The 72,089-nt window shown below is 34.4% G+C and overlaps 4 protein-coding genes across 5 annotated transcripts; 2 read left to right on the top strand and 2 right to left on the bottom strand.

Moving 5' to 3' along the window:
* Positions 1-4,995: 4,995 nt before the first annotated feature.
* On the bottom strand, positions 4,996-9,887 carry LOC123542596 (BTB/POZ domain-containing protein 3-like). Its single transcript, XM_045328520.2, has 4 exons — positions 9,750-9,887; positions 9,406-9,490; positions 7,687-7,938; positions 4,996-6,324 (listed from the first exon to the last, which is right to left on the bottom strand). Exons 2-4 carry the CDS (start codon positions 9,471-9,473, stop codon positions 5,301-5,303), a joined length of 1,344 nt encoding a protein of 447 aa, XP_045184455.2. The 5' UTR covers positions 9,474-9,490; positions 9,750-9,887; the 3' UTR covers positions 4,996-5,300.
* Positions 9,888-16,802: 6,915 nt separating this feature from the next.
* On the top strand, positions 16,803-21,845 carry LOC128550894 (BTB/POZ domain-containing protein 2-like). Its single transcript, XM_053530896.1, has 3 exons — positions 16,803-16,943; positions 18,463-18,723; positions 19,651-21,845. Exons 1-3 carry the CDS (start codon positions 16,930-16,932, stop codon positions 20,675-20,677), a joined length of 1,302 nt encoding a protein of 433 aa, XP_053386871.1. The 5' UTR covers positions 16,803-16,929; the 3' UTR covers positions 20,678-21,845.
* Positions 21,846-28,130: 6,285 nt separating this feature from the next.
* Positions 28,131-39,916, bottom strand: LOC128550940 (ficolin-2-like). Its single transcript, XM_053531077.1, has 6 exons — positions 39,468-39,916; positions 37,751-37,936; positions 33,775-33,905; positions 32,379-32,475; positions 31,820-31,978; positions 28,131-29,825 (listed from the first exon to the last, which is right to left on the bottom strand). The coding sequence occupies exons 1-6, from the start codon at positions 39,907-39,909 to the stop codon at positions 29,581-29,583; spliced, it is 1,260 nt and encodes a 419-aa protein (XP_053387052.1). The 5' UTR covers positions 39,910-39,916; the 3' UTR covers positions 28,131-29,580.
* Positions 39,917-58,995: 19,079 nt separating this feature from the next.
* Positions 58,996-65,674, top strand: LOC123543874 (BTB/POZ domain-containing protein 6-B-like). 2 transcript variants are annotated; one of them, XM_045329944.2, is made up of 4 exons: positions 58,996-59,099; positions 62,342-62,453; positions 63,298-63,558; positions 64,119-65,674. In XM_045329944.2, the coding sequence occupies exons 2-4, from the start codon at positions 62,389-62,391 to the stop codon at positions 65,158-65,160; spliced, it is 1,368 nt and encodes a 455-aa protein (XP_045185879.2). In that variant the 5' UTR covers positions 58,996-59,099; positions 62,342-62,388; the 3' UTR covers positions 65,161-65,674. The 2 variants fall into 2 exon arrangements, with proteins under 2 accessions (XP_045185879.2, XP_045185878.2); XM_045329943.2 differs by having other exon boundaries at positions 59,057-59,099; positions 62,329-62,453.
* The last annotated feature ends 6,415 nt before the right edge of the window (positions 65,675-72,089 follow it).

A 72,089-nucleotide genomic window follows, 5' to 3' on the forward strand; every position in this document is an offset into this window, starting at 1 on the left:
CATTTTGATAAACAGAAGATCTGCTTTGTGTCATAGGTGAAACAATGCAGATCTACTGTACTTGTTTCCTCTGGAAGGCATGTCTCAAGACTTTATATTTTGACCAAATAGTTGTCACATTTGCAGCTGTACACGGGAGTCCAAAACCATTGCATTTACACCTACCACAACATTGTGCTTTACATGCACATTTGGTCAGTTCTTTACAGCTGTTTGCAACTGGTGGATTGTTGTCCAGTGTATCTGCCAAAAGTCACCATGTTTCTCCCATCCCCATTCAGCAGGATTTTCGACTTCCATTTGGCAAACAATGCCTGTCCCCATATACAACCAGCTTAGTATGCACCAGTTGCAAATAGCTGTGAAGAACTGGTCAAATGTGCATGTAAAACAATGTTGTTCTAGGTGTAAATGCAATGGTTTTGGACTCCCGTTTACAGATTTATACAGCTGCAAATCTGACAACTGTTTGGCCAGAATATAAAGTCTTGAGACATTCCTTCCAGGAGAAACAAGTACAGTAGATCTGCATTGTTTCACCTATGACCTATGATGTTATATAAAGCTGGACCAAAAGTTCGAATCAAGCAGTGACGGGCATAAAGGGACATAATTGAATAACATTCCATGTAGAGACACAAAAACTTAACGTTACAATTTCTTATTTTGAAAGGGGGATAATTTTTTAACATTCATATCAGAGTTATGGAACAACTTGGCTGTGTACAGTGCCTAATGACCATGAAGGCGTGTATGCTGTTTCAACCCAATAAACCTAATAGTTTTGAGAAAAATACTTAATACGAAGACCTAACGTTAAAAATTCTAAGTTAAAAAGGGAGCTAATTTTGTTAAAATCTATGTCAGAGTTATGAACTGTGGCCTGGTATAGCGCCTAATGACCACAAAGATATGCGTGAAGTTTCAACCCAATAAACAGAGTTTCTGAGATAAGGACTTGACATACAAACTTAATGTTTTACGCCACCGCCACCGTTGTCATCATCGTCCAGCCGGAAAAGCTACGCCTTAGTCCGCCATTAGTTCCTTAAGTCTCAGGCGAGACAAAAACTGTCCTTCAACACTCTAAATATGTTATCTGACTATAACATTAAAATTGTTTCAACTAGAAACGTCAGTATTAATGGCAAATTAATTCTTTCATATAAAACGGCGGCCATCTTGAAAAATGACGCCATACTGGATTTTGAAACCAGTCTTTTGTGTCTCAAAAATAGGTTTTGCACACTCAAAACATCTTAAGAGATATTTTTTCCTCAAAATTGACAAAAAAAAAAGAACTCGGTTTAGGTCTGTTTACATTCTCATCCATCAGATGTTCGTCAAAATCCCGAGACGAACGGGGAACCACGGTAGACCTCTGGTATGCGAGAATGGTCTGTTTAAGTCACAAAGCAACTTCCTGCGGCGGCCGTCTTGAAAAATGGCCGCCATATTGAATTTTCAAATGGCTAACGGGCTTTTTGAAAGAAGGAGGCTCAGACGAGTACACATGTCAAACTTCATGCTTGCATCACCAAATGCAGTATTTTCCCGAATATATGACTTAATCTGCCCAGCTAATACAAAACTTTTATTTTGTGTGTTAAAATTTGACAGAGTAAACTGTGTTTAATGTCCTAATCATACTTAAAGTTGTATCCAAAGTAAAAAAAAATGTAGATGATCTGACGTGAAGGAGATAAAACTTAAAACGAAACTATTTTCTTTTAACTTTGGAATTCCACCGTAATCTAAAATAACATTTGTTCTATATATATTCGTTGTACGTCTTATTTGCATGTAATCTGATGAAACTAATGCTTTTGATATCAGCTTGTTACAAATATGACAGTAACAAGGGTATAGATATATCAATTTTACATTGATGTATAGCGATTCCTTTTTTATGTGTAAAATGATTATAGCAGGTTTGCATTCAAAATATTTCGGACATTCAACCAACAGAGAAGACTCTTGTTATAGTACTTGTGTCAATTTTCATACGAATCTTGGTTAAGGAATTTGTTGTATCCCATCCGCTAGTCATATAAGTGTTTTTTTTGTTGTCGTTGTTTGTTTTAATTTGAGGAAAATACATGTATTCAACATTTGACAATGCATATATTTAGCAAAAGTTTAATAACAAATCTAAACTGGCGAGAAAATTATGAAAATCGGACAACAAACTTAAAAGATGTGGCAATTTAAATTTTGATAATTAGATGAAATGGCAGCAATTTTGGGCACAGTGACGTCATCGTTCCTTCCTTAGATAGGCACTACCAAATGGTGTTTATGACAAGATTGTGTCAAATACAATTAAACATGGAGCTTAAGAAATACACGTTTAAACACACACTAAGGTTCATATCATATTACGGCCCACAAAATATGAATCCCTTAGCTGTTATTCACTGATATTCCAGATCTGATAATGCCCATATAAGGAAAGAATGATGAAGTCACTGTGTCGAAACTGGCAGCTATTTCATAACAGAAATGGTACTCAAATGGCTATACCTATTTTGTTTGATGTCCGATGTTGATACTTTTTTCATCAGTATCTATGTTTTCACCCAAGAAATGTTGCCAAATGTTGCTTATTCACCATATTAAACATGTGTATTTAGAAATGATAAAATCAGAACTTTTGCTGTGTATTTTGTTTCAATATCTAAGCAAGTAATTTTCAAATACATGTGTAAGCTGTACACTGTGACTGAAAATTAGTCTCTAAAATGTCAAAAAACGAATGTGTAACATTCTAGACACATTATCGTTACATTATTATTATTATGATTATTATACCAGATTTATATAGCGCCCTTTTCATACATGAGCTAGTCTAAAAGCGACATCTGTAATATTCTAATGTATTTTTGTTTCTATTTCATTGTATCTCGAGATCACAAATCGACTTTGTAGTTTCATTGTTTGTATTACAGTTGTATTGACTTTAGAATCAGACCATCATGTAAATGTTTTAACCTTGACCTCTGTGCTGCTACAATAAACTATATTTCACCATTTTAATGCTCTAAAATAAAACGTGTACACGCATACAAAGGAATACTAACAAATATTACAATCACAAATAAGTAATAAGATGTATGTGTCTTTGAAATACAAAATAAATCGTATAGACCAAAACTACGAAAACTAGCGCTTACCAATTTTAGTTTGAGATTAATTCTTTAAAATCAGCAATACAATATGCGTCACAAAATAGAGATGGTATTGCTTGTCATTGCATAAAAATCTGATTGATATTCATTTTCAGCTACCTGAAGCGGGTGAATTAATCTTTTGCGCAAGACATGTCCTTAAATGAGTGAAATTCTGAAAAGTAAACAAACCAATGATTCTAAATGCCTGCCGTGGATAACCCACAAAAAGCAGCATATTATAAGTGGTATATTACCCATACGTGATAGTATCATAAATTGTGAGATATTGTATTCTGTTCATACCCTTCGATGTTTACTAAAATATGGTCAAATAGCGAATTGAATATCAAGGAAGTCAGGATAACTTCATAAAATCTGCAACCTGGGCTCATCAAAAGTGTCATGACCCTAAGCCATTACGACTTATACAATGATACCAATATAACTGTAACTTACGTGATTTTAATGTGATATATTTAAAGTTACTTAGTAACAGGTGACATATAGGTCCATTGGGCCGGGTACTGTAACTTTGTTTTGTCATGTTATGAAATAATATATGCTGTTTTATGTACATGTCACTATAATAAAATATTTACTTACTTACTTACTTATACAAACAAATCAGCTCTGGTGAAATTATTACGCCCGACGTATAACCGCCAGCCGTGTATAAAAAGTGACAAAGCACTGTTTTTCTATAATTTATTTCTTAACTAAAATATGGTCAAATAGAGAATTAAATATCAGTGTACGTAGGATAACTCCATATAAATTGCTACCTGGACTCATCAACAGAATTATGACCATAAGTAATTACGATTTATACAAACAAACCCGCTGTATGACCAGGGCGTCACTGTAAAGCTAACGTTACGTCCTTGACACCAGTATTTATTTTCCATTTGATTTAAGATAAGAGGCAGTGAAACACGAACAGAATATGAAACAAATTCATTCGACAGATGTACACGAGTCTTTTGTTAAGCTCTAATATAAAAGCAAAAGTTTGTCTTTAAAATACATCTCGGATCAGTGGAATTGACCGAAACTACGAACTAGAGCTAACCTATTTTACTTGTGGATTAATTCAATCTTCAAAATCAGCTTTGTATTTGCTTCACTGTCTTGCATTTCATTGGATGAAAAAATAACTTAATATTTTCATTTTCAAGTATCTGAAGCGGGAGAGTTGATCTTTTGCGCATGATACGTCAATAAATGAGTAAAATTCTGGAAAGGAAACAAACCGATGTCTAGATAATACACAAAAAGCAGCATATTAATAGCGATATAATACTTAAACAAAAAAGTGATAGTATCATAAACTGCAAGATATTGTAATTTATTCATTACCCTTTAATGTTAACTAACAGTATGGTCAAATAGAGTCTAATATCAACGAAGGTAGGATAACTATATCAAATCTGCTGCCTGGTTTCATCACCTGTGCCATAACCACAAGCCACTACGACTTATACAAACTAACCGGCTTCATGACCAGGCTGTCATTGTAAACTAAACGTTAAACCGTGACATAAGAATTGATAATTTCCATTTAATTTAAGATAGGCAACAGTTAAACACCAACAAACTATGATACAAAAACCAGTTAGACAGGTGTACATGAGTCTTTGTAAAGCTAAAATATCAAAATCAGATGTTTTGCTGCGGTTTTCACTTCAATGTTTAGGCGAGTAATTTGGAAAATACATATGTAAGCTGTACACTGTGACCACAGATATGCTCCACAATGTCAATATACGAAATGTATAACATTCTTGACACATTATCTTCGCATATAAGAACTATTGTAACATTCTAATTTGTTTGTGTTGTACATTTGTATTTTCGTTCAATTTGAACTAATATTTTCAACTAATCTTCAAGCTGTTAGAAATGATGATTATTATTATATAATCCATTTAAAATACCAATTTTTTAGACAAGGGCGTAAAACCTGAACCAAGCAATATGTTTGTCCTTATTTTAACAAAATTGTTATTGTACAGACAATTTAAAATAATACAATGAGTTGATGTAGCTTGCAAAAATTAGTACGATGGCATTTTGAAGATGTAGTTTTTGACGACGTCATATGTTGATAATAAAGTGTCCACAGAGCAATCATTAACATTTTGCGAAAGAGATGGATTCCATACCAGCTGGAATTTGAACGAAATTGACATTTCTTCCATTCACAACTTCTTGTATGTCAATGCGATATGAGATGCAGGCAGGGATTACTTCTGAACTGCAAGAACCTTCGGTATCATTTGAATGAAACTGGATCGTACCACCGACGGCCATTTCTAAAGGGTACTTGAACGTTATCTTGTTTCCAACAGTTTTATAATTAGTAACAGAAGCGTTTCCCAATGCGATTCTCCTAACGTTTTTGACAAATGCACCCCGAATAGATCTGATCTTAAGAGAAAGTCTGTTTGTCGACGTGCTGGAAGCCCCTCCTCCGTAGTTATCGTATTGATACTGACATTGAATTTGCAAATAATATGCTTGCCGCCGTTTCCCTTGATACTGGGATAGAGTATATTTCGAAATATCAATTGTGACTACTTCCCCGCATCTTTCGCGATTAATAAATCTACCTACTGGTGAAGAACCCTTCGTTGCGTTGAACTGATACAACAGTTCCTGTTCTGCGTTGGTTAGAATCCCAGCTGGCGTGACGACCTGATCGAATTCTTCTATTGGCATAATCGGAAAACGAATCTGATATAAAGCTATTCCGAGAGCCTCACGTTCGTTTGCTGCATTCGGTGGTATCTTTTTAGCCTTGCAATAATTTTTGGACCATCTGACGGCCGCATTGAAGACATCCACTTCGTTAGTTGCTAATTCGTCATGTCTAAGAATATTTAGCAATGTCATATGCGATACTTCCAAGAAGTCCTCTGACGATAACGTGTCCGATGCGTATTCTAGGATATAATCAAAGCATATGTCTTGCAGAGGCTTCATATCGTAAAAGACAGCCTGTTCATGTATCGAGCATACGTTTTTACTGTCGATACTATCTTCAAGGAAATTAGAGCATTGTCTCACCAGCCCTGTCAAAACATACTTTTTTGCTGCATACAAACAAGGTAATACATTATTTCCATCCAAACCTGGCTTGTCGGAATATGCAAATCTGGAAAAAATGACTTGTCTCAGTAATAACAAACTTGTGCAACCCTTCACAATTCAAGAATGTATCACATTTACGTCTAACTTTAAACAAAAATAGAATATGCACATTTACGTCCGACAAATTGTAACATTATATTGAATGAAATTTATCTCAATATGTTGAATGTCATTCTTATAAGTTTAAATATATTGACAAGTACGAGGGTTGCGCCAGAAAATTTATTATTCCGAAAATAAGCGACGCATGAAATAAGTATTTTAACTGATAGTATTTCGATGTATTTTCGACAGGACTAAAGAGTTTGAATTTAAATACCTTTAATGTTATTTGAGTATTCTTTAGATAATGTACGGCAGTCAGTTCTAGTCGGCGCATGCTCAGGGTTCTTCCTACTAAAAGAAGCGGCTTCATTTAAATTCATTTAACTTACCCGATATACTTCTCACAGGAGTAAAATTTATATCGTCTTTAAAGGCAACGTGTGGCACGTAATTATATGGCATTTTAAGTCTTAGACATGACTTGCTTTGAAATGGTGATGCAATTTTGAAAGTAACAGTCGCACGCACAATCAGAAATTGCGACGTCTGATAAGTTCGCGGCACAAAAGGTATTAAAAATATTGTGTAGGTCGCAGTATGACTCATTCACAAACGAAAATTCTAGAAGTCATGCAAATGTTAGCCGGACACTTATCTTTACGTGGCACCCTTTAAGGAAGGTTGGGCGAGTGATTACAAAGAGGGGGCGACACAAAATGCTTTTTAATACTTTCTCCGCTGCGAACTTATCTGATGTCGTAATTTCTGAAAGTACGTGCGACTGTTACTTTCAAATTACATCACTATTTTAACGTAAGCGATGTCAAAGGCTTGAAACGCAAAATAATTAAGCGCAACATGTTGTCATTAACGACGATATAAAGTTTGATCATAAGAGATGTGTATGGGGAAAGTTATATAAATTTAAAAGGAAGCAGCTTTTTTTGTAAGAGGAAAACTAGGTTTGCGCCGACCAGCACTGACTGCCGTCAATTATTTGAAGAAGATATTCAAATAATTGACAGATATTTAATTTCAAACTCCATCGTCCTGTTGACTATACATTGAAATAACACCAGTTGAAATAATCATTTGATATACCGCCTATTTTCTAAGTAATAAAAAAATCGCTATTTTCTGGGACAACCCTCGTATTTCAAAACTTTTCAAATATTTATCATTAACTATGATTTTTGTTATTTGTAGTTTGGTTGCAAAAGAAAAACAATATCTGAGTGAGTTGAAGAAATTGTTATGTGAAAGCAAACCAAAAGCAAAACAATCTAATCAAGAAGACTTATTATCACTAAGAAGACCAAACCTCATAAGAACTTTCATTGTTTCAGGGTCCACGTCTTCAATCAGAACAGTGTCTCCGCACTCTGCAAGCGAACCGTAGAACATGGTTTCAAAAACCGTACTACGCATGCTCAGTACAAATTTATGCGCCGGAAGCTTTACATTTTGACTGTCTTTAAAGGTAAAGCTAATATCAGAGAGATGTTTTGAGAGGCAAAGATGTGACAAACATTCCTCAGCTGTCTTTGTTTCTCGCCAATTCACGTCAGTGGAGCTGCAGAATAAATAAATAAATACAATCAGATGCACTTCAGTTATCGTATACAAACGGATTAATCAACAAAAGAAGAAGAGTTGGTTTAGATATGTAAAAATTAAAAAGTATGTAAAAGTCTTAAAAATGTTATTTGCGAACCGACTATTATTATAACTGAAAACGATACCATGAATTTTGAGGTTGCTGAAGATGTCGGGTTTGATTCGATTTGTCATTAAGTGTTGAAAAATTCTAAATATTTAGTAGCTAAACCGCTATTTTTCATATTTAATAGGTCACTTATTGATATTATTTTCCTAATATATGGAAAAAGCTGTGGTAATTCCACTTTTTAAAGCAAGGCGATATTCATTCGGTTTGCAATTATATACCTACTACTCTTTTATGTTGTGTTTGTAGAATGATGGGAAAGACGTTGTATAAATGAGCCGCACCATGAGAAAACCAACACAGTGCATTTGCTACCACTATGGTTACAGACCAGCCTGCGCATCCGTGCAGTCTGGCCAGGATCCATGATGTTCGCTTACGGTTTCTCTAATTGCGATAGGCTTTGAAAGCGAACAGCATGGATCCTGATCAGAATGCGCGGATGCGCTGGTTGATCTGGATTTATGTTGGTCGAGAATGCACTATGTTGGTTTTCTCATAGTTCGGCTCAAATACCACCGTACATACACAATCATTTTCATGACGAAATTAACTTCTTAACTAGGTTTGAAAACAAACTCTTGTATAGTTTTGTTTGTAGTATTTCTAAAGCTTTCGATCATGACTTGGACTAAACGTTTGTTATCTAAATCAAAATAAACTTGGTGATATACTGACCAAAATTCTCTGGTGTCAAGCCTGTAATGCTGAATGCCATACAATGACTATATAATATTTTGATGGGTGTTGTATATATGTATCAGTTGATGATATGTGTAATGCAATATCCGACGAGTGTATGTGTGTATGTGTGTGTGTGTTGGGTTTAACGTCTTTTTTTAACAATTTTTCAGTCATATAAACGACGATGTCTACTTGTAGCAGTGAGCACAATTCGCAACTGTATAGTGCTGCCTCACTAGAGTATCACGCTGTAGACACGTGGAATGATACCCCACCCAGTCACATTATACTGACACCGGGCTGACCAGCACTATCCCCTTAATGCTGAGCGACAAACGAGGAAGCTGCTAGTACATTGTTTAGGTCTTTGGTATGACGCGGCCGGGGTTCTTACCCAGACCTCCGACGAAAAGACAAAGAAACGAACAGACGAAGCAAAATCAATATCTCGAAGAGCATATATAGTGATGCCAGACCTTATCACCGTTACTTATAGTATGTTTACTTATTTGAGATTCTCACCCCGTTTTAAAAACATTCAACAAAATTGAATTTAATACTTGCTCAACACATACAATACAGATTTTAAGTTTTCAAGTAGTGTGTAATATTGTACTACGCGGAAGTTACCTTTTGGTGCTCTCACGTATCGATTTCGACACTAGCCTTTCCCCCTTCCTTGTTGATTTTTCAGACATTTTGTTTGCAACAGCAACTGAAAGAAATGAAATAGCTATCATCGATAAAAGTAATATCATATCTTTTATAGAAATGCAGAAAAAATACATGTTTAATTGAAAATGCACGGTGACTGTCAGTGCTTCTTTACGGATGAATGGCAAAACAGTGGGTGCGATAATCAAATACAAAACTTATATTTTGTGTGTTAATATTTGACAGAGGAAACTGTGTTTAATGTCATTGTCGTACTTAAAATTATATTTAAAGTAAAAAAAGAAAGAAGATGAACTCACCTAAAGGAGACAAAGCTAAAACGAAACTATATTGTTTTAACTTTGGAATTTCCACCGTAATTTAATATCACTTTTCATCTATATACATTTTTTATACGTCTTATTTGCGAGTAATCTGATATGCAAGGCACTTTGTTTACATCTTGGTATATCAGTTACAAGGGTATATATATATAACGAGTTTACATAGTTTTATAGTGATTCCTTGTGTAATATCATTGATGCATATTTGCATTTGAAATATTTCGGCCAACCAAAACAGGATAATGTTGTTATTAGCTCACCTGACTGAAAGTCAGGTGAAGCTTTTAGTATGGTCTTTTGTCCGTCGTCCGTCGTCCACAACTGAGTTTGTTCATGATAGCGCTTTCATTTCTTATTTGATTTTAACCAAACTTGCACATGACTTGTATCTCGATTAGATCTCGGTTCCTTTCGAAAACCAGCCATATTGCATTATGGGTCTTTGAGTTATGCCCACTGAAATGGCTAAAATCTGCACAATTGAGCTTGTGTTTACGATAGCGCTTTCATTTCTTATTTGAATTGAACCAAACTTGCACATAACTTGTATCTCTATTAGATCTCGGTTCCTTTTGAGATCCAGCCATATTGCACGATGTGTCTTGGAGCTATGCCCCCTTGAAATGGCTAAAATCTGCACAATTGAGCTTGTGTTCACGATAGATCTTTCATTTCTTATTTGATTTTAACCAAACTTGCACATAACTTGTATCTCGATTAGATCTCGGTTCCTCTTGAAAATCAGCCATATTGCTTAATGGGTCTTTGAGTTATGCTCCCTGAAATGGCTAAAATCTGCACAATTGAGCTTGTGTTTACGATAGCGCTTTCATTTTTTATTTGATTTGAACCAAACTTGCACATAATTTGTATCTCGATTAGATCTCGGTTCTTTTTGAAAACCAGCCATATTGCGCGATGTGTCTTGGAGCTATGCCCCCTTGAAATGGCTAAAATCTGCACAATTGAGCTTGTGTCAACGATAGCGCTTTCATTTCTTACTTGATTTGAACCAAACTTAAACATAACTTGTATCTCTATTAGATCTCGGTTCCTTTCGAAAACCAGCCATATTGCACGATGGGTCTTGGAGTTATGTTCCCTGATATGGCTAAAATTGCAGATTTTAGCATTGTGTTTACGATAGCGCTTTTATTTACTTTTGCATGTTCACCAAACTTGGTCACAGGTTTGCTTGGTGAAGATCTCGGTTCCTTTCTAAAACCAGATGGGTCGGATAATTTGGGCCAGAGTTTCGGGCTTTGAAATAGGGGGACCGTCCATATTTCGCTATCTTATTTTAAGTCACCTCACCGAATTTCTAGATAATTTGTTCAAATTATGGCCCCAAGGTCAAAATTGGCCCCGCCCCAGGGATTACTTGTTTTTTTACATAGACTTGTATAGGAAAATCTTTAAAAATCTTTTTGTCTGAAACCCCAATGACTTGAGCTTAGATATTTGGTATGTAGAATTGTCTAGTGGACCTCTACAAAAATTATTCAAATCATGGCCCTGGAGTCAAAATTGGCCCTGCCCCAGGGGCTACTTGTTTTACATAGAATTATGGAGGGAAAACTATTAATTTAAAAAAATCATAAAAACAGAAGACATGATATTTGAACCTGGAGAAAAAATACATATTATGATTTTCATCAAGGAATGCTTTGTTCGAGATGTTGAGGGTGTGGGCCCAACCGGTTTGGTCGAGCCTATATTGCACCATTATCTCCTGTGAAACTGTTGAGCCAAATTTAAGGAAATTACAGGAATGATCCTTGGGTGGTCCTCTACCAAAATTGTTCAAATAACATTTTCAGTCATTAACTTGTTCTCCTACAACGATAGTGCCTCGTTGGCTTGTCAGGTGAGCGACCCAGGGCCACTTGACCCTCTTGTATAATACATGTGACTTTTCGTTAAGGATTTCGTTTTAAATACCATCCGCTTGTCATGTAAGTGTATTTAAAAAAAATGAAAAAGGAAAATATTCAACATTTGACAATGTGTATCTATAGAAAGACTTTAAAAAATATAAACTGGCGAAAAAATGATTAAACTCGCACTTCAAAATAAAAAGATGCGGCAATTTGAATTTTGTCAATTTATTGAAATGGCAGCCATTTTAGGCACAGTGACGTCGTCGTTCTTTCCTTATATAGGCATTACCATTTATGGTATTTATGACAAGATTATTTAAAAATGCAAATAAACATGGAGCTTAAATTTAAAAATACAGTTTTATACACACACTAGGTTTCATATTATTTCATGGCCAAGAAAATATTATTCTCTTCTGTTATTCACTGATATTCCATACATGGTAATGTTCATATAAAGAAAGAATGATGATGTCACTGTACTCAAACTGGCTGCTATTTTATAATAGAGGTGGTACTCAAATGGCTGTAACTTTTTTGCAATTATGCTCCACAATGTAAATGTACAAACTTTATTTTCTTTCTTAAAATTCCGTTATTCCTTTCAACAAGCACGGGACGTTCAGTGACAAAGTTATAGTACTGGTGGACCTAAACTCCGAAGCGAATCGCCTCTCGAAATAAACAACTAAGAAATATTCGATGTTTTCAAAACTTCAAAAAGAAGTTGAAAAAAACTCATTATTTCAGAAAATACTTTTCACTCTTTTAGAGCCTGTGACTATGATTTTAAAGATATTGTGGTAACATGAACTTGATGATTTTTACTGTGTCACTACATTAGAATATGTGCAATTTCGCCACTGTTCAGTACAAAATTACAATTGTTTGTAACAGTTCATGGACATGTCACAATAACTAACTTTTTACATACTTACTAACACAACAGCTATCTTACTTTATCTTAATATTCTAATATCTTATTAATCTCATTTCTTTAAGCTTTAAGATGCCTAATCTTTCGTTTAATACTTACTAAATAAGTTACCCACAACCAGGGCTTCAGGTAAATTTTTTTAGATCCGACCATCTTCATGCATTTAGTAAATTCATTTCACAATTTTAATGCTCAAATATAAAAGGTACTTATCCAAATGAATACTTACAAATGTTATAATCATAAATAACTAATTCTATGTATATGTCTTCGAAGTGCATTGCGGATAAATCGGATTGACCAATACTACGTACACTGCGCTTGTCAATTTTAGTTTTGACTTGATTGTTCAAGATCAGCAATACAATATGCGTCACTAAATACAGATTGTCTTGCATTTAGCTGTATGGTAAACGGATTCTTTTTCATTTTCAGGTATCTGAAACGGGTGCATAAATCTGTTGCGCAATATACGTCAATAAATGAATGAATCTGAAAGTAAACAAACCAGTGTTCCTGAAATGTCTGGATATTACAGGAAAAGCAGCATTTTATTTGTGGAAAATTACCCATACCAGAAAGTCATGGTACATGTATAAAAAGAAAAAAAAAAGATATTTTTATTACTTCACTCACCTTCAATGTTTACTAAAATACGGTCAAATACAAAAACTATTATAAATGTTGTTAGGACATCACGGGTTCCTACCTGTGATTGGACAAATGCTCCGCAATCTGGATACATTTTCGTACTACATAGGAGCTTGTCTATATAAAACATGTGTAATATTCTTATTGATTTGCGTTCCTTTTCTTCACTGTGTCTTGGGATCACAAATAGACTTTGCAAGTTTTTCTATGCTTGCAAGTTTTGCTGACAAATGTATGTCTATTTATATCGACTGCGAGAGCTAGGCCTTTGAGTGAATGCTTTAGTCATGGCCATCTCTGTACATACAGTAAATACATTTCACGATTTAAATGCTTCAAAATAAAATGTTCTCATCCACATGACTACTTACAAAAATGTACTATTAAAAATAACTTATAAGATGTAATTGTCGTTAAAATAGATACCGGTATAACTTCTGAAATGTCAAGATAATATACAAAAGACACCATACTATATGAGGTATATTACTCATACAAAAATGTCAAAGAATCAGAAATTGCAAGATATTGTAATTTGTTTATTACCCTTCAATGTTCATTAAAATATGGTCAAATAGAGAATCAAATATCAACGAAGTAACGATAAAATCTGTTCATGAACAGTGTCATGACCACAAGCCATTACGTCTATTATAAACAAAGCAGATCTAAGATCAGGGTGTCATTGTAAAGCTATTCGTTACGACCTTGACACACTATTAATAGTTTTGATCTAATTTATATAAGATAAGTGACAGTGAAACACAAATAATCTATGTAAAGAGATCAGTTATGTACGAGTACATGAGACTTAGTACATCTCAAATATAAAACAGAAGTTTATTTTACTTCATTACCTAAACAAGTTGTACTGAGAATGCATTATGTTTGTCCACAATTGATCTTATATTCACCTTCTCGGCATCGCTTGGAGCGTCAAGTGATGACATTATATCTAAATAGTGAATTACTTAATTAGATAAGCAGGTGGAACAAAGAGTAAATCGCGATTGTTGTTTTTTTTGTATTTTTCAGAAATGTAAGTAAAGGTGGATAATCTAGTTGAATTTTAACACAATTTGTTTTTTTTTGATACGCAATAAAAGCTATTTTTATCTATCTGATAGGCTGCTCACATAAATGGTGATATAAATGCATGTTCAAGAATATGTTATGGCTGGTGTGTATTAAGTTTATGCTGAAGTATATGTTAATGTTTAGGGCTGTATATAAGGACTGACGGTTATTACTTTCACGTTTATATCGGTATACCACATTTTGACTACCAGAAAATCCATAAATCGTTGCTAAAATCTGTTTGAAATGGATCTCAAACTTGATCCGCATCTTTCTTTAAAGATACAAAGTTTGAAAGCCACAGATCGCTCAGAACAAAATAAAAGAAAATATTGCAAGTTAATATTCAAGATGTCCAACTTAGTGCCCCTAGGACACTCTTGTTGTTAATCAAGGGTACAGGACTACAATGTACACTTGCATGTGAAAGAATATGAATTATAAGTAATGGGAAATCTTTTCCAAAGTATATCAATATAAAAGTATACACTCCATTGAATTGAAATTTAAATATATCTAAACATATTTGATTTGTTTTCATATTTTCAACATAGATATTCCAACGTCCTGGTATTAGCCACCCTTAAGCAATAGACGCTACATTGCTTGAGCAAAGGGGTAAGATTTGGGTAAACCCTCGAAAATGCATTTAAAAAGAAAAGTATCTATTGTACACGTAATATGTAAATGTCTTTTACTCGTGAACATCATAGTAATTTACATCTGCTGCAACACTCGTGAAAGTATGGCATCTGATGCTCATTCGGTGAAATACGTTTCTATTTAACATTGAAACAAACAACATTAATATGCTGTATATCCTTAACTGATAATATGATAGAAAGCGATTTTGAAACATTTTATTCGGAGAAACACGGTGCAAATCTCTACAGACGAATTTTTAAATTTACAGCTTTTCAAACGAAATAATAAAACCAGGAATTTGTGCGGTAACCGGAATATTCCGTCCATCGAAACTTATTTTGTTATTTCAAAATAAGTCATGGGACCAATCTAGTATTTAGGGAAGCCTGTAAATGTTTCGGAAGAGTGATTGTGCATGAAGTGGCTACAAATGTATAAACTCCGATTTGTGCATGTTCTACAAGTATGGCGAGTATACGCTTGTGTAGTTCACCTTGCCAATTTACATGTATATGATACTGTGACCGGCTGTTTCGTCATCGATTTCTACGTCTATTGAATGTTGTATAAACCGTACATTTGAAAGAAAAGGATTTGTGTAAAATATATATACTAGACTAATGTATTGTCAACAGCAAAACTGAGTTCAAAAATAGAACATAACATCTTGCTCAACTTCCCGGTACTAAATATAGTAACATTGGGAATACCGAAGCAGAAGGAAGAAAGGCAAGTTTGTACTTTCTTGATGCTTAATTACATTAAATCACTATATATGTGAAATTTGAAAGTAGAAAAGAAAACAAGGGTTTTATACTTTTAATTGCCAAATGTACACAGTGCATTACAGAACATCAATATTTTATTTATGTATAAATTTGACAGTTTATTTTTGATATAGAATATCGACATGGTGTAAATAGAAAATCGAAAACATTTTAGTATTCATTAAGCGGTAGAAAATCACATTTGAAAACAAAGTGCGAAAAACATTTTAGAAATGACGTTTACTGATGCAAATATTCACTCATATTCAAGGATCGATATTCAAGGATCGAAAACGAAACCAGATATAGAGAAGCTTATTAAATTGAGGGTTGTTCAAAAAGTGTAAAATTGATGATTTTGGCATGATATTTTTGAAGAATTGTGTAAAAGTTTCGTTTCGGTAACTTTCTGTATTCTTGTATGACAGTCCTAATCTTGCCATTAATTAAAAGCACAAACATGCACGCAATTTATAAAATAGCCACCCTGATTCTGCTAATTAGGGTAGTGCAAAATTGCCACTCGCTACATGTAAGCCTGGCCGTGCCCAAAATTGTCGAATCTAAGTGTACTCTGCTACCTTAAATTGTTTATAGGTAAATCGAAACTGATTTAAGGTACAATCAAAGCGAAAGGGTCATTGCCATATTTAGCAGAAACCACTTTTTTGTTGTGCAGGAAACAGTTAATTACAATGAATAGATTATATGGATAAAGTGTTTATGAATGACAAATTGATGCGTTCACATGCATATACATTCAACGTTTATCTTTAGCAGTACTTTTTCATTTAAAATGAATATTTTATAATACTTTCATCTTTTGATGCCTAGACAAGCTACTTTTATATTTCAAACCATTCCTTCAGGGATTTGTAACTTGGGTAAATGATAAGATAATAGATTCATTTTCATTTTGCATTGGCAATTTCCGATTTGAAACTGTGTTGTTCTCAGTCCATTTGCTCAGCAGTGATATCCATTTACAGTAATACAATTATATGAATGTCAAATGTGAAAATGGAAGAAAAAGAATGAAAATAAGTGTTTATGTTTTCCTTTCAACGATCATATGATACTAGCTCTATTTGAAAATATTTCAGATAGCGCACAAATCTAGCTTGTAGCACAAAAAGAAGGAAAAAGTGTCTTCTACTTGAACAGTTACCACGCAGGATAATTTGAAATCAGTTGAAGTAATGGCGACCAAGAGGTATGAATTATTTTAGGCATATGTGATATGTTTATAATAAATAGTGCATATTTATGGCTATAAGTTATTTCTCACGGAGAACTGGAATGTGTTAATTTTATTAACATCGGATTGATAGATATATAAAAGTAATTCTAAGCAGGGAGATTTTTATAGGAATGTTGTAGCTATTTAGAAAACGACAGTATAATTCTTTTCTGTTGAAATTTTTATATAAAGCAATATATCCTCTAGTATCTAACAATCATTGTAGCCCAATACGGTTAGTCCATATTTGCATGGTCATTTTATAGTTCGAATATTTTATGTGTTTACACGTTCATACTGTATCGTTTAACAAGTTTTGTTTACTAGGCTAATTTGCTAGGTTTAACAACTTCTTATGACATTTTTCTTTTTTCCTTATGACATTTTTCTTTTTTGTACGTTCTTTTAAAGATAAATTAAAGGAACAAAAATACACATTACTTAGATTTAGATCCCTATTGGAAATGCATACAATACTTTTTTTTTATATGTTAGGGCATTCAAAAGTGAACCATTTTTTCGTTCTAGATTTAATTTCGAGTGTATTGCATTAGCATTGGATAAATAATATTGGGATGTTTAAAATAAATGAAACAAAAGACAAGTTTAAAACAGCATGTAGCTTTTGAATTCAACTATTTTTACTCCATCTTTGAGACAGATAAAGGGAGGTAATAAAATTTTGTAAATTTACAATTCTAATGAATTTTGGTAAAATATGTTCTTGTAAATGCATTTTTTGACAGCTTTAATTCTGTAATGCTTATATCAATATTATTCATTAGGCAAATCGTTTTGCTTAAGTTAACTTTAAATAGTAAGTGGCAAAATAAAACAAGAAATAAACTGGGCCGAATGATTTCACATGACTTTGCCGTAGTGTATAGCATTTACATATTATTTATCCAAGAAAATGTAATATTAGCATGTAAACTTAGTTATCGCTAGTCTACTTTACATAGCAGTTTTATTTATTCTTAATGATACTTGAATAATTGAGAGCACTTTTCAAGGTACACATAGAACACCACTCGTATATACAACATATCGGTGTTCTATTGGTTCATGACTATCATTGTTCATCTTTTTATAGCTCTATTTAACGTATGTGACTCTGATTTCGTTCCCTGTATATTCATCTTAATAATTTTCACAAAGCGTGCTGATATTAATTCTTTAAGGAATATGAAAATATAAGTTAATACTACAATTATAGGCTAATACGACTATATCATGACCATTTTAATTCGGATATACAATTGTCATAATTATATTTACATAACCATGAAAACCTCAACATTATTTTGCTTGCACTTAATTGTTTCATCAAAAGTCATGAATTATTTCAAACGAATTTTAAACTAAGTTTAAAGCATTTTCTTCTGAAGGTTTGACTATAGTAATCTTACATTCTATTGTTGAATGAGCAACTTAAACACAAATCAGGTTTAAAAAGTTAAAATAGTTCTATCAAATAATATATCTTTTTCAGTTCTTTCGATGGTTCCAGTGGTAATTGGAGAGAAACAAAGACAGCCGAACAATGCTTGTCACATCTTTGTCTGTCTAAATATCTCTCTGACATCAGTTTTGTGTTCAAAGGCAAGAAAGATGTGAAGCTTCCCGCGCATAAATTTGTATTGAGCATGCGCAGTGACGTTTTTGAAGCCATGTTTTATGGTAGTCTGGCTGAGGGAGGAAACACAATATCTATTGAAGACATCGAGCCTGAAAATATGAAAGAGGTTTTGAGGTTAATTTATCTACACATACATTTTAGGTTTAAAGAAAGGAATATTAACTTTCAGCAAGGTCAAGAGATATAATAGAATATTTTCAATACATCAGTTTTGAATGCTGACACTGATATTTATATACGCCCGAAGGGACGTACTATGTTATGACGTCGGTGTCCGTCCATCCATTCGTCCTCTAGCCATTTCGTGTCCGCTTTAAAACTTTTGAACCCCATCGACGGATTCTGAAGAAACTTGACACAAATGTTCACCATACGCATATTTTGAATGACTCGCTCTAAGGCCAAGGAAACACTAGGGATCAAAGGTCATGTGACTTTGTTTCGTATCTGCTCTGTTACTCTTTGATTGCTTGATGGATTTTAAAGAAATTTAGCACAACGATTTACCATAGCAAGACTACGATTAAAGCGCATGTTTTGAATGGCTATCTTCAAGTCCAAGGTCATACTTAGAGGTCAAATGTCATATGAGTTTGTTTCGTGTCCACTCTGTAAGTCTTGAACTAATTGAAAAAAAAAGAATCTTGGTACAAATGTTCACCACATCGAGTTAGGACGTGCAGAGCGCATGTTTCGGATAGATAGGTGCTAGGTCATTCTCACACTTGGGGTTCAAAGGTCATAGCTGTGGGCATATATTACTCTGCAATGCGGTGCTCTTGTTGTAATATTCAAATGCTATTGCCCTATAATATTTGGTATTTTATTAACCCGAGAAACAAGATATGTATCTGTTATTACATATTACATTGTGGAAAACACCTGTCTAACTAAAAACATGAATGGCCGAAATACTGTTGCAGAAGTTGAGAGAATTTTTCTTTCGCATTTTGTAAAAATATGACTAAATGCTTTATAAATGCTATATTTTAAAGATTGAGACTGTATTGTTAGTTTAAGCTTGTACTTGTTACCTTTTAGATTTGTATATTCCGATAAGCCGGAGTTAAATGGAACTAATGTGATGCAATGTTTGTATGCGGCGAAAAAGTATGCGCTTACCGGGCTTGTGAACCAATGTTCATCTTTCCTTGAAAATAACATAGAAACTAGCAACGTCTGCATGATACATGAACAGGCTGTTTTCTACGATATGAAGTATCTTCAGGAAACATCCTTTCAGTACATCCTGGAAAATGCGCCAGGCGCCTTTTCATCAGAAGGCTTCCTGCAAATATCTCATACCACATTGCTTGATCTATTCAAACATGACGAACTGTCGATGGACGAAGTTGATGTATTCAAAGCGGCGTTGAAATGGTCAAAAAGTAATTGCGATTCCAAACGGTTGTCTCCAGATGCAAAGAACTTGCGGGAAGATCTCGGCGAGGCTGTTTTTGCAATCCGCTTCCCCATTATGCCAATTAAAGATTTTGCAGAGGTTGTAACACCAACAGGAGTACTCACCAGCGAAGAACAGATTATGTTGTATCAGTTTAACGCAACGGAGGGTTCGTCTCAAATCGGTAAATTTACTCATCGCGAAAGATCGGGAAGTACCGCAGAAGACACAATTGATATTACACAATATTCCTACTCTCTGCATCAAAGATCCCAGAATGATCGATATGTTTTACAAATTCAAGGTCGGCCTAATAACGATTATAGATACGATTATGATGATGAGAATTTTCTTCCCGTGTCAACGAAAATAACTCCTCTCAAGATCAAGGCTATAACTGGTACATTTGTTAAAAATGTTGAAACAATCACAGTCGGAAATGTTCCCGCTAACTTTAGAACAGTTGGAAATAAGACAATATTTAAGAATCCAGTGGAAGTGTCAAACGGGGCCAAGGTTCAGTTTCATTTAAAGGATCCTAAAAGATTGAAAGAAATCCGTGGCTGTTCATATCACACGAACATACAAGCAACCGTAAACGGACGAATGATCACAATCGTTAAAGTTCCGGCTGGTATGGAAACAATCTCTTTCGCTAAATGTTGATATACTTGCGAGGTTGTACAAAACATTATGTAAAACTTTATATTTATTGTACGTATTTTGAAAGAAATCGATAGTCAAAGATAGATTATTGGATGCTTATGCCAGCAGGTGATTACCAGCGTTCATGAATAGCATCGTTCGCTTGAACGTAGAAATGAAGTTATATTTGGAGAAACAATTATATAATAATAATTGCAAAACAAGTGTGTTTAATATAAGCAACGACTCAAATCTGTCTGATCAGTATCGGAAGATTGTTATTAAAACCTGTAGAAATACTAAACAAGAAATATATTAAAAAGATAAACGGCGGATTTACATGAATAAAGGTTTAATGTTTTGTCATTCGCTAAGCTAAACTGAGGCTTGTTATTTCCAAAAAATAAAAGAAAGAAAAAAAAGACATCCTAGTTGATCAGTAAAGTTAAATTTATCTGTACACAAAGTAATTTCTACAAATTTCTTTTCCTTATGCGTGTTTTAAGTATACATTCCAAATATCATAGAGATTTATAATGCTTTAAAACAGTCGAGAAATGTCTCGCAGTAACACATGTTCTGGTGTTAACGAGTAAAAAATATTTTTGTAGCTGTGTTGTAAGTGTATTTGATATGTTATATTTATAAATATAGGAAACAGTGTTAACTTATTGTAAATATTTTGTTAGATATTTTATGTTCTAAATGATATGTATCAGAAACTTATTTTATCCGTATTACTAACTTACTCGAGGTCATGTAAATGCCAAGTTCACACAAACAGTATAAAAATATGAATGTTTAAATAGCTTACCTTGACAATACCTTGAATTATTTATCTCATTGTGTTTATCATTTCTTGCATACAGATATGTAAATGTACAATAATTCTGTCATGATTGTTGATTCCAAGGACGTTTGCAGTATTTAATTGAATTATAACGGGGTATTAGGGTCGGAGCGATGATGGAGGGAGAGTCCTTTATTTATTTTCGTTTTTGTCGTGTTGAACGACCTGTGAAGTTTCCATTTTTCTCTATGGAATATTTTCTGCTTGTGCAAAGAAAAAAAAGAGCACGTTTTTGTTAAAATGTTACGGTTTACGCAAGAAAGAAATGTTTTGAACATACAATTTAAAGTTTATATTGTGTATATAGACATGCATATTTTCAAATAAAGCTATATCATAGTCTAAAATTTGTCCATTGTCCTAAAAGAATAATGGTTTCATGTTTTCTGTACTAAATCTGGTATTGGTTAATTCATACTAGTACAATTGTTTTTGCCTTCACGCTTATCTTTTTCCCTATTCAAAAGGGAGTTGTTTTTACAGAATCGGGGAACAGGAGAACTGTCTCTTGTGTGTAACTTTATAAACAGGACTAGAATAATTATGCATACATTTTCAGCTTGTCTGGTTAAGGAGAGCGTCGACTGATGATTCGATGTTATAATGCTGTTGTTTGGTCTTAAGTTCTTTCGTTAATCGATGTTTCTACGCTGCTATTGTATACTATCAGTTTCAATCTTCCTAAGACGTAGTTACTGATTGCCAAGCAGTTTCCAATGCTATTTCAGACAATGACATCTTACGCACTACAGTTTATAACCACAAACGTTTATTTCATTAGTATTTGGTCATATCCAAGGTAGTTCTACACGTTCGGGGATTTATTCTACAATGTAGATATAATTATACCCTGGTTTTGGCAAACAAAAAGACAGGTTCGTGTCCTTGATTTTGTCCTGTATTTAGAAAAAACATACACCATGGAACAATCATATCAGAGTTGAATCTATTTCCTTTACAAAAAATAAAACTATGATATGTATTTTTACAGCGTTTGAACATAGCGTATACATACTTATCAACAGTACTTGCTGTACAGTCGCTGTAGCAAGTGCACTTGACCTTTGGTGTCATGTTTACAATAGAATTCTCCCTAAACTTCATGAAATATGTGACAAATAAACATACAGTCAAGTAAGAACAAGGAGTGTTATCAACTTTAAAAGTGTTTACAAACGTCATACCATGGTAACTTCACTACAAATGGACCGTTTCCATACAATTAAAATGGTTGTTTAAATTGGTTTAAATCTGGTTAATCAAATTTTGGTCAGGTAAAGGCTTTGTTCCAAACTTTAACAACTAATCGTTTACATTTATTTACATGAAGTTGTTCAGAAAATCAAAGAATTATTGGCCCATCCGAAATCGACACTTAAAAAAGTCCAGTCTTTGATTGGATCACTGAATTTTTGCTGCAGGGTGATAGTAGTGGGACGCCCGTTTTGTCGCCGCTTGATAAATTCAACCTGCGGTCTTACAAAACCATATCAACACATAAGAGTTAAAAAAGAAATAAGATTAGATTTGTCAATGTGGTTGTTATTTTTAAATAACTACAATGGCGTTTCAGTCTTCCATGACCGATATTGGGTCACAAATGAGGATGTACAACTGTTCACAGATAGTGCAGGGGCAGAAAATTTGGGCTTCGGCATATATTTTCAGGGTCACTGGTCTCAAGCGAAATGGCCCGAGTCATGGCATGCACGGGTGTTTACTTCAGATATTACACTGTTAGAATTATTCCCAATTCTTGTAGCAGTTTTTATTTGGGGACCAGAGCTGGTTAATAAGAAAATCAAATTCCACTGTGACAATATGGCGGTTGTCAGTATACTTAATAAGCTTTCATCTAAGTCCGAATTAGTCATGCGCCTGGTCAGACTTTTAACTTTACAGTGTATGAGGTTAAACATCCTTATTAAAGCTGCCCATCTTCCAGGCCGATGTAATGATATCTGTGATTCAATATCTCGATTTCAGACAACCAGATTCAGAAAACTAGCCCCAAATGCGGACTGGGAACCCCATCCGGTTCCGGAATTCCTATGGAGTGTCTTCGATCTAGAGCTCGAACACTGTTACAGACGGCTATAGCACCAAATTCACACTTAACATATAGTAATGCCATCAATGCCTTCGAAAAGTTTAGAAGTGTATATCATTTACGCTCTCAATGGCCTGCACCTGTACAAGACGTTGTTTTATTTATAGCATATTCTTTTGAAAAGGGGCAGTCACCCAAGACGATTTCTACATACGTGGCTGGTTTGAATTATTTTCATAAACTTCACGGTTTTTATGATTTACTGAGTGTTTTCATTATAAGTAAATTATTAGAAGGATGTCGTAGAAATCGCCCTACACGGGACAATAGGGCCCCTTGACTAAAGACAAATTGATTACTGTGGGTAATGTTTTACCGACAATATGCTATAATGATTACGAGACCAAATATTCTTGCTTTTTACTACAGCTTATTTTGGTTTGTTTCGGTGAGCGAACTCGTTCCCACTTCTAAAACGTATACACAAAGAGTTATTCAGCGGTCGGATGTAACATTAATTGAAACAAAGTACTAAAACTAATCAAACAGGAAATCAAATCACATTAAAACTGCCAACGGACACAGGCATCACATGCCCAGTCCGAGCGCTATCAGAATTTCTAAAAGTCAGACCCACTGTAGGAGGTCCGCTATTCATTCATCGTGACGGCAGATTTGTCACAAGGTCACAATTTGTAGCTGTATTAGATAAATGTATTATAGGATCTGGTATGTGAGACGGATCCCGTTATAAAACACACAGCTTTAGAATTGGTAGGGCTACTGATCTAGCAACACAGTGCATACCATCAGAGACAATTATGAGGCTGGGTCGATGGTCTTCCAATTGTGTTAATTTAAATATTCGCAATTAAACTTTCCTGTCTAAATAAAGAAAAGATTACTAAAAATTGCTCACTGGCGCGAACGTTATAGAGAAACAATGGACAACATAGTTACATGTATATGTCGACTTATTTACTGAAATAATGTTGATTTTCACTGTATAGATGTATGGGTCCTTGGGGACTCAATCCCCTACTGGGCTGGTGTCCGAGCGAGGGAGACGGGTAAAGAACACCTTCGTCTCAATGGACTGACGGTAGAGTGGCTAGGTGTGAGAGGCCTTCACTGGAGCGAATTGAGAAACCAAATAGAAGCAAAGGTTCTGTTTTCTTCTCCCCCGTCTATTATTATTTTACATTTAGGGGGGAACGACATTACGTCGTCTACCACCGTACAAATCAAAATTATCATACGTGAGGAAATAACCTATTTACGTGAAGCCTTCCCTGAAGCAACACTTATATGGGTAGATATATTACATAGGCGCACATGGAGGGGGGCTACAAATCTTAAAACCATTGAGAAAAAACTACTCAGATTAAACAGGTTAGGGCGGCAGCTGGTCCTCTCTTCTGGAAAGGCAGACATGGTGAAGCCAGATATTGATACAGAAACAAATTTTTTTTCGAGGGGACGGTGTCCACCTTAATGATGTAGGCTTAGAATTCTATCTTGACTATTTAAGAGATGCCATATTAAGGAATACTTCTTAAAGCCCAGCTCCGCGGCTATTCTAATTCTAGGGTGTGTATGCAACTGATAATTACAATAGGTAACAGTTGATGGCGGCCACGCTAAACCAAAGATAATTAAGTAGAATTTTATATAAACTGGCTGACTTTATTTTGATAGGCGTCACTATTTATGCCTGTAAAGTGACAATTTAAGGTTAAAAGGTAGGACCGGAGCAGGTCTTTAAGATCGGGAGAATTTTGGCGGATAAATTTTAGAAATTTATTGTGGCGGAAAATTCTGTCGACCGGGAGGTGAACGGACTCAAGTTTAAAATGTCGCCTATTTATTTGCTTCGAGAGATATGTTGCCACTTAGCACTCGCTCTATTGTGACCGTGTGTGGAAAGGTTTTTGCCCTAGTACTTGGCAATACCTACTTAGCTTTGCTTCCTTGCTTAGAAAGGTGTTGATCTGCGTTGCATAGCCATAGCGTTCCTTACATTCTGGATCGGGTTGCCGATACCACCTACTGCTTGGAGTCAACCAGAGTAGATGGGTCGGCGATTTGATGCTGGAATATTGACCGATATTTCGCAGTTACATATGTATTTCACCTCTTAGCAAACAGTGGTCACTTTGCAAATCGATTTATACGTTGCTTGCCTTGCTGTTAGCTGTGTGGTACTACCTTGTCTTGCCTTGCATTGCCTAGCCTTTTAATCGACGTGGGTTGTGGGTTCGACCCCTTAACGGAGTGACCCGTGGGGATCGGACTTATGACTTTTGCGTTGTTAGATTGGAATGATTGATGTCGGGATTCGTTCTCCTTTCGGTCGACCGGATTTTGTCCTTTTAAATGACTTAACACGGCGAAACCTGTTTAGTCACGAGCGGCCAGAAAACTCCACCAACACTTTATTGAATACGATAGGGTTCATGTCATATAAATATTTTCAACTATTTATACTATTGAGAACTTGTTTTTATACTCAAATAAAAAGAGTATACTGAATAACGATTGTTTAGTCTTTATTTTGAGTAATATGAGTAATAAAATAATACAAATTAATTTAGAATTAAAATAATTTCATTTATTTTTTCTCAATATTGTCGTCTGCGTTTCAGTCGTCTGTTTTACATATTCATTACTATTATACTGGTTTAGTTATACCTGAATGAGCACGGCTGGTTCCTACTGAACGTATTGGTACCACTGCCTACAGTGCATATAAAAACAGGAAAACCCGTGTTCTCCTTCACTTTTGCTAGCTACACACTAACTTTGACGTACGAATTTTCCCACTCACCACACCCCATTGAATTGTTCAATGTTTAAGGATATTCTTTTCCTCTGTCTGATTAAGTGCATTTATAAATTGTATTGACAAAAAAAAAATTAATAAATATGTATGTATATATATATATATATATATAAATAAGTATACACGTATAATTGTCGCTGAAAGTATTTATGTTACAGAAATTGAGTACCAGAATAGTACCTTAACAGGGAGCAGGAACAGTACAGGAGAGTGGAATGTATACGCACTTTAAACACAGACTATATGATGTGTTAGTACCAGGGATGTGCATAAGAAACGTTCGGTGCTAAGTGTTTAGGTTTTACATTCACAAATGTTTTGATACGGAAGAACGCTTCGGTGAAATATAACTCTCCAACTGTTTTATATTTATGTGTTAGCTCTCAGACATTGACACGAACAATTTTTAGTTCAGAGGTATTGTTCATTGTGTTTAGAATTTGTATTTGCTCCGGTATGTTATATATTGCAATGTAATTGGACATTTAACTAAATACGAGGATACTATTTGGTACTTAATGATGTAGAGACTGTTCAGTACGTCGAGTGTTTCTATATTTAAATTTATTAATCTGTATACATTTAACTTGAGACAATGTAACCCAGAGTGTGACTTTTGTCGATGTTAATATTAAATTGTAGCTTTTAAAACATACAACAATTAGTATATTTTGTTGGCAGTTTATTAACGTTTAATAAGGTATAATTATGTATATTATACAAAGTTCAATAGAAAATTGTCGCTCATATTACTGTAAGGGGCGGAAAATTCTGTCGACCGGGAGGTGAACGGACTCAAGTTTAAAATGTCGCCTATTTATTTGCTTCGAGAGATATGTTGCCACTTAGCACTCGCTCTATTGTGACCGTGTGTGGAAAGGTTTTTGCCCTAGTACTTGGCAATACCTACTTAGCTTTGCTTCCTTGCTTAGAAAGGTGTTGATCTGCGTTGCATAGCCATAGCGTTCCTTACATTCTGGATCGGGTTGCCGATACCACCTACTGCTTGGAGTCAACCAGAGTAGATGGGTCGGCGATTTGATGCTGGAATATTGACCGATATTTCGTAGTTACATATGTATTTCACCTCTTAGCAAACAGTGGTCACTTTGCAAATCGATTTATACGTTGTTTGCCTTGCTGTTAGCTGTATGGTACTACCTTGCCTTGCCTTGCATTGCCTAGCCTTTTAATCGACGTGGGTTGTGGGTTCGACCCCTTAACGGAGTGACCCGTGGGGATCGGACTTATGACTTTTGCGTTGTTAGATTGGAATGATTGATGGCGGGGTTCGTTCTCCTTTCGGTCGACCGGATTTTGTCCTTTTAAATGACTTAACACGGCGAAACCTGTTTAGTCACGAGCGGCCAGAAAACTCCACCAACACTTTATTGAATACGATAGGGTTCATGTCATATAAATATTTTCAACTATTTATACCATTGAGAACTTGTTTTTATACTCAAATAAAAAGAGTATACTGAATAACGATTGTTTAGTCTTTATTTTGAGTAATAAAATAAACATATTTGCCTTAGCAAGAATATGTCTTTAAGCATTATTTCATAAAATTTGTCAAAGATTTTCATTGACAAGTATAAATTTTACTGAAATTTATTAAACTGGAAGTTTACAAAATTATTATTACCTCCTCTCTATTACGCAGCCAAGATTGAAAATAGGTGAATTCCGAAGCAACACTGTATTTTTTTTTAAAAAAAAAGACCTTGGAAGTTGAAATATCCATATATTTATCAAATGCGCAGGTAAAACTAAAACTTATATTGGAATCTAAAGAAATAGTTTACTTTCCTATTCAAGAGGGATAATTATAAATTTTTATGAACATGATGAATAGTAAAATATTACATATTTCCAGTAGTCATCTTACATTATGTAATCGGTCTTTAAGTTCTTAAATTAATCTCAATGTTGTTCAAACGTTATGGAACACCTTTCTCCTTGTGAAAGTGTATTCTAAATTATTAGAATACGTAATTTTTGGTTTTTGTTCTAATTAGTCCAGGAGACAGATGTTTCTTTTAGCGAATACCTTAATTACGCTCAAACACGTTTAGGGAGAGGTTCTTACCACATAATGACTATCTATAACATTCGTATTAGAACTTTTCTGACAATGATGCCTTATGGCAACAGTATTTATAATTTGCTGGACAACTTTTCATTTTAGGGCATGGCTTTTACATAATATTGTTATGACCGAAATGTTTAGGGATTTATATAAATGCAAAAATAACTTTATGAAGCATTTTATTGTGTATGTACTCTATATCACTAGCATAACAAAAGTCGATTGTATGTCACTACGCTACGGCTTTTTGCTAATTTGTTTTATTACATGACTGTATTCTATCGTTTCTTTGATTGGCTGAAAACGGTTCGAAAAGTAATGAGTACACATCATATTAACTTATCTTGGGTTATAAATAGTACGATAATAAAAATAGATCGAAGTCGGTGCTTGGAAAAACAATATCAACCTGATTCGGTCTATAAATAAATATCGAAGATACAATTGTAATAACAAGACCGACTATACATCTATTTACGTAATAAAACAAATATTGACTTTTTCATAGATTAATTGATATCAGGATTTATCAACCGAAAAAAAGTTATATTCACAGAGCCAAAGGCTCTCTTTTGAGAGTTGATAAATCCTGATATCAACCTATGAAAAACTCGATAAATGTATAATGTCAAAGCGTATATTATGTCATATTATGTTGCTTTTCCTTTCAGTCATGGATGTAGAACTTTTAGCTTATTATATACTAGTAATGCACTTATTTCATTTTGGTATAAGCATTCAAAGTCACGGCAGAGTTTAAGTGTAGGTCGGGATACCGGAAACATACATTATTTTAGGCCTAAAGAATGTCAACAAAATTACATATTTGTTCACGGACATAATATGTACAAGATGATTACAAATAAAGTTGTACAATATTATTCACAGCTATCGGGACATTAAAAATAAATATCAATATTATATCGCACATAGATATTGTGCCGAATGTTTATGTCCAAATTCAAAAGTACGAAACAACTAGATTTACAACGTTATTAATAATAAAAAAAGAGTTTCAAAGTCGACCATTGTTAGAAAATGCCACATTGCTTTGAAAAGCAATCAATCACATGCTTCATTCTTTGACATGTTAAACTCTCCTCAGCATCATTTTCGATGTCTGCATCGACTCGTATCGCGCAAATCCATAATGAGAGAGCGCACTCATATCTCCGTGCTGAGATCCCGGTGTGTAGTACTTGCCATTCAGATTGACCCACGTGCAAGCATGGTACCACCATCCGCCAAGACGATTAACAGCACAGCCAGAATTAGAACTATCCCTGGCAGTGAATGGATAACCCTTGTTGTATTGTAAACCATATGTAGCAGCACCTGAAATAAGCATATTATCACACGTGTCTTCATATGCATGTATTCGGGTTTATACAAATATGAGGCGGCAAAAATAGGCGGGAGTAACGTATCCTATAATTAGCATCGTGCATATATTTCTAATGTAGTCAAATTTATACGAACATATTTCAAAATATTAGGCAGCTGTAATTGTTTCTAAAATTAGCAAAACAGATGTCTTTCAAATATATTCAATTTTATTCGAATATGTATTAGAAGCATATGGGCAGCAATAGCTGATCCTAAAATAAGCAAAGCTCGAGTAAATCTTATATATATATTCAAATTAACACGAATATGCATCAGTAGCTGATCCTAATATTAGCATAGCACATATATATCTAATATATTCAGATTAATACGAATATGTATTGGAAAGCACAGTAAGCTATAGTTGATCCTAACATTAGCATAGCACATGTATTTGTAATATATTCAAGTTAATACGAATGTATACTAGAAGCATAGTAGCAGTTCCTGATCCTCAGGCCCCGTGTTCACAAAACATTTTCAGTCTCGACTGAGTTTGATAATGAAACTTTATTTGTCATTTATATCTAAATAGCAATTTTAAAGCTAAATTTTAAGTTAATAACTATTTTCAAATGACTTTTTAGTATTGATGGTCAGTCTAAATTGGAATTAATTCTTGAAGCTTTAGTAAAATTGTTATTGAAATTTCAAACTCAAACTCAGCCGAGACCGAAAAATGTTTTATGGACACGGGCCCAGATTAGCATAGCACATGTCCCTCTAGTATATTCAATTTAATACGAATATGTACTAAAAGCACAGGCAGCAGTAGCTGATCCTGAAATTAGCATAGCACATGCATTTCTTATATATTCAAATTATTACGAATGTATACTAAAACCATAGCAGCAGTAGCGGATCCTAAAATTAGCATACACATTTCTCTCTAATATATTCAAATTTATTCGAACATACAATGTATATTGGAAGAATATGCAGTATACCTGTTTACGTGTAATAAATATGTAGTATCCTTTTCACACATTTCAATGCAATGATATCATTTCTACGGCAATATAGAATTAAGATGATACACACAGGAAAATATGAAACAAAACGAATGTAAAACCAGATATACGGAACCTTGAAAAGGTTAGACAATATCAGTCAAACCCTAAAACCACCTTTTTTTTGTAAAAATAATGAACGCGACACTGCGCTCTATGATGTAACACATCCATGTATCAATTTTGTAACAATGTGAGAACTAACGGACCGGAAATTCACAAGGGTAAAGAAACCTCTGCTAGACTTAACCCCGAATAAGTTTATACAAACGACACTTACCCGTAATATAGTACAGTGTTAAACATCCTCTAAAACATCTCCATAACTAGGCAAAGGTATAGTAATTAATTTGATTGAATGTATAAAACTATATCAAAAGCATTACCTGTTGTACTTGTGCTTGAACAAATCTAGAGTAAATAGACAGGCCCAGGAAGACCAAAAGATTGAAACGTTTAGATATCACAGGCATAACTTGATGTACCTGTGCGTGAACAAGTCTGACGTATACAGCCAGACCCAGAAAGACCAAAGTCTTGAAATATTTAAATATCAGAAGTATTACCTGTGTACTTGTTCGTGAACCCGACTGGAGTAAATAGTCAGACCCAGAAAGCCCAAAGTCTTGAAATATTTAAATATCACAAGTATTACTTGATGTACCTGTGCGTGAACCATCTGACTATATAGTCAGACCCAGAAAGCACCAAAGTTACCTGAACAATATTATTTATACACAAGTTATTTAACCATTACTATGTACCTGTGCGTGAACCAAGTCTGAGTATATAGTCAGACCCAGAAAGACCAAAGTCTTGAAATATTAAATATCAAAGTATTACTTGATGTACCTGTGCGTGAACCAATCTGGAGTATATAGTCAGACCCAGAAAGACCAAAGTCTTGAAATGTTTAAATATCAAAAGTATTACCTGTTGTACCTGTGCGTGAACCAATCTGGAGTATATAGCCAGACCCAGAAAGACCAAAGTCTTGAAATGTTTCGTAAGCTTCAGTTCCGTCTGCCTTTGACATGTCTGTTCTAAGTTCTGTTGGTCCTTGCTCGGCTAATTCTTGTACATATTTCAGACCTGTACAAGAGACATGCATACATATTTCATGTCTAAAAACAAATGAAACAGTAATGAGTATTGATTCCATTTATGCCATTTATAGCAATGTCACAGCACCGAATGTCGAGTTTGATTATAAACCTAAACATGTCACTGCACAAATGACAAATTAGATTGCAAGTTTAAATCATCTACAATCACTGCACAGATGCCGAATTAAAACGGATACAGATTTAAATGATTACTAAAATGGTGGAATCGGACCAAAGCCTAACGTTATTGAAGAACAAGTTTAATAAAACAGACATTTTTATCTTACTGTTACATTAAATAATTGCAGAGCCTGATTGCAATTGTTTCCTGTACACCAGTAAACACACATCGCGAGCGATTTCAGACTTAATAACTTCTTTTTTACCTAACCAGAACTCTCCATCTGCTGTACCAAAACCAGTGTCATATTCTGTGAAGGAGCGGTAAAAGTCAACTGAACCATCATACCGTCTCTGGAATACCTAATGTTTAGAAGACAATCATTTCAATAGATTTAAATATTGTTAGGACACATTCTCTCAACGAGTGACCTAAAATTTACAGGTCAAATGTTGAATGACTACCATTTTGCGGATCATACACACAATGTAATCTATGACAATTGACAGCTTAATATTACGTGTAGCAATTAATTTGAACATTTGATATGACTTTCTTAATATGTATGTACCGCATATTTTCACTTACAAGACGCATTGTTAGTAGTCATATTTCCAGTTCAAGAGCATCTTATAAGCGTGTACCACAAGGAAATTAAAAAAAAACAACCTAGACTGTCTGTTTGATTTTGGATGCGTCTTATAAGCAAATGCATCTTATAAGCGAAAATATACAGCATGTAAGGATACAATGCAAGTACTGTGATAAAACGCGTAAAGCTTTTAGTAAGGGATAGATGAAGGAACTAATGGTTTAAGTTTGAAATATTTTAAGTTATGTTCGGGGACAAGAGGTAATTCTGGATACTTGCCACCTTGAGACTGTAGGTTCGAGCCCGGAGTCTTAATATAAATTATATTATTTTTCTGTTCTTCTTTGAAAAAATAGCAAAAACTTGTTCCTAAGGATCCACTAATGTACGCAACTATTGACAAGCACTTTCTTTTATAAGGTTACGTATATAATTATTGATAAGTGCTTAAATTACTGTATTAAATTATCTAACAGTGTTGATTAATTTGGTAACATATGGTAATAGTTGTAAATAAGTGCTACAAAATCAAGCATACTATTAATCAATTGTTCAAATTACGTGCAGCTTTCATCTATCCGCGGGGCCGCATTTTAACATGACAACGAAAATCAAATCGAACGTGTCTGCGTAATCAATAAAAAATAAAAACATGTTACGAAACCAACGGATATACATTTCAAATTTAATATCAAGTACAAAGATTCTAGTTTGCAAGTTTGTTTGTTTGTATGTTTGTTTGTTTTGGGTTTTACGCCGTTTTCCAACAGTATATAAGTTACGTAACTAAGGGCAGTAAACCTAACCAGTGTTCCTGGATTCTGTACTGGTACAACTCAGTTCTCCAAAGTAACTATCAACTACCCCACATGAATCAGAGCTGGAGGACGAATTATTTCAGTCACAATGTCTAATATCAAATCGTTTCGGTGAAAATACGCCCCACCTGAAGATCGAACCCAAGACCCTGTGATCGGTAGCTCTGCGATCTACCTATTTAGGTAAGCGGGCGGGTGCTAGAACCTTCAAACTTCATAAAGTGATAGGAATGATACTATATTTGACTTACCGTCCAACCTCCACCCTTGGTATCCATGTCACAGTAAACTGTTACTTTGTGTCCAGAATGCCACAAGTTAATATCATACACACCACTCAATGCATCGGGGGTAGTATCAATTATTTCTTTGCAATCAGAAGCTGAAGGCAAAGAACACGATATCATTTTTTTCAGTATGGTTATGTTGTTTACTGAATCTTGAGTACAGATAAAAAATGGGCTGGGTAAAACTTACTCTCGCCAAAGTTGAATTTTCACAACAATTTTCAAGTTACTGTAAGCGTTATTTTTCGTCAGTATAGCTGCCAGCGAATACTACCTTTGTTCCTTGGTATAGGTACTAACTTGTTCCCCGTTTTAGTGACAATTTGCCCGATTGCATCAAAAGTATAGGACGAACCACTTCCAATACATTGTTCTGTTAAAACGTCACAGATAATATTTTTCAAGCACTTGAACTTACCGGGTTAAATTATTTTTCCTATAAGGAATTATGAACATGTATTTTTCAGGTTTAAACGGTTTTAATACCACCAGCAAGGTAAACAAATAATCAATCATTTGTTATCAATATAATAAATACACAATCTGATTACTTAAAATATGTGTTAACATATCTAAAGCTAGTTTATTCAGCACTTTGTCACATGTAAAACGTGCTTTGTCGATTAATAAAAAAGCAATTGACCTACGATATATCAAATGTTTTAATTCGTTAGGCAAGTTTCTAATGTTTTAGGTACGTGTTCACGGTTGGAATGAAACATTTCCTTTACAAAAAGTTAAATAAAAATGTATGCCTGACGTTGAGAAACGACAATTGGTCAGAAATAAGTAAAACTCAGTGTTTTTATTTTGAATGCGTCTCTGATGCCTTACTGGGAACATGCTTTGTGTTTCTTAACTTTTGGATACTTCGCGAAATGCATGTGTCAATAAATGTACCTTACGGTTTGAAACTATTTTCAGTAGCGCCTTTACTTCTTAGTTGCAATAGTCAGTTTGAATTAGGAAATACTTATTTATTCAATATAAAGCTACTTTTGAATGAGTATACATTTACAAAATTCGATATAATGATTTTAAAACTTTTCAGTCTGATCAATGCCTATGTTTGCTTTGTAATGCATATTGCGTGGTTTATACTCACACTAGGTACCCGAGGGAAAATATAGCCCGCTGGAAAAATGAAACAATGTAAATGGTAGGTTGAAATTGTTCGTTTAATTTTATTGGTACGAAGCCCGTCCTTGGACATCAACTTGAGTTTTGTCAGCAAATGCGCATGGCTTTAATGACCAAAAACGCTATGAACACACATATTCAGGGAGCGCCGGCCATCTTGAAAAAAAAAGCTGTTGTTGACAAGTAATATCAGAATGACTTTCACGAAGCACATGCGGGTGGAATAGTCGGTCACTAGGTTGTGGTTGGTCTTTGGTCTGCTTGACTGTCAGAAATATTGTGTTTTGAATGCACACTGTGTTCATTTTTGTTGGTTTCAACGCAACGCCGACACATTCATATGTTAAATGGCAACTTTCCAGCTTTCATGGTGTAGGAGGTCCTCCCCTCTCTCTCTTCTTAATTACCACTCAAACATATTCCGTCAATCTCTTTTCAGTATAGTTATATAATTGTAAAGACAAAGATAAGTACATATCTTACACACTGTAGAAACAACGTAGGGTCTCAACTCAATTCGCCAAATACTGTAATTACAGCTACATTAATTTAAAGCCCACCGCAACCTAATGACCTACTTTATCCGCCCTTCGGAACTTCGTTGAATCATACTGATAATACTGAAAAAAAGCATCTATTTTACAAGATGACAGATGAACAAGTTAGGCCCTCCCTTAATTAATATGGTTTCACAACCTCTCCTGCAAACTATTCCAGTCAGTCTCTTTTCAGGATAATTTTAAAAAAACATAGAATAATAACTAGATTACACTGCGGGAACAAAGTGTAGTCTAAACTAGCTCTGTTCTCAATGCTACATTAACCTAACAATATATATAGACATTAAACACATTGTCTTGACCAAATATATGTCCCTGTCAATTTGTAACTAGACATGTGTATTGCTCTGTTTTTCATGCAAATCGTGTGCTGTAATTGCCATCATGGAAATACAAAAAAATGTAAAACTTTGTGCTGTGTCTTTAATAGAATGTCTTGACGTCAAACGTTAAACACATCGTCTTTGCTTTATTAATATATGCAAATGTCAGAGCTTTTAGAGTTCGAGTATCTAGAATATTGTTAAGTGAATAAACCGACTCTTACATACAAATGTTATCTTCTGTGAAGTTATAAAAACAAACGTTGTTCTCTACACTTTGTTTATTTTACAATAAACACTCCATGTCACCTTATGAACTTCTACAGTTCTATTAATATAAGGCAAAACAGTACAATATTATCATTCTTTGCTACTTTAACTATGAACAAGTTTTGCATGTTATATTTTAATACACAAAGTTACCTTGATGAACTGTTAGTACAGCATTTCTTATCTTAGGCTTAATACATTAGAGGCAATTTTAGCATGACAATCTACCTGGTTCTTCCAAATCATACTTGGTTCATAACACAGTGCATTATCCCATTGCAACATCGACGCCAGTGTGTACTTATTATACAGTAAACCAGCTATCTATTAAAGTTAGGGTTAAATATTAACCTAATGTTCGATTGTATATAAGTTTATTTATAGTCGCCACCTATAAACCATATAGGTGATCCTCTAGAAGACTGTAAGTCATGTTAGTAGGAAAATAGTGCAAGTTACAGAAGACGCTCCAATTCCAGAAGCTTCCCTGGTTCTTTAGAGAACGGGGGCTCGAACTTTCAACCGTTCTATAAACCTGATATGAATTCAAAGTCTATTTATAGGTATTTAAGAAAATGAAATAGTCTGGTTCTTCTTGGAGTAAAAACAGTTTAGTAAATGCCACATCAATAGAGTGTCATAACTAAATAACGCTATCAACAAGCCGATCAATAGAATCACTTGGCACATCAATGGTCGAGCCTTTCAATGTCCTCATGAATATTCATAAGATTTATACGTCTCATTATCCGAGACAATATTCAATGTATACACGTTACATTACAGACATGTATGCAACTGTCAACTGAATTAAACAACAGAATTAGATTAATAATTGAACTAAGTTACTTTTGCCTTTCGATTGACATTCGTTTGTTAAGTAAACTGCAACAAATATTCCCGAGACAAATATGTTGACAGCATACAGAAGAGGAACTTAAAGTGTAAAACCACTGGAAAACAGTCATATGATTCTTGATATCATTTGAATTATACAAAGAACTTTGATATCAAATCAGTCTCCAGGACCGGGCAACTAATTAAATATGCTTTTCTATCCGCCGTATCTGGTATAAATAACGTTTTAGTAATATGCTAAAGTGTCACTGCCAACATAATTGAAATCAAACTTTAAAAATTGTCCTAATGGTGTTCTGTGACAACATTTTAACAGTCATAACACTGTCTGATACTTCCTGAATGACAATGACCCGGACAGCCAATCAAAAATTCTTTTCGTCATTTGTAACCGATATAACTAGAATTACGTTCTCTGTCAACAATCAAAAACCTCCGCATGAAAAATTAACGTTCCTGACATTCTGCTATTCCGGACATGCGCAGAAGACCGCTCCAGCTCTGCAATGAGCAACATCGAATTTTAATTGAAACAAAAGTTTCATAATTCAGTAAAGACACGGGGAATTTATAAACAAATTTAAGCAAGGTTTTTTTATTTAGAAATTTTCCGTGTCATTCACTTTTGTTTCATTTAAATTTGCAAAGCTGGAGCGGTTTTTTGCGCATGTGATTATTGATTGGTGCGCCCGGCTAAAATGTTTTTTCAAAACGTTTTCTACATTCAGTAAAGAAAACGTGTATAGATCCCTTAAAGGTTTTTGGACGACATATTTGTGACAAAAATACCTGTGTTTACATCTTTCTTTTCGCAAGAGGCTGGTTCCCATTTTCTGTCGGCTTGGCACTTTATACTGGTCTGGTCTGTCTGGTACCCCGCATTACAAGAAACAGTAGCAGTGTCAAGATACGACATTTTGCCAGCGATGTCGAGAGTTACACATCCATTTGGTATATCAGGCAATTTTTCACAGACTATTAAATAAATAAAAAAAAAATTCCCACACAGTTTCATCAACAAATAAAGTCAAGATTGAATATTTTCAATATGTTGATGCTAAAAATGGATTCATTTTACATCAGAAAATACCGAGGGTTTTTTTCTCAAGAAATTCAAAAAGTGTCGATATTTTTTTACCATTAATTTAAAATGTATCGATATTTTTTGGCAATAAATTCAAATGTATCAATATTTTTTTTGAAAGATAAGCTGTAATTTTACTATCCTAAATGTTCTTTCATATGATATACATTGTACATGTATGATACGAATAACAGTATCATATATTTAGAGAGAAATAAAACACAGAAACCTTTGTTGTTACGAAAAAGCAAGTTAATATAAATGATCTAAGTAGATCTACTTTAATCTTTGCACTTAAATTGCATTTTTATATGTTAATATTTTTGGGATTTTTTTGGTGATGATATAACGAAGAAGAGGTGTCGGAGGACAGGAAATCTCGACTATTCACCCGTTTTGTCAATTAAATGAAAAGAAGATCGAAAAGGGGCATAATTTTGAAAAATACATAAAAGGGTTATGTATCTGCCCATGACTGTGGACAAGTGTGTTAAATTTCAATCCATTCCAATTAGGGATACTCGGGTACCAGCTTACACATAAAAACTCAACAAAATTGCTAAGTCGAAATATGGGCATATTTTGTTGAAAAACAAAACAGAGTTCTTAAATCTGTGCAGTTTAAGTCAGTTTATCATAGTTAATATGTATGTAAAGTTTCACTCCATTCCGACAAGCAGTTACTAATTCAAAAGCTTAACCAAGACGGGAAGCCGACGCATGGATGCATCTTATAGCTCTACCTTTTCGTGTTTTATCATATTCGAATGCTACCAAATTTACCCTCTTAGTATAAAGTACTAAAATAACATATCTTATGTTTATTTTGTTGTGTTTAACGTCGCACCGACTCAATTATTTGTCATATGGCGACTTTGTAGCTTCGCTGGTAGAGAAAGACCCAATGTATTATTTCATCACGTGAGGGTACCTGGGTAGAATAACCGGCCTTCCATAAACCAGCTTCGAACCCACATCGGTGAAGGACAAGTGATTTGAAGTCAGCTACTTTATCCTCTCGGCCACAGAGACCCCAACATATTTAATAGTCAAATGCTTCAACTAATTAATAAACAATAAACTGCGTAAAATGACAAAAATCTATATCATGTTTCATATCCAACTTGTGATGAGTTTTGCTAACGCACTTATATTGCTTTAATGAAGGCTTCAATATTATATTATCGCGTGTTCTTACATTTTTGATTTTTTTTTGTAAATGTCGATTTATAGCATACCTTCTCCGCCTAACTATACCATTGTATTGATAAGTTATACACTGTCTTCCCATTTATCATCGGATTTGTTAGTCCCCATTTGACCTTAGAGAATTTTAAAAAATATACTCATCAAAACTTATCATTAATATTAAAGTTTACATACAGACGATTATATTTGATATATTCAAAACGAGACACTTACATACTTCGAACGCGTAAAACTGCATACCCTCCAATACCTGTGCGTCGTCTTTGACAAAGGAACTGCAACCAACACAATCCTTTGTTTGCGGATGGTGAAAAAATCCAACACATGAGGACGCTTCCGTACACAACGAGGCGCATTGTATTTTATTGTCCGCGTTAAAAATCGTTTGAGAAACCGGACACGTCAAACCATCAAACTCCTTGTTTCTGGCAAAACGTTTTGATTCCGAGGTAGATACAACACAACAAAATCTACCGAAAAAAATCACAAGAACGAACGCCGAAACTAGTTTTGTTGTTTCCATGATAGAGCGATAGCGATATGAAATTGTGTGACACCTGCAACTTGTATTTATCAGTAACTTCTGCGCAATGCCATGCAAAAATTTTAAACTGAATTTTAATTTATTCTGTTTGGACAACGAATCACAAAACATTCCCTAAGATACGTGCGGTTTCTGTTTGTACAGATATGCAACAACAATCGTTAGCTTTCCGCTTTGAAACAAAATATGCACATGAAGTTTGATCAATAGCTGGTTTATTGGCGCTGGGGAATAGTAAAAAGAAATGTGATCATCTATGTGACGGTTCGTATCATGCTTCCGTCGACTCTACATCTTTGTGTTACATTTTCCTAAAGTGTGTCGTCTTTGTTGTTTTATTATTGTGATGTAATTTTATAATTTGTACCAAGTTTAGTATAAAAATAACTGTATCTTTCAACATACATTATTAGCGTTGAGATTGCCTAAAAGTTTATTAAACTTGAAAAAAATACATTATGCATCAAAAAGGCAAAGAGCGTTGTTTTCTTTCTTAAATGACATATTCCGATTAGTTTTGTGAAAAATTGTTGTAAATTGACTAACACGGTCCTTAGAAGGCAACATAATCAACGATATATAAGATATTGCATAAATTATAACCAAGAAAAAATGCTTTATGTCATACACTTTTTGGAGGGAAGACATTCAATTAGTGTTTATTACATAACATCAGGAATATTTTTTCCATAAAATAATATCTGAAATAAATTCTCATAATATTTTTCTTTAAGATTTGACTTTAGCCAAGCAAAACTTAGTGTGGAACTGTAGACCGGTTAACAGCATAAACTATCAACCGGCGATTTAAATAAAGAGTCATTTAATAGAAGATTGTACTGGCAGTCATACTAACTATTGAAGGCTTTGTTGAGTCTGACCAGTATTTGGGATTTTTTTGCACAGGTGTCGCGGTAGCCGGTTAGCTTAGTCGGTAGAGCACTCGTACTGTAATTAAGCGAGGGTCCCGGATGCGAGCCCCGGAATGACTACACATTTTTCTTATCCTGTGACATTTGGCGCCCAACGGAGGACCGTGGCATGCTTGCTTGGCATGCAGTATTATGTACCACCGGCACTCGAGGACGAGTTTCCAATTTGTTGGGGTGTATGTCACGGTACGGACTTTGTCACATTAGAAAAGAGGATGTGTCAGGCAGCCGGTTAGCTCAGTCGGTAGAGCACTTGCACTGTAAACGAGGGGTCCCGGGTGCGAGCCCCGGGCTGAGTACACATTTTTCTTATCCTGTGACATTTGGCTCCCAACAGGGGACCGAGGCATGCTTGCTTTGCATGCAATATTATGTACAGCCGGAACTCGAGGACGAGTTTCCAATTGTGCGGGTGTATGTCGCTGTACCGACTTGGACACGTTAGAGGAGAGGATGTGTCAGACAGCCGGTTAGCTTAGTCGGTAGAGAACTTGCACTGTAAACGAGGGGTCCCGACTTCGAGCCCCGGACTAACTGCACATTTTGCTCACCCTGTGACACAGGTATTGATAAAAAGGGACTGTCCTTCAAATGTTAGGACAGGAAAACAAAAGAAAAGAGAATTTGAAGATACCTGGAAAACTTTGCTTTATTTCAAAGAAGGCTCGGAAACTTAGTTACTAACATATCATAATTATATCAAATATTAATGATGACCTCCGTGAAATCAACACGAAGCCAAACTGCATTAATAATACATGACCTGTAGCTAACAGATAGTGGAAGAGGCAAACGAAAAAGGTAAAATAAAAAGGAAGAATAACCGAAAACCCTAGGTTTACCAAACTGCAAAATTGGATATTATCATGGATTCAATAGAAATAAAATTGTCTTTTACTTTAACGAAAACATTTCTTATGCAATTAACATTTGTGAATCTAATATAATTTAAAAGGTACTGTGATGTTAAATAACATTATATCACATAGATAAACAACGTGTCAAAAGTAATTAATGGAAACATGCCTTTGATAAATGCAATCTTTGCAATATTATATTATCAAAGGGTACAATTTGAAAATGACAGAATGATATAATATTATAATATCACAGAATAAACAATAATGACAATGTAGCAAAAATACTTGAATTGAAATTTGCCTTTAACAAACACTATCTTGCAAATTATGCATTTAATATTGAAGACTCAAATATAATCTTTTCACTGTACCTAATATAACTGATAAGTTTAAAACAAGCTAGTAGTTTTCAATTTGAGATTGCTATTATTGTACTTTCACATTTATATAAACTCAGATGGGACGTACAATTATGAATAATAAAACTGGCTAATTTCACCACCAATATCGAGTGGAAATGACCTAATATCACTAGTCGCACTACGAAATGGAATACTGCGAGAAACTAATTCAGTTGTGTTAATGCCTTGAAATTAGGTTAAACACTGCTATTTAAAAGGACAAGGAAAACCTGACAACAAGCTAATTTTATATGAAAGCCATCCTCAAGCCTTTTATAACGCTGAAAGAATTTTTAAAATCGGATGACTATTAAAAAAGATATGGCATTTTGAACCTTAGGAAAATGGCTGATCATGGAGGTAGCCATTTTAGTGTGTTTATGACGTCATTTACACACTGTTGAATTCTTTTTTAGCAAAAATACATTTAAATCAATTAATTTTATTTGTTTCTTGAGTGTAAAAGTAAAGGTAAAAGGTAAAGGTAAATTTTATTTACCGTCGCTTTTTGAAACAATTAACGTAAGCTCTGCATCTGTCGTATATTTCAATTATCTGTTTTAATAACTTCAGTTCCTACAAGAAACGATTAATAAAAAAACTGTTATTGAGTTGAAGAAATAGCTTTAACATCTCGAATCTTAAAAAAAATATTAAATAAACGTTTGATCTATGTCACTGGTAAACAGCAACAATTAATACGCATATAATATTGCAGACAATTTTCAAATGCCTCGTATTGTAGTAAATTATTCTGATGAAAGACTCTGGTAGTCATATTTCTTTTTGTTCTGATTCTGGTTGTGATATGATTTATTTAAAATAATTCAAATTTGTGGACTTCATACATTTTAAAATGTTATTAATTCATACGAAATTTTGCGCGGCTAGCAGAAAGGATACCCGTTCGCTTTTGTTACCTGTTCATCGGATTTCCATTAATATTTATTTATGACGTATGATTTTGTTTTCATATAATACAATGCAAGAAAGCACGAAAAAAGTAATTGTATTATAAACATAATCGAACATTTGTTCATCAAAACCCCATACGCAGATTTTATTATCAAATATTCAAGGCTTTCAGGCTGTTAATTGTCTGATTTACTGCGGTTCAGAATTGATTTGAGCAGAAAATGAATCATTAGGACGTTATCCGGAGTTGTTAAATATCCAGAAATTTGAAAGACAATACGTGGGAAGTCTGACAATAAGCCATGAAAAGATCTTGTTATTTGAGACACGATTTTGCCGGAATTTACCCCTGGCAAATTCTTACGCAAGGTCACGTGCGCGTTCAACTATATATCTGCGTCCGAAGAATGCCGAATCTCATAACGGGAATACGTAATCATACGGAAATTACCGAGTGTCATTACGGGTCAACTACTTTAAAACAGTGTAAAAGAAGGAGAAAACAATCTGTATGATTTATAAAACAAATAATTCGCTGTTTTTGTTAACGAAATACATGGTGTTATTTAACCATTAACCTGCTAGCGGCAAGTGATTCTGCCTTTTCGGACAGTGCAGACCAAGATCAGGCTGATCATGGCCTGCACTGTTCGGTATTTAGTCAGCAAAGTTTCAATGAACACCTCTTTGATAAACAAGTGGAATATCCAAATTGAATGATAGGTCAGCCCGTTTTCGAAATTAAATAGGGAAAAAGGTAAAGCAGACATGGATGCCTTCCTTCTCAAAACATAAATTCATACGAAAGCGTTATTTATTTCTTAATTATTGTATGCAGTAAGCCGACTAGCTTGCTGGCCCCGTTACTGGAAATGACATTTCTGTTAAATATAAAACTCATTGGATTTATTGAAGTTTTAAGATTTGGCATCAAAGAACTCATGCTTATTTCAATATTAAACCACGTTCGTTGCACGAGTTGCCATTTTTGCATACGTTCATATCATTTTTTTTTTTTTATAAACTTTAACAAGTAATTGTGTCTTTTATTTGCTGAATGTATTTGATATATCAAATCGGTTGTATCGGTTTATTCGGTGAGCTTAAATTTTGGCGCGAAACCTAACTTTGGTACTCATGGAGAAATTAATAACTGTGCAGTAGATATAGGATATCTTGGTACAGTAAGGATATGTTTGGTCAAGGCAATACCGTATGGGAATGGACGCACATGTTGTGAAGGACGTAACGTAAGGACCAGTGTACTATCACCATGTAACAAATGGCGGTAAGATACGTATGTCGGCCAAGATTTTTTATTTTTATTATTCCTTACCTATGAACAGATGCCGTTTCTTTTGTGCCATGTAGTCGATTAGCCAGACCCGGTCTTTTTTGGCTAGCGGTACCATCCGAGGAGAATAAAGTTCATTTCTTTTTTTTGAAAGCACTTACAGACGAGCGATGGTGCTTGTAGGTGGTGCTCTTGTTTGTTTTAGCTCTCCTTCAATTTTCACTCAGTATCTCACTTCAACCCAGTACACTGCTTCATCAAACATTTAATTGGAATTTATTACACTCACTTGATGTTCCACACAATAACTCACTTCATTCCAGTACACCCGGTGATACTACCTACTTCAGTTTACTCCACTCCACTGGATGTCAGGGTTACGGGGTACGTATAAAGAATTTGGCACTAATTCCACTTGTCTAATGGTATCTTTATACTATATCCTTTCGGCTACCATAGCAGACTAATACGTACCATAAAAACGGGGGTCGCTTTTACCGCTATCATACACCGACTGACTACCACAGACGCCTAAAACGTACCATCAAAACGAGGGTCCAGATTACCGACATCGTACAGCGTAGGACTACCGGAATTTTTTAATTTTTCTTTGTATCTGGGGGGAATTTGAATGCTTTTTATTTATTGCAGAATTTGATCTGAAGTGTAAACTTTCATTTATGTTATTAACAGAACGGTATAAAATCAGTTAAACTAATAAGTTAAATCATTCATATGACATACTAAATAATATTACGCAACAAATTACAGGTCTCCATAAAATTTAAAAACCAAACCAAACGTCTCGTGCGCAATAATGTTCTAAAATCATTGTTGTCGCAATTTGTTGATAAGAAAATCCTTTTCAGACAATTAAGGGATTATTACTCTCCAAAAATACCCATTAGTTTTGATGGTTGCTCGTCGCGGTAATTACCGAACTCAGTTTTTAAAACTTAATTAATTACTCATTTCTACGCTACGGTATTTAAAGCTATTTTACTACGTCTGCATTATGCGGCTCTGGCATTCTAGAAGTCTGAAAACCACGGGTCTGCCACTGATGCGTTTTGTAGACTTTTCACCAGTTACTTTCACTGTTGCACTACGGTAGTTCTGAACATTTTTCCATGAAATACAAAATTTCACTGTGGTAATCAGAAATAGTGTACATTTATACACTACGGCAGTAACATTTTAAATTGTTATTGCACATGGAACATACATATATACACTGTGGTAATTCTCTACAGAACGCTTCATCGTTTTTACGCCGCAACGGTAATACATATGCACATATCGCTTCTTCCAATTGCATACTAGACATGTGTAAATTTATCCACTATGGAAGTATTGTATTTTTCAAATTTAAAACTCAAACTTCAGGTAAGAATGCATTTAAATTATCCCAAAGTACACAATGGTAATTTTGACTTTGAGCTCCATGCATTATGCACTATAATGCATGGATACTCTGGAATGCTTTATAAATGGTACAGTATTCAGTATTTCACATGTGCCTTTGTATACTCATTATATTAATTTAAGTCCGGGTCCGTAATGTAGGAGATACATTCGTGCACTTGTTATCTCTGAATCCTCTCACTGACGGAGGGTCGCAGGTTCGAGCTGTGCTACCGACTAGGGTTTTTTTATGTGAGAAAGTAGGCAGTTGCTTACGGACTTTGGCGTCTAGTACTGGTCTTTCCCAGGAACGATGGTTAGTTGAACTGGCTGCCTGATATAACTGGAATAATGTTGAAAATGGCCGAAAATTCAAACAAAAACAGACTCTAAAATGATCTGTTTCCAAAACCGTACATGAATGTGCTTTCGGTGAAATGAGATCTTACAATTCTTCATTATATGATTAAACAATTGATACCTTAATTGTGACTTTAAAGAAAAGTATCAACGGAATACAGCTCGCAACTGGGATACGCTCTAATTTAGATATAATGCTATTAATAAATTCAGTTATTTTAAAATATGTTTGAAAGTCAGTAAGGCATAACAAAACTAAGAAAAGACACTTTTAGCTACTATTATAAGTTTTACCACGAAGTGTCATTCGACATTTTTGAGTTTTGTTTTGGCACTTGCATCGTATACACCACAGAAAACAGATTATGAATATGAATAAATTTAAATGAACCATAAACGTGTAGTTGACGCGTTTACATGGTCCGATCCGCTGACATAACTGGTAGGTGACTAAAAGTAAAATGCAACAAAAACATTTTTATAACAGAAAATAATAAGGTAATATAATAAAATTAACAACTGAATGAAAACACTACCGTACAGGCAATCTCCTATGAACGGGTATGAGTAAGCAGAATCATATATCAAATGCTACACAACCTGAACAACGTATTTTGGACTAAAATTTCATGATAGACAGTCTACTTATAGTCCGATCCGGAGAAACGGGTAGGAGACTAAAAGTAAAACATTAAAAGCAAACAAAAACATTTGACAGAAAATATAAAAAAATATATTTAAACGAAAGCAAGTTGTAAAAGCTATAACAGATGAGGATCATTCATTACTTACAAATCATCGCAAAAGGTAATATGGAGCATATGTAATGTTACACAAAAAGTTCACTTAAAGTCATGAAATAATTCCTGTTTTTTTATTTTTTTTTTTTTGTTGAATTTGTACTGTAGTCCGTTTAAACTTAGTAAGAATGAAACAGTTTTGTCAACAACTTACGACAATAACCGTTAATCTATATATACATGTATTTTTTGAATAGCCGTCTAAAGGCAACGGGGTGGGTGTGTGGGGGGGGGGGGGGGGGGGGGTTAATTAGCATTGTTAATGACGCATAGAAAGATAAAATGTCCAAAATTCACTGTGATAAACATGTCATCGGTAGAACTGTTTTAAGAAGTTAGTTATGTGTCTATATTTAATATGCCCGGTTGTATGATTATTATTTCTATACCATAATTACAATGTATCAATATTCCACAGAAGCCAAACTTTATGAACCATGTCTTTCTTGAATTTCAAAACTTTAACTCTAAACACCTTTTCCCTTAAGACAGCTCATATTAGAAAAGAATATTGCAGATGAAAATTAATTATCAAAAGATGAATCAATCAAACTTTCTCATTCGTACGAAAAACATAACGTACATATACACACGACACATAGTAAAAATGTGTACACCATGTAATGTTGTCACTAATTTTAGACACTGTATGTTTCTTTCTCCAGTTTGTGATTAGTGTCCGCTAGTCAGGCAGTCATTTCTTCTTCGTCGATTTCCAAGATAATTTTGTTGGCATTTTACGGGGTGTTTCTATTTTAATATGTACCTTCCTGGGTGATTTTTTTGTAACCGTTATGTAGCTAAATTGAAGGAAGGGATTTCTTATTAAAATGTAGTAATAATGAGCAATAATAAAACGTATCAAATTATAACATTTAGTGATTTGCAATGGTTATATATACTAAAATCGATTTTCTGGAGTTTCCAATTTTGCTCTTGTTGCCATACGTTTTACGGACGTTTTCGGATTGGAGGTCTGTATAGACTTGTCCTTTAGTTAGCCAATCCCAGTTCTGGACGCATGATACGAAAGAAAGCATTCCTTGAAAGTATTATTTAAAAGATCACGGGGATTAACCCTGAAAATAGATGACAAATATTTTTATGTAAGCAAGACTTTTTGATTTTCAACTACAATTATTGCACAACTTCTCTGGAACTGGCTTTTGTACTTAAGGGCTGGATTTCTCGAAACATTTTATCCTGTACTAAGAAGATTAACCTGTTAAGAGCAGTCGAATATATAATGCAATAACAGACTTTTCCTCTTCTGACATGCTTAAATATTTCGAGAAATTTGACCCAGAGCGATAATTTGAGTACATTTTTGGATTTGAGCGACTTGTTGACTCAGACCCAATTTATATACATGGAGTAAAAGAAAGTACGTTCACGTAACATAGCAATGACTCAATAATACCATGAAATCTTTAAAACTACTCATTAGATCAATAAAACTTTTTAATAAGAAGAGTGTTGTTATACCTGTGTAAATTATCTTTACACTGCTTACATCCAAATGATGACGTTGGTATTCGGAGACCACCGGCGGTCTTTAGTTTCTTCATACTGCAAACTGACAAGCATTTGTTCGCCCTGACATTGAGATAATTTCATGTGAGTCTGCAAACTCACGGTCAATGGTATCAACTACCTGAGTTTGTTTGGGTTTCCTAATACCTGAACGGTAACCTTCCATATTCTAGCTACCATGTTTCCATCTTTGATTTGACGTGTCATATGCTGCCCTTTGTTTATTGTACTAACCGAAACCAGGAATTATAATGTATTACATGTATTACATTATTCCTGCCGAAACATCCTTCTGTCGGACTAATTTCTGTGGTTTCAAATCATATGGCAAGAATTTTCGCCCTTATAAAAAAAGCCCACAAAGATGGGTTGAGCTGGCAAGGAACGCCTGTGCCAAAGGGATGTGTCTAGAAGCACTATACGGTTCAATTAGATGTTCAACAACCTTACTCGTTAGTTCTACTTCTTTTTTTCCCCTCTAATATAAACTTAAAACTTCCAAAGATATGCAGAAACTGCATCTGCTTAAACGAATATTTTAAAGCCTCTCTTTAATACATACTATTAACTAAATGTTTATCTATTTATCTTTTTATACTGCACCACTCCTCTTCATGAGTATTACGAGCAGCTGCGCGCCTGTACAAGAATTTTAAAAGTAGAAACGACAGGAGAATAAAAGTAATACACGATGTGTATTGCAAGCATGAATACAGTTGATAGTGTTAAAAACAAGAAGGATTTACAGATAAAAGGAGTTTAAAGAAACAGGTCTATCATGTTAAGCATTGTGTGCAAGTTTGGTTACAGTTCAGGGTTGGGGCTTGCACAAGTTCTACTGGAAGGGAATTCAAAAGCACTATGGTGCCTGGAAAAAAGAGTACTTATAGTAATTACAGGGAGTGAGGATCTAGGTATAGGAGTGGGATGCATATGTCTTGTTAGACGGGTTTGGGGAGGGGGAGGGGCTGACATAGGGAGGAAGTGGTACAGCAACCAAACCACTCTGCAAAAATAACCACAGTAGACGTTTGCAGGAAGAACGAATTTCAATGTAGTACCGCAGTGTAGTTTTACTCGTCCTGTTACTAAGGACTATAGTAGACTTTTGTGAGAAACTTGAATTTTAAGGCAGTGCCATAGTGTAGTTATACATATTAAATGAAATTAAGCGCACTTCCGCAGTGCTGAGAAAGTTACCCTGCGAAAGGATTATACTAGTAATCAAAACTTATCTTGTAGGCATTATTTATTCCCCCGATAACCACAGTAGTTTAATGCAGGGCATGCGAAACAAAAGAGAGTGCCGCAGCGTATTAATACATATTCACACAAAATAGCATGTACTGCCACAGTGATGCAGTGGCCGTTTAAATATGTGACTTTAAATAAATAACATTAACTGTTTGTTTTATCTGCATATAAATACCATAGTAGACTATTGCAGGAAACAAGAAACTATAAGTTGTGCCACAGTGTAGTTATACCAATAACCACACAATGGACATAACTACCATAGTGTAGCAACCGTTTTACATAAAAATTACCGCAGCATAAAAATGTAGTTACTGTATATTTTTGTTAATTCCTTCTATTTTCAATTGCGAAAAAATACAATTTTTACCCAAATACTGCATTATGCGCTATGGAAATGAGCACCCCCATTTTTCTGGTACGTATTAGTCGTCTGTGGTAGCCCGCCTGCAAAACAGTAGCGGTAATGGAGAACCCTAAAAATATAGTCTGCATTTGGCGTCTCAGGTAGTGCGTCGGTGTACGATAGCGGTAGTCGAAAGGATATTAAGAATATAAGTATGGTATACCTCTGGATGATAACTTATATTATGTGATAAGATCCTACATCCTTTTTAATAATATATAGTCTGTCTGTTTCCAAGGGTTAAAGGCATGTGTGTGAATATAAGGTGTAATGTCTGCGTATTGTTCTTTTTAGTAGATGGAGATTTTTCTTAGAAGTGTATAAAATCTTTTTAAAAGTGTTAATGCTAGAATATTGATATTAAACTAATTTAAAGTTTAATTATGTAATAAATGTTTGTTCTCCTAGTCTCTCATATTTCTTTTAAGAAATGTTTGCATGAATATTTTATATGTAAATGTAACTGTATTATTTTTTTATTCATGCAGAGTGAAATTATAAAAAACACATGTTGTTTTAAATGGGTAATCCGTCCAGATTATCAGTTAGTAATATTAGAGGACGATTAAATTAATACATTGTTTTTAAATTTTCGATTAAATTAAATTCAACCGAATTCAAATCAATATTTGTAAAAATAATAATGACCAAAGCATTCCGAGATAATCATTCTTTTGAAGAGGCACTCTCCAGAACGCCCCAAGTGTATGAAAGTCTATACTAATCTCATAATCACAGTTTAACACAATGGGAGAATGCCGGATTTGCATTTTCTACGAAATATAAAGCTATGATACTTTCATTGCAGGTGAGTGTGTTATATAATACGACTAAATGGAGGAGCGTCAAAAAGTAACGCACTTAATGAGTAAACAGTGTATTGGAGTTTATCTAATTTTCAATTGCCTGAAAACATGTATAATATGCCCGACACCATTATATCTGGGTCATTACTCGTCCAAACTGAATGAAACTTCACACATATCTTTCCCATGATACTACTAAGAGAATGATCAAGGTCGTCATTTTTTAAAAATAATTCTCATTCTAGAACTTGGATGTTTTTATTGAAAAAATAAAGATGAGCTAAGTATCTAAATAGTCACATGTATACATTCAATTAAACGAAATACAGTTATCCCCTATATTGTTGCTTAACTGAGAAAAGTGTTATTTTTGTAGTTAAACGCATATGCTCAACATGACGTACGTCTGAAGACCTATAGCATTACGTCCGTCGTGGTCGACGGCGTGTGTCAACGCTATGTATACTATACTATACAAGGTAATATCTGAATCATTACTCATCGCATCTGGATGAAACGTCATACGTGGCTTCCCCCATGATCATACCAGCTGAATAACATAAATTTCAGAACTTTTATTAACATTTTTATAAAATTATGTCCCTTTGTGTATTTTGTTTCAACGAACTATAAGTTAGTACTTTAGTAACTACTCTTTTAAGTAGGAAACTTCACATATCCCTTCAGACGTGCATTCCATATTATAATACAACCTGAACGATATATGTTCAATAATTCATATGCCTGCCTTGGTTATTACTTAGCTTACGAAGTGCTCGGTGCGTGAGCTATCCATCGTCCGTCCGTCCACACTTTGTTTCAGATGACATGTACTCTGAAACTATTGACAAGAATTACACCAAAGCCCTCTATCAAGTTTGTTCAAATGTTTTAGCTTGCCTTTTTTATGGACCGTAAGAGTTAGAAATAGAAATACATTTAAATGACTTCTTCTTATGAACGGCTTGGATCTTCATCAAACTTTAGCATCAATATAAGGTTCTCACCAATATTTGATCGAATCGGGACACTTGACCACTTTAGCATCAATATAAGGTTCTCACCAATATTTGATCGAATCGGGACACTTGACCACTAGGGCTAAAATAGAAAACAAACACATTTAAATGACTATCTCATCATCTCATCATCTGCTTGATGGATTTTTACCAAATTGGTTTGTAACATCATTATTAGGTCTTTCCCGAATTTTGTAGAAATGCTTGTACTTGGACAATATAAAGGGCTGCTAGAGCTAGAAAATAAAAATACATCTAAACAACAACTTCTCAGGAAAGTTTAAAGTGATGTTCATCAAACATTATCTGTGGCATCATTATAACGTCCTCTCTAAATTTGTTTGAATGCGTTGACTTGGTCCCTTTAAGGGCCACTAGAGCTAAAAATGCAACGTCTTCTTTTAAACCGCTTGTTTGATCTTAATCCAACTTTGTCTGTAGCATCATTATAAGGTCCTTTCACAGTTTTATTCTAATATGGGCGCTTGCCCCCTTTTTAAGGGGCTAATGGAGCTAACAATTGAAACACCTTTAAACGACTTCTTCTCATGAATCGCTTGGTTTATCTTATCAAACTTGGTCTTAAATATCACTGTAAAGTCCTCTGCCAAGTTTCCATTTTTCAATTTTGTGGCGCTTTGTCCCTTTAAGGGGCCACTAAAGCTAAAAATACCTTAAAATTCCTTCTTCTCATGAACTGCATGATGGATCTTTATCAAGTTTGGTCTGTATCATCATGGTAAGTCCACTCCTAAATTTTTTCGAAAGCATGCACTAGGTCCCTATTAAGGAATGCTAGAGCTTATAAGAGCAATACCTTTAAATGACATTTTTCATTAGTTTTTTATGGAGTTTCATCAAACTTTGTACCATTTGTACACATATTGTTGTATATGTCCTCTCCCAATGTTGCTCAAATGGTGACGCTTAGCCGCTTTAGATACCACCTGATCTAAAATAGAAATACCTTTTAGCAACTTATTCTCACGAAAGACCTTATGGATCTTCACTGTCTCCAGAGCATAACTCAAAAATTATGACAGAAGTGGTCTTGCGGAAACGTTAGCTATTCAGATGAAGTGCAATCCTTTCGAACTTATCAGGCTCGAAACCAGAAATATTTGAATGGGTGGGGATGGGGGCACGGACAAGTAGAGAAAAAAGGTGCCATCGACAATGTACGGGAGGGGCCCTCCGCTCGTGTTGAGGGGTAATTGTAGAAATACGAGTATGAAATAGGGGCATCTGGTGCATCTTTGTTATAAATCTGAGGTACGGGAAGAGGTACCACACCCATTTTATGGGGCTCAGCGGGAATCCACACTTGTAAGGTTTGAAATATAGGTAATATAATGGTAGGTCTGAATTATGAGAAAATATAATTCCTCATCCAAAATAGTTTGGTGAAACTTTGATGAGTACAGGTAACTCTCAATCAACTTGGGTGAGTGGGGTATGTGAGGGAGGGGGGCAGAGGGGCTGAGGTCCCCTGAGCCCAGCCCTGGAATCGGACCTGCTTATTATACAATTACTTATTAAAAACAAGAGCACCACCTACAGCTTTCATCGCTAAATAAGTGCTGGACAGTATGTAAGAAATGAGTTACAGTTCAGAATTTCTAAGTACAAAATGGGCAAACATTCTGACAAAGTGCAGATTTGAGTTCTGGTTCTTGGCCTACATAGTCAACTTATAACGATAAATAAGTGTGCAAAGTTTCAGAGCTGTAGCTCTTATTGTTACAGTAGATTACTTGCATTTACTAACATTGTGTGTCTTATGCGGAAATCCTTACTTGTTACACAAATTCTGCAAAATGATCTCCATTTCCTAGAAGCATAGGAAAATGACAGCTCAGTGAAGTTAAATATGTGGTACTAGAGACTATCTGAAAGAAAATAAAACAGGTATTTACAATACACAGTTATTTCATAGCATAATATCATACCCATAAGGAATCTAATATATTTGCTATACGGAATCTATGCAAATAATCTACAGTTACTTTTAATGCAGTCGGAAACTGGCATATGGTCATAGAAATAGAAAAAGTGGAAACTCCACAGGTCGCTCAACACAACAAAAACGAAAATGTTGCAGGCTCGGTTTGATTGAGCCTGTTCATGGACAGTAGTGGAAGTACATGCTACCGTCCACGCCCTCTAGCCCCGGGTTGAGCAGAACTCAACATTTACACATGTTAAAAGTACAAAAACAATTTACAGACATCCGCAGATGTGTTCATACGGCGGTGCACATGGAACCTTCAATGCTACACTAGTGTGTAATTCCATGAAAAGCGGCGTATGGTCCCCAGTTAAAATAATAGGTTTGCCGTAAACGAGAAAACAGTAACGATTTTTACCAGAACTCGAGAAGCGGAATTTTTCTTTGCAATCAACAATGGGATGGTCTTAGAAGACCATGGATTTACTTACATTACGATATAACAATATAAAGTAAAATAAATAATATAATAATAAATAAAAAGTAATATAAAATATTATATTTAGATTTAATTTTTCTTTGGTTAAATTTTCTCTTATGTACAACGAACTGCGTAATCCAAATTTAAGAAACATAGTAGGAAATAGCATGGGTAAGTTTTTGAAGGGGTGACTCCTAATAAGCCTCTGTGAGACTACTCATGGATATTCACCAAAGGACAGCTCTAGTCATAAAAAGATATAATATTATTCAAACTATGGCTTAAAACTGGTCAAGCCCCAGTGGATGAAAGAATGCAGTCGCTTCGATCCAGTATACAAGGAAGGTAAAAAACTCCGAATCTAGCACCTATAGGCCTGTGAAATGATGGAACGTACAATTACAATAACACAATTACGACATGACAATACGAAGCCACTGTCTCGGTGTGCTCTTTTTTTTCGTTATATAATAGAAAGGTATCATACTGTAGCTTGACACATGTACGAATACTAAAACTTGAAATGACACTTTGAATCGGGAAGCAGATTACGCTAATTATAGCGCCAAAACGGACATTTCTTATTCGTAATTATATGCACATATGCGTAGAAAATAACAGTTTATACCCGAATTTGGAACATTGAAGTTTTCTTTGTAGTCAACACTTGGATTGTCCTAGAAGACCAACTACTTACTTACATTACGACATAACAATATTGATTCCCAACCCCGGGTCCTCTCTCGGATATCATTTTTCTTTGGTTAACTTTCATGTATGTACAACGAAGTTTGTAATCCCAATTCAAAGAACATAATATGAAATAGCATGGTTAAGTCATTGAAAGGTGAAATCCTAATAAAGCCTCTGCGATACTATTCAAGAAGATTCACCAAAGGACAGCTCTAGTCATAACAAGATATATTCAAAATATCGCTTAAAACTGGTCAAGCCCCAATAGATGGAAGAATGCATTCGCTTTGATCCAGTATACAAGGAATACCAAAGTTTGAGGCTAACAACTATAGGTCTACATCCTTAACATGCATTGATTGCCTGTGAAATGATGAAACATAATCTAGCTTTCAACATCACGTGCTGCATCAGAGAGCACAAAGTCATTACTCAAAGACAGATTCCAAAGTGTCGTTGTTTACGGCTGTCCCACATGTACTCTACCTGTTCTCGCTGCAGTTCCCCAGGGTTAAGCAATAGGCACCTGTCTCTTCCTGATTTACCTTTGCAATTTACCGACTCCATTACAAGTAACAGTAGAATATTTGCACATAACACTATAGTGTGTCTTAATATACGGCAATCCTAACTTGTGTCATAATGATGCACGCACGGGGTACTCCTTGGCCTTGTTATTGGCAGAAATATAATAGAAAGGTATCATATTGTAGCTTGGCACGTGTACTTTGCACGGATACTAAGACTTTTGAAATGACACATTGAATCGAGGAGCAGCAGTACGCTAAATATAGTGCCAAAACGGACGTTTCTTATACATAATTATATGCATATTGGCGTAGAAAATAACGGTTTTTACATTGGGGATTAGTATCAGCAATATATTGTGTCTAGGGTATGGCTTTTATCCTTGTGCAAACCAATACTTGTTGTTTATTTTATATTTTGTAACTGTTTGCCTTACAGCTAAACAGTTTTTCATTGTTATCTTTGATGCATTCGAAATATTGTACATGACTAATTATCTTATTTCTGAGGTATTATGTAATGAGATTTTTTTCTTCATCCATACATTACTGAGTATTCTCATATGTGAAATTTTACATTTGTTTAAGAAACTGTATGGACAAACATTAATCTAAGCTGATACTGTTTCTAAAGGTGGCATGATATATCACAGTGGTTACAGGTACTGTCCTGTAAGTATCGCAAAGAACAGTTTTCATTTTAATGATGTTGAATACATTGTATTGAGAAGCAAATGATCATGGCTACCGCTTAGATAAATTTTGAATGTGAAAATGTGACATAATATTATCAAAATGTTGTCAGGTTGTGTTAGAATATCTTAACTGTTACTTTGCATGTATCCAAAACACTGTATCTAGTGATAGGCATGTACACAGGATGATACCACACAAAAAGCAATCTCTGATACAGTGCTATCACATATTTTCAAAATGTAGGTTTGTGTACCTTTCTAAAAATCACTATGAGAATTAATCCCCCAGATGGTACCAATCAACCCTATGGCTCAGCACCTAATGTCGGTATTTGGCAAATTTACTCCATATCTATATGCATTTTACAAGACTGGAAACCATTATATGTCATATTTACTTACCAGATTAAAATAAGAATTGTTTGGTTTTCTTTCATTACACTGCTTTTCTGTAAATAAGAATGAACGATTGCATTTGGCGTGACAACCCAAAAATTACTATAATAGAAAACTGAACTTTTGCCACGGCAAAATATGTTATGCTTAGTCAAGGAATTTTGACAAGTTATTGGGAGTTATTTTGTGTAGAATTTTAACAGTTTGTATAAGTAACACATTTTCTTTTATTTTGAAATTGCGAAATTGTTTTCTCATTGCAAGACCATGGAATTTTCAAAACGTTTTGACCTAACGAGATTTAAATACAAACCAAATCGTCAAAATAAAACTTGTTGTTCAATAAAGTTCCATTGTGAAATAAAAGACTTTGTGACGTTAAAGTTGACAATTTAATATCGCGGTATAAATTTCTAGATATTTGAAATTTCTGGATTTCAATCCTTTCAACTTGCGATTAGTAATGTTTCTGCATTGTTCAAGTTTATCAATATTTAACATATTCAATTGATAATACCAGTTCAGCGCAGTAATACAACTTGTAACTCGAGTTTTTCCAAGGTATCACATTATTCTATCGACGAATATAAATATTAAATTTGCAGACACATTGTTCTCAAGCAATATTTTGCTAATATGAGAGCAGCTGCAATTCGCTACACATGCAGATTGTGCTCATTCACCGTGTTCAACCGGTAACGGAAATTACACCGAGTAGCGCTAAATAGTTGTGAATTAACTATTATCATGCTGAACACGATAGTTTCTGCTTTTGCGACAAGTATAGATCTTGACCAGCCTGCACTTCAGTGCAGTCTGATCATGATCTGCACTGTTCGCCATACAGTCAGTATCTTTTTTTCTAAGCCCCCCTTTTAACAGTCGATGTTAACTGTCCAAATTGCAAGACGGACAAGCTCATTATAGAAATTTAGCAGGGTAAGGATTAATACCAGAATCAGCACGGAATGAGAGCGGGTAGGAAATCTTTCTATTATCGGATCTACTGTATAGAATGAAAAAAAAAACATGTGCAGACAAGATATTACTACGATTGTGACATTGTTAAAGGTCTTTTCACTGGGGCAGGGGTGTTTCCGCAAACATTGCGTCGATATTTTCAAAAGTCCATTATACAGATAAACCCTTAAAAAGACTTGTGTGTATTTTTTTTCTTGTAATATGGGGGCAATTTGTGATGAATTTTTAGTAGTTTACGGGACTCTCGTACAGCATGCAAAATGTCGTCTCGTTTGATATATTGATAAGAAAGTTTTATCTATTTCAAGATAAAACAGAAGAGATTTCCATATTTTTGCTATCTTAATAAAATCTAGATGCATCACATCTTATTAACATAGCACCATGGTATAGATTGCGACTGTGACTCACTGCAGACCTGGAGCACCTGTATAAATTACAGACTCCGGTATATACCGGATTTAAGCAATACGAATGAAAAGTATCGTTAATGTATACATTTTGTAACCATGGTAATACTAACCCTAACCTTTAGTCGGCATATTATACATTTTATACACTAAATGGGTGCGGACATGAAATATTTGCGCATTCTTGCCGTGGGCTGTAATTGATAATCACTTCCGGTCAAGCGCGGAAGATCGCTCCATATCTGAAATGAGCAACATCGATTTAATTGAAATCAGTTCGAACCTAAAAACATATGAAACAGTTCATTAAATATTCAAATGATCTATCTGACTCAGCATTGTTAATTAAACATGTGCTATACCTGTTTGTTTAATGTTTGGCGAACAATAAAAGTATGTTTGCCCGTACGTTGCCTATCTGTCATGAAATATGCATGATTAATAATTTTGTCTGTAGAACGCAAATGACAACTTGAATAAAGGATTTATATAACATGCGTTCGTTAAATGCCAGTATTTACGCATTCATTTACATCAGGAGAAAACTAATTGAATACTTTTAACTTTCAAGTAAACATGTTTTGATGACTTTGCTGTCTGCATAAAATTCGAAAACAAATATTTGTCATATTTTTAATCGGAACAATTTTATGTCGTAAAGGCAATGATCTTGCAAATTAGATAAATAATCACACTTCATATGTTTTTCCATCATTTCTATGCAAGAATAGGAAAAATACAAGTTTTGTGTATTAACGTCTGCAGAAGCCCTTGGGATATGTGTGTGATCTTGACCTTCAGTCACAAACATTCTCTCGGGCTTCGACAGATTTTAAGACACAAAAAGTGTATTATCCCTGTATCATTGTTTTCTGATTCAGCATCGGTTCAAACCGAAATACGATGACAAAATCATAAACAAGGGGTTCATCAAATGTGTGAGCGCAATTAAATCTTTCTAACACTGTATTTTGTCAACGTTGGCTTTTGTAAAAACGTATTTAAAATTCCTCTATTAAGTACAAAATAACGAACCAGGCGTACCTCAATAGGACCTAAATTGGGTCTAGATATTTTTGTTCTGATTATACCAATATTTTGCACCCGCTGAAGCGTTAGGTTAAAATCTAAATTTAGTAAATGTGGAAATCCCTGGTATGTAGTTTCTTTTTCGTGAGTGCGGCAGGTAAGCCTTTCATCATATTTATTCGTACATATACAGATAACTAAGCAATCTTTTATGATATTGTGTATGATTTCCTTATATCATCTACATTTTTAAGCTCACGTACTTTTCTATTTCAAAATTGAATCTTATTGTTATTTCAATTTACTGTTTTAACTATACGATATGAAACAAGGAAGTTTAAAGAGTCTGTTTTGTTTGTTTTTGTGTGTGTTCTGGTTTAAGATCTGTTTCAACAATTCGTTCAGCCATATAAAGGACGGTGTCTTCTTGTAGCAGTGAGAACAATGCCCAACTTTAAAGTGCTGCCTCACTGGAATATCACGCTGTAGACACATAACATGATAGCCCACCCGGTCACATTATACTGCCATCGGGCTGATCAGTCCTAGCACTATCTCTTTATGCTGAGCGACAAGCGAGGAAGCTACTAGTACCACTTTTTACGTCTTTATTATGACGCGGCCAGGGATCGGACCCACGACCTCCCGTACTCGAAGCGGGCGCTTTACCACTAGGTTACAAAGGCGGTATCTAGTTTTGTATCTTTGTACTGAATTAAACAAAACACTGGAAGTATACATGATGGGGACTTAGGATATTTTCATTTCTTGTAAAGTGAGACGATTTGATCTGTTTCGCACACTGGCACCAGACCAGAAAGAAAATGCCTCTGTACATGTTATACCCTACCCTTAGGTATTCTATAAGAATCATGGTCACGAACAGGAAAGTGCACTAACCATTTCATTCGTAAATTTCGCACCTAAAGCGCTAAGTTCGGTGAATGAGTACCCAGCATATTGAACAAGTGGTAATTTATCTTCCATCGTGCACCAGTCACATTGTATCAATATTTCATATTGCAGAGATACTCCACATATGTTATGCTTTCGTTAACGTTACAGAAAAAACTTGCATGAACTCCCCTAATGAATATCCGGTCTAGAGGTCACAGCAGTGTGCACATATGTTAGGCGAAATGTAAACAAACAAAAACATAATGCAAAATATTCACAGTTAAACAATAAAACTCGAAATGATGAATGAAATTCATCTTATATATGATTTTGAATTTGAAGTCATACATTGGTATACATCTGTACTGTTTATTTAATTCATATTGCACATTTATGCAGCATGTACACATATTAGCGAACACGTGTAGTTAAACGACGACTGACATAAATTTTCACATCAGCCAATCAGAAAGTGTTTGTAATCTAGACCGGAACTTCACTAGGGAAGTTCAACTAAGTTTTTTGTTTAACGTTGAAAAAAAACTATAAACTACGCGTTGTTTCTCTCAGATAAGAAATATTGAAGAAAAGTGACTGGTACACAATGGAAGATAAATTACCACTTGTTCAATATCCACAGTACACATTTACCGAACTGCGCGTTTTAAGTATGGAATGGGGGATTGAAATGGGTTAGTATATTTTTCCCGTTCACGACCATGGTTCTTATAGAATACCTAGGGGTAGGGTATAACATGTAGAGAGGCATTTTCTTTCCGGTCTGGTGCCAGTGGTTTTGCAGCTGTTATACGTCTGTAAAAGACATTCATTCTGAAATTACTGCTGCAAAAGACCTGCAACTGGAAATTATGACCAGAAATATCTGAAATTACAGCTGCAAAAGACCTGTAACTGGAAATTATGACCAGAAATATATACATTTGAAGTCCACAGGTGTAAAACATGAAATGTCTCAGAAATAAAGCTGTAAAAATACCGTTGAAAGTTACAGCGTCTCAAAATTACGGTGTAATTTTTTCGGAGGGAAATATGAGTATTGTCGGCCATCTTAATGCATTTTGGAGGGATAAAACTGAAATTAAAATGAACACCTCTTCATCTACAATATTGTAATTTAAACCGTTAATGAGTAAGAGAAAATGTGTTATTACTTAATATAATTATAAAAGGACATGTGTAAGTACAAACATTGACTATTTGAACAATATTTGAGGCTGATTAGTTTAAAAGAAATAATGACAAGTTTGTCATATGTTTTCATGATAAGAAGTGTTTTATTTACAAGATCTGAAGCATAATTTTTATCTTGTATCATACTTTTGTAATTTTTAGACTGTAAACATATTTGACATTATTCTTTACATACAGGATCATTTATTGTGCCATTTTTTGTAGTAATTGTTACTATTTCAAGAGAATTATAATTCATCCTAAAACTATTTGTACCTGTAATAATTCTAAACACGTAACTTTTCGACATATTTACAGTTTTTAAAGCTGTAAGTTTACGTTATGTTATGTTATGTTCTATTATTATGGAAACCTGATAAACTACTTCATGACCATTTCAGTGGTTGCAAACGTATGGATACTAAATACTTATCATTGTGTCAAAACCAGTTGGTAATATACAGAGCAAAAGTATGATAAAAATGTATTATAACAAAGTCAAAAAGGAGACTTTTCGTCAAAAGATTTCTATTTTCGAATATCAATTTCTTTTGACAAATAGTACGTAAATACTAGTCCCCATATCGTCGTGTAACGCGATCCGGCTTCATATCATAACATTAACTTTTTTACATTGAATAAATTATTACCTGTAAATATAATCTGGAAAGTAGATCCCTGGGAAGCACCGAGAACAATGCAAAGAGTGAAATATTGCTAACTCGGTTTGACTGAGTCTGTTCATGAGCAGTAATGGAAAATGCAAAACTGCCCACGCCCCCTAGCACCGGCTTGAGCAGTATTCAATTTTCAAATCTAAATTAGTTGAAATCAGTGGTCCCGAAGGACCAGAAAATATAAGAACACTGAGACGAAGTCGTGGCGACTTTTTACGGCCGCCACACAGCACTTAACACCCGCCGCTGTGAAGTAAATATAATCTGGAAAGTAGATCCCTCGGAAGCACCGAGAACAATGCAAACAGTGAAAATTGCAGACTCGGTTTGGTTGAGTCTGTTCATGAGAAATAATGGAAAATGCAACACTTGCAGTACATATTGATTTCCTAAGCTATGTTACCCTCGCAACAGTTTATAATTACATGAAAGAGTAATGAAAAAATTGTAAGACCTTTACCCATTCAGCACAAATTTGAAACGGCGCTGCAGAGATATGTTTCATCAATACAATTCTATTGATTTGGTACAAGATCTTGCAAGGTAAATGTACTTACTCTACAACTTTTAACGTTGCCTGTTTGTAGACTTCTTATAACTTATTTGAAACGTCTTTATTAGTCTATATTTTCAGATTTCATAGACAAACCGTGGTAAAGAGTTTGGCGAAAAAGAAATAAAATGCCTCGAAAAAGAGTGGCAACGTTGGGGAATGCGAAATCAACTAAATCATTGGATAAGAAAAGGTATCGCTTTATATAGATATAGAGGGTATTTGTTTGTTTCAATGTAAGATTAACATATCTATTATGAGTGAACATGAGATGCAATATTTTCACGAGCTGCATCGAGTGAAAATGTAAGATATGGTGTTTATGAGTGAAAAATATGTTATCATCCTTACAAGATTTCTTTTTGTTTCATATTTTGATTAAACTTATACATTCTATAATTTCTCACCAGTTGAATGTATTTGATATTTTTAACAGGGGCAATACCAGAGACATTTTACTGTAATATTTCGATAATTAGCTGAAACATGTAATTAAAGGTGTTTTTCTTCAGATCGGACAACAAAAACAGATTCTTTTTTCAGATATCAGAAAACTACTGCTATATTTTTAAGAAGGCCTTGAAACTTGGCTTAAGTTATGGAAACACATAAGAGTTAGTTGTTTTTACTAATTGTTCCATTCAAAATTGAAAAGCGTTTATAACGGGGTACTAGAGATAACCTTCTCTATATTTAACGAACACCAGCACGTAATCATCCCTGGTGTATTTGTCAAGACCACATGAAACCTTTCATTCCGGGGGTGAGCTGGGTTCGATTCCCGACTTGGGTATGATTTTTGTCTCTATAGTTACTTTAAAAACAAAAACTTGTGTTATTTATGTTCATAATAGGACCAAACGTATATTTAAAACAATATAATTTTGAGCCAAAACTCGAGGTAAGTGCCTTTAATGCATAAAGTAGACAATTCAGGAACTTTCGCAAATGGTACCTAGGTTCAGAATCCTTAAATGTTTTCACGTGTGAATTGTATACACGGTGTAAAAACTGATATGTTTAATCACTTTTTTCAGTCCCATGGAAGATACAGACATGGATTGGAGAGAAACAAAGACAGCAGAACAATGTTTGTCACATCTTTGTCTGTCAGAACACCTGTCTGATATCTGTTTTGTCTTCAAAAGCCATAAAGATGTTAAACTTCCGGCGCATAAATTTGTATTGAGCATGCGCAGTCCCGTATTTGAAGCGATGTTTTACGGTACACTGGCAGAAGGAGGAAGTACAATATCTATTGAAGACATAGAACCTGAAACAACGAAGGATCTTCTGAGGTTGGTATCGTATACAGCAGGTGTTTAACTTATATTTCAACAAATTACAAACATAAAAGTATAAGTTTTATTTACGAATATGTGTTTAGCTTATATTTGAATTAAGTACAAAGTTATAAAGTTATTTTACTAGCTTTAAGATTGTTCAATATCTCGGACCAAGTTATCATCGATATACGTTTAAAAGGCCAAAGTTATTTGACTTGAACCTGCTATTAATATCAAAAGATGCCGACTAATCTTGAATTATTCAAAAACTAGAATGGAACGTACTGCAGTTAATATTTTTAAATTAGAAAAAGTATTATAATGTTTTACCTTTTAATTGTGACATATACAAAACTATATACATAACATGTAAAACTAAACGGACAAAAAGTTGAAAATTGTGGTTTCTTATGACGCAATGTCCGTTTGTAAACATTATTTTATTCCGGCAGATATTTACTATCTTTCAGATTTGTGTATTTAGATAGCCGCAGCTGAATGGAAGTAACGTCTTACGCTGCTTGTACGACGCGTTGTCAATTTGTATTCATTGTTTATTTACTTTCTTTTAGATTTGTGTATTCAGATAAGCCGCAGTTGGATGGAAGTAACGTCTTACGCTGCTTGTACGCTGCAAAGAAATATGCACTAACGGGTCTTGTGAAACAATGTTCTTCTTTCCTTGAAAGTAACATTGATCCCAGTAACGTATGTTCGATCCATGAACAGGCTGTTTTCTATGAAATTAAACCCCTGCAAGAAAAATGCTTCGATTACATCCTAGAGAATGCATCTGACGTATTTTCTGCAGAAGGTTTTTCGAGCATATCTCATTCGACACTGCTAAATGTACTTAAACATGACGAATTGTCAGAGGATGAGGTAAATATCTTTAAGGCAGCGTTAAATTGGTCCAAACACAATTGCAAAGCAAAGAACATTTCTCCAGATGCAAACAATTTGCGGGAATGTCTCGGAGACGCATTGTATGAAATTCGCTTTCCGATTATGCCAATAGAGGAGTTTGCTATGGTTGTAACCCCAACTGGAATACTTACCAGCGAGGAGCAGGTTCAAGTTTATCAATACAATGCAACAAAAGGATCTACCCCGCTAGAAAACTTTGTTCATCGTGAAAGAACCAATATGTTTGTTACCATTGATTTGACGGACGACGTCAGTTCTCAATATATGTATTACGGATCTTACGATCGAACATACGGCGAAGGAAGTTTGCTCGAAATAAGCACAGATGAATATCACGCAGAAGACCTTGGAGATAAACAAACGCACAGGAAACTCGTGAAGATCAAACATATTTCCGGTTCATTTGTTGAAAACGTTAAAAGAATTACTGACCAAAATGGTGCTTGCGTTGCTAACTACAAAATAGCGGGAAACACAATAACATTCCAGAGTGCTTTAGCTATGACAAATGGTGGTGCTATAAGATTTCATGAAACAGAAAACGTTGACGAAGAGGAAGAAGAATATACCTATTTAAACTCATATAACTTGAGTCTAGTAAAAGAAATAAACGGTATTGCATGTTGCATTGGTAAAGTTCCCGTCGGTATAGAAACCATCTCCTTTGTTAAACGAAGAGCAATTTGATCGAGTGGACGATATCTTAAAATAGTAAAGTTTCGATTTGTTTTGTTGATTGTTAATGATTTGATGTATACGCATTAGTTTGTCGTAATCGCTTTCTTCGAAAAGCAGAATAGCGGGTGCAATATATCTGTATGATATAATGAACTAATTTGCTAACCCGCCATTTGCTACATGCACATATTTAGAACATTACGGAAAGTACTTTTTGGAACTTAAGCATCCAATTAGACGACATGTTATCCATAATATATCAGAATTTCAAAAAATAACAAATAACGAAAAGACATAATTTGTATTTGTTTCATTTTACATCCACATTCCACTTTTAAAAAATAACAAAGTACGAAATACTTACGTTTTTAAAAACGAATGAATGCCATATGTAAGAATATGGAGGTTTAAATTTTGATTTATGCTCGAAAATATTTATTACGAATATACTGCTCGTATTTTTTTTCAAAAAGTAACTTCAGTAATGTTTAAGATATTGGCCAAATAAACACCGATTAGCTGATTTGTTCGGTTTATATACTATCTATTGACAGGTTATTCTTCAGGTTATAATGTTTTAAACTGGGAAACGAATGTGCTGAACTTGATGTCACAAACACCACAACAGAATCATTTTTTAATATTATTGCGTGTAATCGTTACCCTTTAACGAAAGAATAAGGAAAACCTAAAAATTGCTCTCTGAATTATACTATTGTATTAATGTTTATACATGTATCATTTTTCACAGTTCATTACATTTATATATATTTATATATGTATGTATATATGTATGATCGTAATGCCTTTAGCTTGATTAACCCCCTCTTTATCGTAAAATGGAAATATGATGAAAATAGCTCACTACGATACAGCGGACGAAAATAAAATTTAATTGGAGTACCGAATGTGGTACATAATTTCCTTTAACTTTGACTCATCTACATTTTTCTAGTATTTTGTAAGTGGAATACATGCAAAATGCAAAAGTAAACATCTAGGCAGGATTTCTCGTTAGTTATATAAAATTTGGGGACAGTACTTAAACTCTTAAATTTAAAAATATCAGAGATATACAGCTCTTATGATGTATTGCCTCAAGAAAGTATCTTGGGCTTTAAAATTGTATTTATTGTCAGATCGTCAAAATACCGAGAAGTTATTCATTTCACCTCTGTCCATGAGGAAATGAGGAAAGCATGGTTGCTACTGTGGAATTTCAACAGACCTGTCCTAATGTCCTTAAAGACCTAACACAAAACAAACCAAAAGTGTTTTCATGGTGGTGATTATACATGCTTTCCAGGAGAAAAGTTAGGGACTAATGTATCTTCATTGTTACTACAGAGACAATTCAGACAATTTGGCACTGACATTCATGATATTTGTAACCAGTGCATGAACAGGCGTGTTTATTGTTGTCAAACATCAAAATGTCATGCAAAGAACGCATATTTGAGCCCAGTAAATATTTTTGGGCCCTTAGAGTTTTACCCGTCCATCCGTACGACCGCCCAAATTTTGTCGTGTATATCTCAAAAAGTATTTGACCTAGAATCTTCAAACCTAGTATTGGTATTCAGCGTTGAAGTTCTGCAACTGGTCTTTTAATTGGGATTTTACACAGCTAGTCCATGGTTACCTTTAATAACCATTTAAGGTTTTTGTTTAAATTATGCAGATGAAATAATGCACGGAGGGGCACATGGGATCTTCCTCCACCATCAAAGCTGAAAAGTCGCCATATGACCTATGATTGTGTCTGTTCGACGTTAAACCCAACATAATAAATTAATTAATTGAAGGAGCCAGTATATTATTATAAGAACTGACCTTGATAAAGTCGATACATGATTGCAAGCACTGACCTTTAGGAAGCCCGTTATTGATTGTATGGAGACTTACGTGATTGTTTGCCCTGAACTTAAGAGAAAGTGTAAATGTATATATTTGTAAGCATTGACCTTGAGGGGAGCGGTACACGTTTGTTGTTATAACCATTTTATTCTCACTCATCACTTTATTAATAATTTGCGCATTTTTTTTGCTGTGGGCTCTAATTGATAATCACTTCCGGACATGCGCAGAAGATCGCTCCATATCTGCAATCAGCAACGTTGATTCAAATGAAATCACTTCGAACCTGAAAACACATGAAACAGTTCATGAAATATTCAAATAATCTGGCAAAGCATTGTAATCAAAACATGTGCAATACCTGTTTGTTTAATGTCTGGCGAACAATAAAATTATGTTTGCCCGTACGTTGCCTAGCTACCACGAAATATGCATCATTAATAATTTTGTCTGTAGAAGGCTAATGACAACCTGAATAAATTGCTTTAAACATCATAATGCCTTTCAATAAGCTCTATAAGATACTTCAATCTAATTGCTTTAATCAGCATAATGCCTTTCAATGAGCTCTATAAGATAATTCAATCTAATTGCTTTAATCAGCATAATGCCTTTCAATGAGCTCTATAAGATAATTCAATCTAATTGCTTTATTCATCATATGCCTTTCATTGAGCTCTATAAGATAATTCAATCTAATTTCTTTGATCATGATAATGTCTTTCAATGAGCTCTATAAGATAATTCAATCTAATTTCTTTGATCATTATAATGTCTTTCAATGAGCTCTATAAGATACTGCAATCTAATTGCTTTGATCATCATAATGTCTTTCAATGAGCTCTATAAGATAATGCAATCTAATTTCTTTGATCATCATAATGTCTTTCAATGAGCTCTATAAGATAATTCAATCTAATTTCTTTAATCATCATAATGTCTTTCAATGAGCTCTATAAGATAATTCAATCTAATTTCTTTAATCATCATAATGTCTTTCAATGAGCTCTATAAGATAATGCAATCTAATTTCTTTAATCATCATAATGTCTTTCAATGAGCTCTATAAGATAATGCAATCTAATTGCTTTAATCATCATAATGTCTTTCAATGAGCTGTATAAGATAATTCAGTCTAATTGCTTTAATCATCATAATGCCTTTCAATGAGCTCTATAATATAAATCAATCTAGTTGCTTTAAACATCATGATGCCTTTCAATGAGCTCTATAAGATAATTCAATCTAGTTGCTTTAAACATCATTATGCCTTTAAATGAGCTCTATAAGATAATTCAATCTAATTGTGTTAATATCATTATGCCTTCCAATTAGTTCTGTAAGATAATTCCATCTAATTGCTTTAATCATCATAATGCCTTTCTGTGAGCTCTATAAGATATTTCAATCTAATTGTGTTAAGAAAATTTGGGACATCCATGGATGAGTGATTAAGGTCGCTTACTTCTAATCATTTGCCCCATACTGATGTGGGTTCTAGCCTCCCTTCAGAGGTAGAATTCTTCATGTGAGCTGCTGAATTTATTATATATTTAGAAGCGTTGTTTGAAATAAAAGGACGGCATGGTTTTGTAACTGTTTATTATGGTAATCAAAACATGTACACCGGTGATTCATACATTATACATTTACGACTACGAAGCAGTAACAGAAATTGCCGGGAGGGATACAACATTCCTCCCTAAGTTAAATGAAATATCTAAAGTTTTCAAGATTTTGTTATCATAAATAAAGCAAACAAAGTTATGCATATTAAAAGCAGTAATGTTTTCCAGCATCCAGTTTTTAGATTGTCTCTGTGTGAATCAAAGTGGAAATGACTAGATTGTACATTTGGCATTCTATATAGTTTAAATATTGACTAGAGTACGATTAAAACACAAACTATTAAGACTGAAATAAAAGCATGTAAAGTACGATTGAAAGGAAACACAATATAATCAACTTAAACACACGAAATTTCCTCTTTTTCTTCCACTGTATTCTATTATATCTAAGAGAGGCAACTCATTCTGTCAAAAGTTATTTCTGATTATTTACATCCTCCCTTTAACGGAACACCTTATTTTCTTGTTCAACATTCTTGTAAGTAACATAGTCTTAAAAGTATACCGGTGTGCGCTTTTTCACGAATTGGTCTGGATATTTCCTATGGCACTCTGTCAGTCTTTAGTATTTTATCCGACTTTGGTATTTCATGTGCCACAGTATCTTCCTCAACTTTTTTGCTCTTTTTTTTAAGCTTGATGAGTTTCTTGTTATGTTTTATTGTGTCATTTGCAGCAACAATCATGTTTCCGTTTCGTTGTTAGATAGTTAATGGCTCTGGGAGATATTTCGAAGTTAATCTAGACATATTTTTATTCTCAACCAGCACCTTATCTCCTACATAAAGATCTCGTTCAATCGCATTGTTTTTGTGGTCACTGTAATTTCGAGCGTTCATCCTTCTGACACACCATTTCCTGAATGGACTTCTTAGAATTTCGGTGCTGGATTTCTAGCAGTCGCGTATTTTGTTATCGTATGGAAATATGAAAAATAGAACATTCTTGTTTCCAGTTTTTCTGTTCGATGTGACTTGATTAAATACACTTCATCAGTGGTTTATTGAATGATTCTGCTTTGGCATCGGCTCTTAGCCATCTTGGAGTAACTTCCCTGTGCTCAAATCCACAACAGCTAGCATACTGTCTTACATTCTCAGAGTTAAAAGGACTTCCATTGTAGCCCAAACTGAATGATGGACCAGTTGAACTTTGAACTTTAAAAACCTCACAATGTTACATATCATTTTCATTCGTGTCTCATATGTAGATATTTATACAGTTTTATAGGTTTTTATTGCTCTGTTTGTTTGTAAGTGCATTGTATTTATAAATGATATTTTTTTTATTATTTCTATAAGAAATGCATCGTTCTGTAAACTAGTAAATAATCCTCACGAAAATGAGTATTAAATGTATGGCATAAATCAGTTTCAAATGTTGCTCCGAGTTTAAACTATTTATGATAATTTTAAAAAGACATTTTTACCAACTGTGTATTAATTGTAGGGGAAAGTGTGTGTGTGTGTGTGTGTGTGTGTGTGTGTGTGTGTTCGGGTTTAACGTCTTTTTCAACAAATCTTCAGTCATATAAACGACGGTGTCTACTTGTAGCAATTAGCACAATGCCCAACTTAACAGTGCTGTCTCACTGGAATATCACGCCGTAGACACGTTGATCACATTATACTGACACTGGGCTGACAAGTCCTTGCACTACCCTCTTAATGCTGAGCGCCAAGCGAGGAAGCTACTAGTACCACTGTTTTTGTAGATCTACATTTTATATCATCCCAGTCTAAAAACTTAACTATTTTGAGTTACGACAGTTTAAGTATACATGTAACTAGATCTAGTAATTTAACTAGAATATACTGACCTAGATCTAGTCATTTTTAATAATAGGCCTACGCATCTGAACGACTAAAATGATTTTATCAAGATAAGCGCAAACACTGTGTGAGATATGAGATAAGAAATATCATCTATATCATTGACGATATCCGCCAAACTTTTGCAAATGTATAAAATTCAACATCAAACAAGGATTTTAGAGGTATTGAAAGCATGTGCACAGTAAATAGTTTAATCAAGCAAATGTGATCAGAAAATAAAATGGAAACTTTGTAAAACATGACTATAATATAAAATTAAATTAATAAATATGTTAATATATAAGGCCGTTACTCACGTTTTGTATTTAATTCAATTTACTGCATAATTTCCAGCAGACGTTTGTCATTTTTGTCGAGATATAAAGCACATGTACGAAAGCTACGTCTTATGATATCAGGCGCAAAGTGTCATCGGTGTTGTTTTTTAACGTCTTTTGTCGAGGTATATATAAACAAAACAAGTATTTTGTTAGAGTACTTATAATATTAATCAAAAGTTTAATATCGTTTTAGATCTAGTATCATTCTCTTCAATTAAAAGATAACATGTATGCATTTTCATCACGGATCAATGTATCTGCGCGTCAAGTGCCATGAGTGAAACTATACAGTGTTCACAAGTCTTGTAGGTACATGTGATTCATGACACCTTAAACTCAGTATGGAATCAGTAACTGCGCACTCTTTAAAATACTAGAGTTCGAACTTTTTATCTTATTATTGTAGTTTGGTATTCACGTGCTGGTGTTCCACTGAATTTTATATACATGCATTTAAAAAATTATCACGACGAATAAACTAAATAGGCATAAACTGATTTTAAGTACTTCAAAAAAAAAGAAGAGAAAAAATCAGAAACAACGTGAAATCCTTTCATTTCAGAAAGAACTGTTAATACGCTTTGCACAGACGCTTTGGCAAAATTGTTGTTTAAAATAAAGCATATCTGTTTGCCATGTACAAAACGTTTCCTCAAAAACATAAATCTATTTGAAGAATACGATGAAATCACGTCTTTATTTTTCATTATTGTGTTATTATTTCATTATATCCACCAACAGAAACAGAAACTGACTTCATTTCAGTGTTGTTATATTTTCTGGTCCTTCGGGATCATTGATTTCAACTCATTTAGATTTTAAGATTGAATACTGCTTAAGCCGGTGCTAGGGGGCGTGGGCAGTGTTGCATTTTCCATTACTGCTCATTAACAGACTCAATCAATAGAAAAAGTGGAAACTCCACAGGTCGCTCAACCGAGTCTGCAATTTTCATTGTTTGCCTTGTTTTCGGTTCTTCCGAGGGATCTACTTACCAGATTATATTTTAAACTGGAAATAAGTATGAAAACGTCGTTTGTATTCGGGTTGGGGGTAGGGGAGGCGCCATTGTAAATAGAGCGAAATCTAGAACGGTTACTCCCATTTTTTACGGAATCGGTAGTTTTTGACGTTTTGCACGGTTGTTAAATAAAACTAAGGTCCAGTAATACCCAAAAGCTGCGTTAGTAAGAATAAATGTCTTAAATATTTCGAAATAAATTGTATTCCAACTATTTTCGATGAGCGATAACTTCAAAAGGAGAAACAGGAATATTCAAAATTGGTCATTTCTAAAA

Source organism: Mercenaria mercenaria, chromosome 19, assembly GCF_021730395.1.
Source record: "Mercenaria mercenaria strain notata chromosome 19, MADL_Memer_1, whole genome shotgun sequence".
NCBI lineage: Eukaryota > Metazoa > Mollusca > Bivalvia > Venerida > Veneridae > Mercenaria > Mercenaria mercenaria.

What these genes read in the sequence shown, in the direction of transcription:
- LOC128550940 (XM_053531077.1), bottom strand. Translation starts at nt 39,909, where the DNA reads ATGTTTTGTGATTCGTTGTCCAAACAGAATAAATTAAAATTCAGTTTA. An exon ending in GTTTTACGCGTTCGAAGTAT is followed by an intron (nt 37,937 to 39,467) that starts GTAAGTGTCTCG and finishes TTTATTTAATAG; the next exon opens with TCTGTGAAAAATTGCCTGAT. An exon ending in TTCACGCACAGGTACAACAG is followed by an intron (nt 29,826 to 31,819) that starts GTAATACTTTTG and finishes TGCTTATTTCAG; the next exon opens with GTGCTGCTACATATGGTTTA.
- LOC123542596 (XM_045328520.2), bottom strand. Translation starts at nt 9,473, where the DNA reads ATGTCTGAAAAATCAACAAGGAAGGGGGAAAGGCTAGTGTCGAAATCG. An exon ending in ATACGTGAGAGCACCAAAAG is followed by an intron (nt 7,939 to 9,405) that starts GTAACTTCCGCG and finishes TTTATTCTGCAG; the next exon opens with CTCCACTGACGTGAATTGGC. An exon ending in ACAATGAAAGTTCTTATGAG is followed by an intron (nt 6,325 to 7,686) that starts GTTTGGTCTTCT and finishes CATTTTTTCCAG; the next exon opens with ATTTGCATATTCCGACAAGC.
- LOC128550894 (XM_053530896.1), top strand. An exon ending in AATATGAAAGAGGTTTTGAG is followed by an intron (nt 18,724 to 19,650) that starts GTTAATTTATCT and finishes GTTACCTTTTAG; the next exon opens with ATTTGTATATTCCGATAAGC.
- LOC123543874 (XM_045329944.2), top strand. Translation starts at nt 62,389, where the DNA reads ATGCCTCGAAAAAGAGTGGCAACGTTGGGGAATGCGAAATCAACTAAA. An exon ending in AAATCATTGGATAAGAAAAG is followed by an intron (nt 62,454 to 63,297) that starts GTATCGCTTTAT and finishes CACTTTTTTCAG; the next exon opens with TCCCATGGAAGATACAGACA. An exon ending in ACAACGAAGGATCTTCTGAG is followed by an intron (nt 63,559 to 64,118) that starts GTTGGTATCGTA and finishes ACTTTCTTTTAG; the next exon opens with ATTTGTGTATTCAGATAAGC.